This window comes from Cavia porcellus, unplaced genomic scaffold, assembly GCF_034190915.1.
Source record: "Cavia porcellus strain 051 isolate PalLab524CR breed Dunkin Hartley unplaced genomic scaffold, mCavPor4.1 scaffold_25, whole genome shotgun sequence".
NCBI classification, from domain to species: domain Eukaryota; kingdom Metazoa; phylum Chordata; class Mammalia; order Rodentia; family Caviidae; genus Cavia; species Cavia porcellus.
The window spans coordinates 47091231-47141942 of NW_026947508.1; the positions used below are offsets into that span (position 1 = coordinate 47091231).

Below are 50712 nucleotides of genomic sequence, written 5' to 3' on the forward strand. Positions count from 1 at the left end.
AATACATTCAGCAAGTCCTCTCTTTGTATTTACTCAGCTAAATCTTGAAGCTAACTATTAGCTGTGCGTGTAGCACATTCTCATCCCAGCACTCTGGGAGGACAGCAAATCCCCGGCCAATCTGCATGGTTTAGGGAGAGTATTCAAGTACCCAGTCCGGGGGTGTACGAATGTTTGAAGTCTGGGAAAGGAAGAATCAGGATAAAAGAGGCAGCCAGTGAGGTAGAAGGGCTGGGTGGCACACACCTGTAATGTCAGCTACTCGGAAGGCTGACGCAGGAGTCCACATACTCAAGGTCAGCTGGACAATCTGGTAAGATCCTGTTTCAGAATGAACAAATAAAATGGGCTGAGGGTGTGGCTCAGTAGCAGGAACACTTGTGAGGTCCTGGGTTCAATTCCCAGGGCAGAAATTAAAAAAGAAATGGTGTGGGGGGCGGACTGGGGGTGGAAAGCGAGCTGTGTTCTGGAAGCATTTAAAATATATACAGTATTCAATTCTGCAAGGCCAACGAGCTTGTCCTCTGAAGTGTTCCTGCCGGCAACAGGAACGCGCTACACGGGCCTCTCGCGGTGGGTGTGGGGTTGAGCGCAGTAGTCCAGGGAGCAGCTGGACGCCGCCGGGAGGTCAGCGCGGGGGGCCGCTTGGGCAGGCGGGGGCGGGGGGGCGGGGCCGGGGGCGGGGTCTGCGGCCGGAGCCCAGGGCGCCTGCGCGCGTCTGTCCGGGCGGGCGGGTGTTTCAAAAGCCCTGCGGGGCGGGCGGGCGGCCGTGCGCGGCCCAGCGGGCGGAGGAGCGCAGCTTCCACCTTCGCGCGCGTCTCCGCCGCCCTCCCGGGTCACCATGGTCTACTTCTTGCACCCGTCGCAGGCGCCCCGGAACCTCGTGCCCCCCGACGCCGGGAGGGACGCGCAGGGCTGGCGCGTGGCGCAGGTGAGGGCTCGGGCTCGGGCTCGGGCTGGGGGCGCAGTGCTCCGCCGGGAGCCCGCGGTCGGCGCGGGAGGTGGACGGGACGCGCCGGCCGTCCAGCTGGCGGAGCGAGCCGGGGCGCGTGACCTGGGTGCTCTGAGGCTTCCTCTGCGGTTGGTCGCACCTGGCGCCCGGGCGGTAGCCGAGAACCCTCGATGACCCCGGACCGCCGGACCTGGCCGGTCCTCCGCGTGGGTCGCGGGCGCGAGGGCCCCGCGCGCCGGATGCGGGGGCTCAGCTCCGGGCAGATCCCGCCCTTCCCGGGCTCAGCTGTGCGAACCACGGAGGACGCGCGCTGGGCGCCCACGGATGCGCACTGCGCGTTTCCAAGGCAGCGGGCACCCCAGTCCTCTGGGCCTTGCGCAGCTCTCTTTACTGACGTAGGAAGATGGAAACCTTGCCATTAAGTTGATTGACTCCGGACCTTCCCTGTTCTGAGGTCTGTCTCTGTCAGCTACACTCAGGATCCATTTAACAAATCGGAGCCAGGCGTGGTGGCACATGCCTGTAATCCCAGCACTGGGGAGGCTGAAGCAGGACGATCACTGTGAGTACGTGGCTAGCCTGGGCTACTCAGTGAACAAGGTGAACTGCGTAGCTAGACCCAGTCTCAAAAAGAAAGGAAGAGGCATGGTGGTTCATACCTGTAATCTCAGCATGTGGGAGGCCGAGGCAGGAGAATCCCCCACGAGTTGAGTCCACCCTGAACTGCAAAGCGAGAACCTGTTGCAGAAAACCACAAACCCCATTAAAAAAAAAACAAAACCCCAGCAAAACAAAAAAGCTAGTGAACATCAACCCAGAGTTAGTACAGGGGGAAGGAAGCAGAGCATTTTAAACTCAGCTACACTGTCCGCCCAAAAAGTATGTTTTAAAGTCCAAACAGACTTGTGTTATATGTAGAAATACATAAAATTGGCTTTTGTGTTTTGATTTTATATCTACCAGTCTTGCCAAAGTTTTCTTTCTTCGTCTCGTTTTTTTAGGTAGTTGGTTTTCTGTAGTCACCTCATCTGCAAATAAAGTAGTTGTACTTTAATGTTTTGTGTTTTTGAGACAGGGTTTTGCCATGCAGTTCATTCAGTCTGGTCTTAAACTCACTTTGTAACTCTTGGTAGCCTTGAACTAGCGGCCATCTTCCTGCCTCACCTTCCCCTGTGCTGGGGTTACAGGCGGTGCCGCCACACCTGGCTTCACTCTCTACTTTTAATGTCCTTCTAAAAAATCTGCATTTTCCAATACTTTTTCTATGATACTAAGCAAGTGTGTTGAGAAGAGACATCTTTGTAATGTTCTAGATCTTTCTTTTTACATTTAAAAAACTTTTTTTATACCAGAAACCAAATTGCTGACCTTGCGCTTGCCAGGCGGGTTCTCATGCTGCTGAGCTAAATCCCAGGCCTCCTTTACTTATTTATTTACTGTTACTGACGAACAGATAAGAGTCTGACTAAGTACCCAGGCACGGCTTGACATTCCTTTCTGCCCTCCTGTCTCAGCCTCCTAAGTATCTGGAATTACAGACACCTGGAAAAAAGGGAATCTGTTTATTATTTTGTGATGGATGATCACAAAAATTTTGTGATGGACCTAGTTTCTTTATTTTATTTTACTTTATTTTTTTGTCTTTTTGAGACAGGGTCTTGCTATGCAGTTCAGGCTGGCCTTGAGCTCACTTTGTAGCTCAAACTGGTCTGGAACTTGCAAGGATCCTCCCACCTCAGCCTCCCGAGCCTGAGTTTGCAGGCATGTGCCCCACTCCTGGCTACGTTTTCTTTAAATTTGATTTTGGCTGTAGTATTTTGATAGAGATGCTTTCTCACATTGAGGAAGTTTCATTATGTTCCTGGTTTGCTAAGAGTTTAAACTCATAAACGTGTTAAATGTATTCAAATGCTTTTTTGGGGGGATCATTTATAATAAAGATCATCACTTTTTCTGTTAATGTTTTATCTTGACTTTCATTAATTGTGAACGTATATTTCAGGGATATACCCCATTTTGTCATTGATGTGTCAGTTATCAGGTGACACAGGATTCTATTTGCTAATTGTTTTTCTTTTTCAAAGCACTGAGGATTGACTCCATCTGTGTACCACAGGGCTACATCCCCAGCTTTTTTTTTTGATGTTATGTTATTTGAGACTGGGTCTTGTCACTGTCTCACTGTCTCTGGAGAAGAGGATTGTAGACATTCCACGCCCAAATTTTTAAGTTGGCCTGCTACTGTCTTCATTTAGTTTTGGTTGGTAAATTTTAGTGAATTTTTCAGTGTGATCCTTTATCCCGTTTGTAGAGGTTTTGGTATGTTCATTTCTCAAAGTGTGTAGTTATTACTAGAGTTAATGTTAGCAGCTGTAGAAAGCTTCCTTAGGGGCTGGGGATTTAGCTTAGGGACATAAGCTCCTGCCTTGCAAGTACAAGGTCGTGAGTTTGATTCTGGGTCGTCCCCCTGCCAAAAAAAGAAAAGAAAAAAAAAAAAGCTTCCCTGGAATAGGTACATTTGGTCCAAGAATCACATCATTTGAAGACAGCACTGATGGGCAAACGGAATTGAGAACTGGAGTACTAAGTTGGTGTTACCTTTTACAGTAGACCTGTTTACTTTGGTACTATTACTAGAGAAGCGATTTTAAAAAATGTTTCCCTCTTTATTAGTATATGCTTGCATTACATAATAAATACGTTCATTGTGTGGAATTGGTATATGTCGCATCTTGATCCTTTTTGCCTAGAGAAGCAATTTCACAGATGGCTATAAAAGTTGTCTAATTTTATATTTCCTTTTCTGCACGGTGACAGACTTTACCAATTAAATTGTATAGCCAAATAAACAGACATTGTTTAACTATAGTATGTTTTAACTGCTTGAAATAAATTATTTGCAACCAGTTGTGGTGGTTCACACCTGTAATCTCAGTTCTCAAGAGGCTAGGACTGGAGGATCCGATTATTTTCTCTATTGGTTTAGCAGCCTTGCGTCTGGAAAAGCAGCAAAATCCAGTATGCCAGCTCAGGCTGCCTGTAAGATTCATTGCTCTCCTGTTCCTAGTTAGTCACGAAGGTGGAACTCCATAAACTGGGAAGTAATAAATAAAAAAACTATGTGAGCTATCACCACACGCTCCTGTGCTAGGAAAGCATAGTCATGAGGTAGGGACTGGCTTGTTTTGAAAAAAGGGCAGATATCCCCTTAGCTAAAATAACAAAGCAGTCTGTAATAGACTTGAGTAGAGATGGTTCTGGTCCACACGTAATTCTTCTGAAACTGGCTGATGCAGAAGTATTCTCCTAACAGAATGTCCTTTCTTTAGAAACTGACTTGTTCCTAGTCTCTAAACAAATCTATTTGCTTGGATTTACCTTCTCTGCCCTCACTGGACCGCCATTAATTTCTGCCAGCCTGCCTGGGAATAGCCTGTCATTAGGACTGCACCAGATAGATGCACTACACAGAGGCATCTTGTATTGGAATTCTGTGCTTGACGATAGCAGAGGAGAACCCACAATTAGTCCACCAATGCAAATACTGTACCTGTCATTCCACATTGTCATAAAAATAGTACCGTTTGTTGATTACTCCTTCCTGACAGGGAAATTCATAGCTGCAAAAAAATGTTTTTGCATTTCTAGAGATTGAACCCAGAGCATCAAGCCTTCAGGCAAGTCTACCACTGAGCTAACCGAGCACTTTTTAAAAAAATTTTTTAAATTTTTTGTCTTTTTGAGACAGGGTCTTGCTGTGCAGTTTGAGGTCTCGAACTCCCATTGTAGCCCAGGCTGGTCTCCAGCTCGCAAAGATCCTCCTACCTCAGCCTTCCAAGTGCTGGAATTACAGGCATGCACCACCACAGCCAGCACCTGAGCCCTTTTGTTTGGAGACAGTCTTCCTGCCTTGCTCAAGCTGGCCTCAGATTCAGATTTGTGGCTTGTGATCCTGCTGCTCAGCCTCCTGAATAACTGTTATAGATGTGTGCTGCCATGCTGAACAGCGTTTTTGTTCAGTTTCAAGACATTGCCGTGCTTACTAATTCCCAAGATCCAAACATCACGTATTTGTAGCATTTGGGACTAAACCCACTCGGGAGAGAAGTTGCATTTAGGATGAATTAAGTTTATTATATTTTTGAAATTTGCCAGAAAATGTGAGATAATGTATACTTAAGTCCAGGCAACAGGAGCAGTGAAGAAAAATGCTTAGTAAGACCATGCAAAGCAAACCCAACTCCCAGTGCAGGTGTCCGCCCTGTGCCCATGGTTTGTTACGTGGGAATTTGGATTCGCTTTACAGAGAGCAACTCAAACGTGAAGGCCTCCTGCCCAGCCTCCTGAGGAGTGGGGATTACAGGATTATGCCCCATGCCTGGCTTTAGAGATTTTAATTTCTTTTTTTTTTTTTTTTTTTTGTCTTTTTTGTTTTTATCCGTACCGAGGATCGAACTCACGACTGCCTGCTTGCAAGGCAGGTGCTTATGCCACTGAGCTAAATCCCCAGCCCCTGAGATTTTAATTTCTTTAAGAGAAAGTTATAAGTTACATCTCTTTCTTTGGGAGAAGAATTTATATAGAACTGCTTATATACTTTTATACCTATAAAAGGACTAGTGCTTCACTAGGTGTGGCAGAACAAGCCTGCAATGCTGACTGGGGCCAGAGGAGCTTGAGTGTGAGGCAGGGAGTTCACTTTCAGGGCGGAGGCAGGGGAGAGAAAGAAGAGTTGGTAACACCTTTCAGGGAGTTTGTCTATTTCATCTATGTAATCACGTTTATTGGCGTTCACAGCATTCCTGTACAGTCCTTTCAGTGCAACATTATGTAGTGCTGCTCTGGTTCGTTCCTGGTGTTGGTAATTTTGTTTTTCTCCTCCCCTTCTGATCATCCTTGTCCTTGCAGTGCTGTGATTTTTCCTCACTCATTTTTGTGGTAGTGGGGATTGAACCCAAAGACTTTAACCACTGAGTTACACTCCCAGTCCGGTTTCATTTTGAGACAGTCTTGCCCAGGCCCTGCTGCCACTTGGTCTCCCTGCCTCGCCCCACAGAGTTTCCTGGAGTATGTAGCGTGCCCCATGGTGCCTGGTGCGTTACATCTCTCACAGAACAAACTTCTGTTTTTCATCATAAATATTGTGCATATTCCCCCTTTAATTGATTTCTGCTCATGTCTTTATCCTCTCCTATTTATTTGGTATTTATTTGTTGGTAAGGCATAAAGTTAGGTTAGTTTTACACCTTTCTAGTTTCTTTAAAAATTTTAACAAGTAGATTTATTAGAAAAGAAAATTATGAAATACCCTCATATCTTTCCTTAAGAAATTAAAAAGAATAAAACCACAAACGAATAGAAGAAAATAATACAGATTTGAAAACACAACCCCTTATGAAAATGCCAGCAGCATTTTTCATAAAGGTTAACATTTTGATTCTTTTTTTTTTTTTTGTCTTTTTCGTTTTTATCGGTACTGGGGATTGAGCTCATGACTGCCTGCTTGCAAGGCAGGCGCTTATGCCGCTGAGCTAAATCCTCAGCCCCAACATTTTGATTCTTATGTTTCTGTAGAAATACCAAAGACTCAGAATGATCTAAACAACTTTGATAAAGGAACAAATCAGAGCTCCAACCCTTCCCAACCCCATCATTTAGCACAAAGTTACACCAATCATGACAAAACAGCATTGATACCAAGATAAACCAGCAAAGTACCAATATGAAGTCCCAAAATAGGTACCCACATAACAGACAATTGATTACTAGCAAAGACACAAGAGCAATTAAGTGGAGAAAGGATTTTATCTTCAATAAATATACAGGAACAACTGGGTTGTCCACATGCAAAAAACCCAGACCTTATAGGACATTAAAAATTTCTTAAAGAGGGGCTGGGGATTTAGCTCAGCGGCATAAGCGCCTGCCTTGCAAGCAGGCAGTTGTGAGTTTGATCCCCGGTACTGATAAAAAGGAAAAAAGACCAAAAAAAATTTCTTAAGACATCCAAAAGTCAACTTGAAATGGCTCACAGTGGGTTAGTTAAAGTAAAGGCAGCTATGGCCTGAATCGTTGCTTTGGCTAAAGTCATGCTGTCTGGGACAAAATACATGTTTTTTCTTTCAGCTTGTCACACTAATGAAACAATACAATGTTTACACACGTGGGTCTTATATTTCACTAATAAGTATGTTCTCAAGGTGCATCCATTTACCTATAAAAGTGTCCAGTTTGTCATTGTTTATGGCTGAGTAATACTCCATATTACCGTCTTTTTTATCCATTCCTCAGTCAAAGGGCATTTAGGTTGTTTCTCAGGCTATTACAGATTGTGCTACTATAAACATGGGTGTACATGTATCATTGTACTTTCTAGTTTCCTGGGTAAACATTTGCATTATGCATTTTCTATGTCACTGAGATATTGTTCAGGCAGACAAGTGCTGTACAGCTGAAACACACTCCCACCCATGCATAGCCTACTGAGAAGTGTAGTCCCTTTATATACATTGGGAATCATTTTTCTTTTTTGTCTGTCTGTCTCTTTTTTTCCCCCTTTTAGTGGTACTGAGGATAGAGGCTGACTTGCTTGTGACTCCATCTCCTGTAGAACCAGTAGCCCCAATCTCACATCCAGCAACAGAGCTGTCCTTGAATGGACACTTCTTGCCTATGTGGCCTGCACCTACTGCATTGGCAACACAGCTGTTGGTGATTTTATCTCATGAATTCCTTTTTATTTTTCCCTCAGTAGCAGGAATTGAACTCATGACCTCATGCTTGGCAGGCAGGCTTTATGCGGCTGAGCTAAACGTCCGGCCTGTCTCATGAGTTCTGCACTCAAAGCCATGACTGGCTGGGTTTCCCAAAGCTTCCATTAAATCAAGGGTGAATTGGAAGACCTAGGAGAGAGGGTGGCAACAGAAATATTGGCGGTTAAGAATAATGGGCCACACAAAAGTGACAAAAAAATTCAGGCACCAGAATTTAGAACACATTTCTTTATTTCACACAAGTGCACTCTGTCCATTAGAATATGCATTAGGACATCCATTAGGACACATCGAATTAGGAAGATTTGCATTAGACACAGCCACATCCGTGTAGTCTCAAGGGCTTGTGCTGTGCCTCGGCTTGGTATTCAGGCAGTGACTCTCCAGTTCAACGATTCATGTAGGTGTGTACTTCTCATCAAAAGGCGCCCATTTGGGTATTTATTAGTGCCTAATTATAATTTATATTATTTTAGGTGTTAGTGTCAACATTTGTATTTAATTGTATGTTATTTTTTATAATTCTTCTTTCTTTGGCACCAGGGATCAAACTCACAACCTTGGCCTTGCCAGGCAGGCACTTATGCCACTGAGCTAAATGCCTGGCCCTGTATTTTATAATTCAACACATCTGTTATGTCTGTCTGTCTGTCTGTCTGTCTCTCTGTCTGAGGGTCTTTTTTTCTTTTGGTACCGGAGATTGAACTCACAATGTTGCACTTCCGCTGAGCTAAATTCCCGGCCCCTGGCTGAGGATCTTAACTGGGGCTTTTTGGGGGTTCGGGCTTCTATCACAGCACCCTGGGTAATCATCCTAGGGCCACTTCCAGTTAGGTCTTGTGTTGGGAGACATCTGAGAGCTTTTGACAGGCAGCAGGAAGCCACTTCGGGGTCGTGCTGATGTGGAGCAGCCCCCCACTCCCACCCCACCGCCTGGCGACCCGGTCTGCCCCCAGGTGGGGTCCGGGAGGCCCGCCACACATGGAGGTGGGAAGGGCCGCGGGGTGCCCTCGGGAAGCCGGCCTCCGCCTGGCCTGGGCGCTGCCCCTTGGGGAGCCCGCCCGGCGCTGTCCAGCGCACTGTGGCTTCTGCAGTCGGTCCTGGCAGGTCTTCTCCCTTCCCAGAGCGCCGGGCCCCCCTCGACCCCCAACTGTTTTCCAAGTGTCTGGGTTCCAGGATGTGCAGAGTCTCTGTTTTGCTTCCTATCTTTATTCTTCCACTTTATTTTCATGTTTTTTGTGCCTGGGATTGAACTCACAACTTCACGTTTGCCAAGCAGGCACTTATGCTGCTAAGCTAAACCCCTGGCCCTATGTTTTGGGTTTTGAAACAAAAATTTATTGGTACATTTTTGATACAACAATAACGTTTATCATAGAGTATCTGTCCCTGTGCATGATCCTCTAGCTGCTTTTTTCCCATTCTCCTTCCTCCCTTCAACCCCTTAGCCGCCTCTTTTACAAAAGCTTTGTTTTCATTTTTTCTTTCCTTGTTTTTCTTGCCCCCCGTTCCTGTTCCTCTTGTTTTTATTTTATTTTGATCCCAAGCAGGACCGTTTGGGATCCCAAGCAGGTGCCCCTGTGTACTGTTACTTGTCCTGTTACAGATCTCATAATAGAGCACTCTTAATTTTGTGTGGGTGAATCAGTTTCCCCTTTAAAAAATTCAGCAGAAAAGTTTTACGTTTATCCACGTGTTTATGTTTCCTTCTCCGGATCTAAAAAGCTCAGCTGTGCTGTTTGTGGTCAGCTGGCAGCCTGTCAGTGTTCCTCCTGCAGACCTGCTGGCCACAAGCTCCTCCTGCCTGCCTGGGATCTGCGTTTCATCCTCTTTCGTAAAAGATGCTTACTTCCCCTGAATGTGAATTTTCTTCTCTTCACCCTTTTAAAAGGGTGTCATTTCGTCCTCTTACAGGTTGCTTTATTTCTGATGAAAATTCAACAGCCATAGTTTTTCTTTTTTCTCATCTCTTTTTGCGAGTCCACAACGTCCTTCCCACTTGCGGATTCTGCTTGGGCTGGTTGCCGTAATGCACATCTGTGGTCCCAGCACTCCAGGGGAGGTAGGAGGACGGATGTGAGCGGAGGCCAGCCTCAGTGACATGGCGAGACCCTGTCTCAAAACAACAAAAGCAGAAAGATTCTCATTATTGGCTTGCAGAGATTTAACAGGTTTTGGTTTCTTTAGCTTATTTTTTTTAAACAAAACAAAACAGTGCTGATGTTTGAACCCAGGGTCCTGCGCACAAGTGTTCCACTACTGATCTCTGCCTCATTAGCTCTAATTTAAGAACGTTTCCTCCTTCACCATCAGCAAGACCAGCGTTTAGATCCGATGGCAGAGGGAGCTGGAGGGCTATACATTTACATTTGACTGCTTTAAGATTGTCCCTGGGAGGGCTTGGGGTGGTGGCACATGCCTGCAATCCCAGCACTCAGGAGGCTGAGGCAGGAGGATCACCACAGGTGAGGCCTGCCTGGGCTATATACTGAGTTAAATGCCAGCCTGGACCTCACAGTGAGACGCTGTCTCCAAAACAAAATGACAGCGGAAGATTGTCTTGGAGCACTGTGGTTTTCTAATTGTTTCATCGTTTTTCTATTTTAGTTTGAATAGTTCCTATTATACTGTCTTTAGCTTCACTAGTCGATTTTTTTTTTTAAACATAGAGTTTTTCTTTCTTTCTTTCTCACGACCTTATGGGTGCCCGGTAGGTAGGTGCTTATGCCGCTGAGCTAAATCCCGTGTAGACAGGGTCTTTGTTGTGCTGTTGCTCAGGCTCTCCTTGTTGTACTCTAAGAAAATAGCTTCGTTATATGTGTATTATAGCAAACCTGCAACATGGCTTACTAAATGTTTTTTTATCCTTTTTCCCTAACTGATATGTTAAGTGACCTAATTGATATGTTGAGCAATACTCTCCTCTGTAAAGAATTGCGAGAATCTCACCTAATTGATATGTTAACCATTGTTGCCCTCTACAAACTACAGAAGTTGTGCTAAAACAAGCTAACAAGGGTTGTTAATCACTGCTAGGCGCCTCTATTCTCCGCTAAAGAGCTAAAGAAAACTAGAATGGCCCATTAATTTACACTTGTTTAAAGTAACCTGCTTGTGTGCAGAGAGATTTGCGTATGCGTTTAACCCTTTACCTGACCTTGACACATAACTGCCGTTTTCTGTTCTGTAAGGCGCCTTATTGCCTCCCTCTCCCCTCACCTATCTTTCTAGGCCATAAAGAATTTGGGTTTCTGGTGACCTCTTCCCGACCCAGTGATGATCTGTCATAAAATGAGGCTACCCCAATTTTAAGAACTGTTTAGCTTCAAAGAAATTACCGGGAAATACTATGGCCCAAACCCCAATCGGTGCTTTCCTTTGGTTCTGTATGCATCAAATGAGTTAGATATCAGATCTTTGGAAAACTTAAGTTTCAGCTTCTTGTAACTCTTGACCCCTTTGCACCCACTAGCGAAGACGAGCTGTCCTGGGATAATTAACTGTCCACTTTCTTCTCCAAATATTGCTGCAGATGTGCCACTCCGAGATAATGTCAGTCTGTAGGATGGGAGTAATTTGAGAAACACCAGGAACTCCCAAGATTGTCAGAGCTAAGTGGACAGCAATACAGTTTCCAGACTCGGGTCAACAAGTTTGATGGCTCTGCAGGTTTCTTTGTTTCTCCCCCCACCCTTTTCCTCCAGCCTCTTTTTAAAGTCCTCCCTTCAGTCTCTGGGGGACAGTCTCCAAATTGGCTCCCGGAGACTCGTCACCAGGCCTGGAAATAAAGCCTTTGCCACCTAAATTTTCGGTCTCTTGCCTCCTTGGATTTTATACCGGGCACGAGTTATAACACTGCTCATGCTCCCAGCTTTAAGCATTCCTCCTGCCTCAGCCTCTGAAGGAGCTGGGACTCTCGGGATGTGCCACCGTAGCTGCCCCTGAAAGTGCTGAGTCTTTTCCAGACCTTCTGCTGTTTCTCTGTTGATATTCCATATTTGTTCCTTCTTACATACAGGTTTTTCTTTAAACCCACTAATTGTAATAGTTGTTTGAAAGTCTTCATTTACTAGCTTTATCAAAGTTTATTTATTTCTGGACCTGTTTCTGAATTTTTCTTTTTTTTTTTTTTATTTTTTTTTATTTTTTTTTTATTTTTTTTTTGTCTTTTTCCTTTTTTTTATCGGTACCGGGGATCGAACTCACGACTGCCTGCTTGCAAGGCAGGCGCTTATGCCGCTGAGCTAAATCCCCAGCCCCTGTTTCTGAATTTTTCTCATGGCTGATGTATTTTAGTGAGAGCTGCACTTTATGGATACCACTTAGAGTGTCCGTGGTTTTGTTGTCTTCCTTATTAGGGCCTGTATTTTTTATTTTCTAGTTTACTTTTGGTTGCTTTTGGTTTTATTGTTTTTACAGTGCTGGGTATTGAATACGGGGTACTCTACACACAGAGCTATATTCCCAGTCCTTTTTTAAGGTGGGGTTTTGCTGAATTATCCAGGCAGGCCTCAAATTTGTAATACTCTTGCCTCAGCCTCTTGAGTAGCTGGCATATTCCGTGCATTAGTTATTTATTTAGGTCTTTTAGACTAGATCTTGCTGTGTAATCTAGGCTGGCTTTGAATTCAAGATACTTCTTGTCTTAGCCCACCAAGTACTGGGATTATAGGAATGTGCCACTGAGCTCAGCAGGTGTTTTACTTATTTTTGTAGTAAAGGAGATTGAACCCAGAGTTGCTGTACCACTCATGTACATCTCCAACCCCTTTTATTTTTTATTTTGAGACAAGTCTTGCTAAGTTCCTTTACTATGCAGGCTGGGTTTCAGTTTATGATCTGAAGGAGGCTGAGGCAGGAGAATTGCAAGTTGGAGCCCAGCCTGGCCAATTTAGGGAGATCTTGTTTCAAAATAAAAAAAGGGAGTGAGGATGTAGGGCATCTTAAAGACCTGAGGTTTAATCCTCAGTACCACCGAAAGCGGGGGGAAAGGTGTACTACAAAACACCACTTTTTGCCAGGGATTTAGCTCAGTGGCACAAGCACTTGCCTGGTAAGTGCAAGGTCATGAGTTCAAGCCCTGTAACCCTCTCCCCCAAAAAAAAGCACTTTTAAGGGCTTATAAATTTTACCTTACTTCAAACAAAATTTATAACATACTAGGGGAAAGTTCCCTGGAAGAGCACAGGAAGTTTTTTTTTGTTGTTGTTGTTACTTTTTTCTTAAGTCAGTACCGGGGTGCACTTGGAAGGCAGGTGCTTATGCCACTGAGCTAAATCCCAGCCTCTAGCACAGGAAGTTTTGGCTTCCACCTCTAGCATCCAAAACAAAGAAAATGTGTATCTGAATCCACTGGATGCTGAAGTAACAATATCCAAGACTGAGTAATTAATTAATTCATTGAGACAGAGTCTCTCTATGTAGTTCAGGCTAGCCTTGAATTTGCAGTGACCGTGAGATGACAACCTAAGAAGGAGTCATTTATGGAGAAGAGCAATGAGTGTCTTACAGAGCTGGAGGCCAGGAAGGCCAACCTTGGGAGGCCCAATCTTACAGGGCTTTGTTGCTTACATCATCCCTGCCTGCCTGCCTGCCTGTATGCAGGAGAGCTGGACTGGGGCATAGCTCGGTCCTATCCCAAGACTTGGGAGGCTGAGGCAGGCAGATGCTGAGTTTGAGGCCAGTCTAGATTATATAGTGAGACCTGTTTCAAAATACAACAAAAGAGAAAAAGCTGAGCTCATCCTCTCACAATAAGTCTCACTTCCAAACCAATGAGAAGAATCCATCCTGAGAGCAGAGCCTTCTTCATCTATCAGTTCTTAAAGGTCCCCTATTGCAACAGTGTTACAACTGGTGAACTTTGAGGGTCTGCCTCAAACCACAGCAGAAGACATGGTTACAGTGCACAGAGTGGATTAATTAGGGAAGTTTGCTTATGAAAAGGAATGGAGCTGGGAGAGGTTTGTTTTGCAGTGGCTTGGTTTGTTCCTGTGTTGCAGTGCTGGGGTTTGACCCTGAGGTCTCAAAGGCGTAGGGACTGGACCAGTGACCCACGTCTACTGCCTGGCTTTGCCTCACCCCCTCCCCTTGCAGTGCTGCAGACTGATCATGATTAAAGAGGTTTTTTTGTGTGTGTGTGTGGTGCTTGGGATGGAGCAAAAGACCTTGTGCATGCCAGGCAAGTGTTCTTATCACTGAGCTCCATTCCCCCTCTGCCCCCCCGGGAGTTCAGTGGGTTCAGAAGGCTGTAGGAGTCTGTGATGCCTTTTGTCTCTGGAAAGGCAGCAGCCTGTCTGGTGTTTCCCTTCCTCCTTCCCAGCTCAGCGCCATGCCTGTGGCATGAGTCAGTGCTGCCCTGTCACATGGGAAAGGGGCTACATGTCTTTGTTTCTCCTCCCTATTGGTTACTCTTTTAGAGCACCCTGGAGTGTATTTCCTTTTTAGGTTGTGGCCACTTCGGAGAGAAAGGATAGGCCTTCTTATCTCGTAGCACAGAATAGTACCTAAATAAATCTACCCTAAGTGAATGACTGTTGGACCTCTGCTTAAACTATCCCAAGTGTGTTTATTAAATTGTGAGATTTCTTGGTGTAATCTTCCACTAGGCTGTTAGCTCCAAAAGGAGAGGCGACAGCTCTCTGTCACTCATTCCTCTGCTGTGGTGGCTGGCAGACTAGATGGTAAGTGAAGGGCGGAGAGAACTTAATTTTTTCCAAGTACAACAGATAAAATTTTTCCCTTCAGTTAATAATTGGCATAAGGTGAATTCATTATAAATGTCACTATGAGAGCAGGAAAATCCTTGGATGGCATGACCTTTTATGCTAGATATTTGCAGGTTTATTCCAACGAAGTTTGGGGTTTGTGTTTTAGGAAGAGGCGTCACCCTACCCTTTGGTCAGTACTTGCCTGAATGTCCTGATTGCTAATCTAGAGAAGTTGTGTCCGGAGAGACCTGATGGAACCCTGTGCCTTCCTGAACATTGGACTTTCCCACAAGAAGTGGCTGACCAGTTCCTTGGGATGATGGCTTGGCAAGGTAACAAGACTGCTCTGGGTCTCCTCACACATAGAGTATTCTGCTTTTTGTGGGGGGTTAGTGGTGGGCATCACACCCAAGGCCTTTCACTGAACTACTTTCCCAGTCTCTTTTTTATTTTTTATATTGAGTTACGGTCTTGCTAAATTGCCCAGATTGGGCTTGAATTTGCAACCCTTTTGCCATAGCCTCCTGGAATGCTGACGCTGTAGTTTGCACCACCATGCCTGGTTTATCTTCTCTCATCCTACAGATTATCTTTTTGTTACTTGTTTGATTTTTCCTTTTTTGTGACAGGGTCTCACTATGCAGTTCAAGCTGGCCTGGAACGGACAGCAGTCGTGTGTGTGTGTGTGTGTGTGTGTGTGTGTGTGTGTGTGTGTGTGTGTGTAACAGACAGCAATCCTGTGTGTGTGTGTGTGTGTGTGTGTGTGTCCACACCAGCCTGCGTTGTTTCTTTTGCTGAACAGTTTTTTTCATTTCCTGTAACTCCATTCACCTGTTTTTGCTGTTTCCTGTACTTTTGGTATCTTGTCTGAAGCAGGACTTAAAAAGTAGTGTCTCAAACCTCCCCCTCCCTTCAGTTCTTTGCTCTGATACAAATAAAAGCAGTAACTTTTGTCCTTGTGAGTAGTTAATGGCCTCCTCTTCTCATAACATGTCTGTTATGCCTGAGCAAGGCCAACAAGATACAAAAGTGTTACAGACTGACAAACCGCCTTTGTTCTCCTGCCCTCCCACAAGCTCCAGTTGGCGCCCACAGACCAGCCTCCTTGGCAGATGTGTGGAAACAGGGCTTCTCCGCTGTTCAGCGCTCAGCATGTTGGACAGCAGTGTCTCCCCCCCCCCCCCAGCGGTGTGTACCCTGAAATAAACCGGTGCTGTGGTCTCCTCTGTCTCTTGGCTTCTGCACTCCTAGTGCTTTCATAGTCTTAGCTCTCCATTTGAATGATTTTGTAACAGGTGAGAATTTGGAGGGTCTAGTTTCACTTTTCTGCACGTAGATCTCCAGTTTCCCCAGCACTATTTCACCGAAAAGACTTTTTTTTTTTTTGTCTTTTTTATGGGTACCAGGGATCGAACTCACGACTGCCTGCTTGCAAGGCAGGTGCTTATGCGGCTGAGCTAAATCCCCAGCCCCTTGAAAAGCCTTTTTAATACTCCTGGTGTTTTTGGAGGTGGAGTTACCTATTTTGTGATTGGGTCTCAGCGTGTAATCCATGCTGGGCTTGAATTCACGGTTTAACTCGGACTGGCCTCCAGCTGGCAATCTCTTTGCCTCACCCTCCCATGTCAGCCATAGGACGATACTGTTTTGATCACTACAGTTTTGTAGCAGGGTATTGATTCTATTATTTTTGCTCAAAATAGTTTTGGCTATTTGGTTGGGATTTTTTTTTTTTGTTAATGATTCCATGCAAGTTTGAGGGTGTTTGTTTGTTTGTTTGTGTGTTTAAGGTCTGTGAAGGCGGTCATTGGTATTTTGATGATGGTTACACTGCAGCTGTGCATCACTTTGGATAGCAAAGACCTGTTAATGATACTGCTTTCTTCCAATCCAATCATGAACGTGGCCTATCTGGATACTTTCTGGGAGGAAGGAGTTACTTCCACTTCAGTTACTTTCATTAGTGTTTTATAGTTGACATTGTTCTTTTACTTCTTTGCTTAAATTTGTTCCTAAGTACTGTATTGATTAATAGTATCTGTTGTAAATGGGATTGCTTTCTCATTTTCTAATTCAGGTAATTCATGGTATGTAAAAATGGTTTTTGTTGTTGGGTTTTTTTTTTTCCTTCATCTTTTTGAGACAGGGTCTCACTATGCAGTTCAGGCTGGCCTTGGGTTCACTTTGTAGCTCTGGCTGGCCTTGAACTTGCAGCAATCCTCCAGCCTTAGCTTCCTGAGTGCTGGGATGACAGGCATGTACCACTACACCTGGCTCAAGATACTAATTTTTGCTGGGCCGGTAGCACGCTTCTGTCATCCCAGCACTTGGGAGGCTGAGGCAGGAGGATTGTTGGGAGCTCGAGACCAGCCCAAGCTACAAAGTGAACTGCAGTTCAGCCAGTCTGAACTGCACAGAGAGACCCTGTCTCAAAAAACAACAACAAACAATCTTTTTTGAGATTAGATAGTGGTCTGTGCATTTGTTTTTTCTTTGGTTGTGTTTTTGTCTGGTTTTGATATCAGTATAATGCTGGTCTTGTAAACTGAGTTTCCTTCTTTTTTCCTTCTTTTTCTCTGTCTTTTTTTTTTTTTTTTCCCCTCAGTTCTGGCGATTGAACCTAGGGATGCTCAGTCACTGAGCTAAACCACAAGCCCTTTTTACTTTGAGATAGGGTGTTGCTGAGTTGCCCCGGTTGACCTCAAACTTGTAATCTTTCTGCTTGAGTCTCCAAAATATCTTGGATTCATGATTTTCAGTTTTATTGAAAACTAATTCAAGAAGTAAACTACCCCCTCAGTCATGTAAAAAGCATCAGTGTTGGTTCTCCTGTAAGTGTTTAGTGGAATTCACCTGAGAAGCCAGCTGGTACTGGTGCTGTCTCTAGCCCGTGTTTGTTTGTTTGTTTGTTTTCCTTTTTTTTTTCTTTGTAGTCTGCAGAGTGTTTGTCTTTGATTGTTTTGAGATGAGGTTTTACCATGTTGCCCAGGACAACCGCAGACTCCTGGACTCCTGGACTCCTGCAGTTCTGTGTCATTTTCCTGAGTAGCTGGATTCTAGGCATGTACCAGCGTGGCAGCCTGAAGACTTACTTTTTCATCCCAGAGGTTGTAGCCAGGCCCTCACGTGTGCTAAACACTTAATACTCTATTCTGACCAATACCCCATCGGGCTAGTCGGGAGCCTTACTTAGGGTTAGATTAGAGTGTGAGCCCCTGTAAGAAGTAGAAAGGAAATAGTTTCTGCATCTCAGCAGCTTGCCATCCTCTGGCTCTAGCCTCTTGGAGTGCTGGGATTATGGGTCAACACGGCATCTGTCCTTATCAGCCTCACACGCTTCCTGGAGATGTATGAGCTCTAGCAGTCAGTACAAGCTGGTTCTGCTTCTCTTACAGGAAAGCTGACTGATAAGACAGCAAGCATTTTCCAAGGCAACCAAATGAGCCTGAAGCTGGTCAATATCCAAAGAGCAAAAATCTCCGCCGCCGCCTTCATTAACTACTTCTGCCATCATAAGCTCCTTGAAGTGGATGCTACTGCTGTACACTCTGACCTTCCAGTCCCGGACATCATACGGGGACTCTGCAGCAGTACCTGGATCCAGCAAAACCTCCGGTGTCTCCTCTTAGGCTCGACAAGTGTCCCTCAGGATTCCGGACTGCCGTCCTTTGGTCAACTCACTGGCCTTCGCACGTTAAGTGTTTTCAATGTTTGCTTTTATAGTGAAGATCTGGCCAATGTTTCTCAGTTACCAAGCCTGGAAAACTTGGATATCTCTAATACTCAGGTAACCAACATCTCTGCACTCCTCACCTGCAAGGACCGACTCAAATCTCTCACCATGCACTATTTGAAATGCCTGACCATGACCAAACCACAGATTGTTGCTGTCATGAAAGAACTTAAATGTCTGCGTCACCTTGATATTTCTGGTCACAGACAACTCAGATCAGACCTAGGTTTTTATTTGCTGCAGCAAAAGGATATCTTGCCTGATATTGTGTCCCTCGACCTCTCTGGGAGCAGTCATATCACCGACAGAGCTGTGGAACTGTTCATACAGCAGCGGCCTGCCATGCAGTTTGTGGGACTCTTGGCTACGGATGCTGGTTATTCTGACTTCTTCACTACAAAGCAAGGCTTAAAGGTTTGTTCTTACCTGAAATAAGTTTTGTTTCATTTGTTCAGCACGTGATCAAATTCTTGCTGTGTATAGGAATCTGCTTAGTATTAGTTAATAAGAGATTTGTAACAGTTAATAATTATGATGCACTTATTATGTGATAAGTTGTGGGCTGACATTAAGGCACAGTGCCAGCTCTGTCTCCTAGTCGAGCTTGATGATGCTAATTAATTACGTCTGTCACTGTCTGTGTGCCTCACTCCTTGCTGTCCACACTGCTTCCTTCTTTAACTCTCCAGTTTTGCTGATAAGGAAGGGAAGCAAAAGCTCTACTTAGAATCATGCAGCTAACTGTTAAATCGTGGGCTGAGATCCGTGTCTGTGTTTTCATGACTCTGAAACTTGTGCTCTTTACCTCTTTCTTATTAAAAGGTAAATTTAGAATGGGCGGGTAGAGCTCAGTAGTAGATAGTTTGATTCCCCAGGATGGCTTGGGGAGCTGAATATAACTGACAAGCCAGATGATCATTATGAGTATGTGGCTAGCACTCTTTTTTGGCCAAGGTCTGACAAAAAGCATTTCTTAAAAGAGTGTTTAAAAATGTTTTGAAGTTGGGTTTGGTGGTGCACATCTGTAATCCTAGCACTCTGGTATAAGAGGATCACTCCAAGTTCAAGGCAATCATTGGCTACATAGCAAAACTCTGTCTCAAAATGAACCATTTTGGAGCTGGGCTTGCTGGCACATACCTGTAATCCCAGCACCTGGGAAGGTTAGGCAAGAGGATGGTAAATTAAAGGCCAGTCTGGGCTGAGCTACACAGTGAGACTTGTCTCCGTGCACCACCCTTCCCAAATGTCGTAAAGGGTTAAGAGGGAGCTTGGTGGCAGAATACTTGCTTAGCAGGTGCAAGACCACCCTGGGTCTGATTCCAAATACTGCAAGAAAGAAAATGAGAAAAGGACAAATCTAGACGCCCCTTGCCCTTGGCTTCCTGTCTTGCCTTGTGGTATCGCCTCATGTGAGCTGCACATGACAGCTAGATGAACCTTGCAAGGCTGAGTAGATTCAAGTGCCATGTTCTTGAGTATCCAAAGCCTTGAGCTGAATAAACACCTTTTTCTTTATGTATTATCCAGCTTCAGATATTTTATTACAGCTTTGGAGAACCAAAGGCAACATCCAAATGCATGTTACTTCTTATACCCAAAATAAGAACAGACAGTGTGCTGGGCGTGCTGGCACCTGCCTGTAATCCAAGCACTTGGGGGACAGAGGCCAGGCTGGGCTACAAAACGAGTTCAAGGCAAGTCTGAGCTACATAGTGAGACCCTGTCTCAAAAAAACAAAGCCAAAACCTAGCAAAACAAAGAGAATGGACAGTGTGGGCTTACTGCACTTAAAGCGGATGGAAAGGCTACCATTAGTAATAAAAACCCAGGGGTACATTCATTTGCTAGGAAGTAGTACATGATCCATCGATGGAAGGCAGCGAGAATCGCTGTGGTGGATTCTGCTGTATTGACTTCTGCTGTGGGGAGCTCTTGAAAGAGCAGGCAGTGCAGAAGCTGTCCAGCCTTTGTATATCCTTTGTTTCTTTTTCAACTCTGACAGCTGTGTGATCACCCCCACACCATCCCCTTTTTTTAAACTTTAGAGTGTATCCACTGTTGGTTTGTTTTATTTACAGACAGGTGATTACTATGTAATCCAGGCTGACCTTGAACTTAACTATGTAGCCTAGGCTGACCTAGAACTTGCAGCCTTTGTGCACACATGCACATGTAGCTCTTTTCAGAATCATTTGAGGTTGATTACATGTATCATGTCCCTTTTATCCCTTAATACTTAGGTTTATAATTCCTTTTTTTATCAGTAAGGGGATCGAACTCGGGATCGAACTCACAACTGCCTGCTTGCAAGGCAGGTGCTTATGCTGCAGAGCTGAATCCCCAGCCCCAAAAGGTCTCCAGAGAGGCAGGAGCAGGCCTCCAGCTGAGATTTGAACCCGGGTACCTGCCGGGGGGCGGGGTAGCTTTCCTACCCTGGAGGCACAGCAAGGTTTATAATTCCTAAGCACCAGATTAGTCTCAATAACTACTGTACAGTTATCATATTTCAGGACATTCAACCTTGGGAGAATCCTTTCTTATAATCTAATCTCTATTCCAGCTTTGATGGTCCTGGTAATGCCCTTCGTTTTCCTTTTAGCTCAGGATCACATATTGTATTCCTTCTTCGTATTTTCTTACAGTTTAATTTAGAACCCTTCCTTCATCTTAATCTTTTTGATACTGATGTTTTTGGAAAACGTAGATTAGCTTTGTCTATTGCCTCTTTTAAAGATTGTTTTTGTGTGGAGTTTGTCCTTCTGTTTAGAATCAGGTTCTTTTTTTTTTTTTTTAAAGGAAAAAGAGAAAAAAAGCAGAACAGAACAAAACAGTGTAAGGGTACAAGTAATTCAGAACTACAAAAAAAAAACCAGTAAGCTATCACCAGTTAATAGATTACACGCTATCATCTTAGAAACGGTGATTCAGGTCACAGGATCAAAGCATACAAAGTGAACATTCAAACAGTGAGACTGCAAATAGTTGTATTCAGTAATCCAATCAAAAATATTAATATGGTCTTCTATGTAACACACCTAAACACCCTTGCTGTTGTATCCTTTAGGGCACTTTTTTTTCCCTCTCTTTATTACAACAAAATTTACACATTTTGGGTTTTACTGCTCCCTAGATCTTACTACTTTTTTTTTTGTAAGAGAATAAAATCAAGCATGATATAACAAAGCTGTCAGTCAAAACCAAGGATAGACATAGCACATGATGTAAAAAGAGTACAAGGTTATCAACAATGGTTACCATAATGCCTCTTGCTTCCTTAAGAAGAATTGTCTATCTCATTAGGGATTATAAAGATGAACAAAACAGTAGAGAACAAGACCAATAAAACCTAAACATTGTAAATATTACAGAACCTCAAAAGAGGCTAATAGTCAAACCAGAATGGGCATCATAGTGAATCTTATTGCCTTCAAAGTAGTTGCCTATACTCTGATACTTGATACTTTCATACAGAGCAGAATAGAGTCTAATCAGTCAAAACAAGATAACGAGGATATTACAGGGCTTCAAGTTAATAGGAAATCAAAAAAGTTACTATAATATATCCTGCTAGTTTTTTTTTTATTTTTCCCCCTTAGTTTAAAAAAGAAATTTAAAAAGTTAAATAATTTTTTAATGAATAAGGGAGAGGTTGAGATAAAAGGGGGCATATCAACATAACAATACAGATTAAAGCATGACACTTTCAGCAACCTAGTGCTTCACCACCAAATAACCCGACTTAGTAGTAGTTACCATAGTGTCTTTTTCCTTGAAATATTTGAATATGACTTCATATGCTATAGCTTCAAACATATCAAGACTGTAACACCATTCAAGTGGATGAAAGCATTGTAGAGTATTTAGAACCAGCTAACAGAAAAATGAACAATGATTTCTATATTGTCTCTTTGCCTATAACAATTTTTGTTTACACTACCACATACGATAAAATCCAGCAAGCTACAACAAAGATAAAATCAATGGAGACAGAAGAGCCATAGTTTGGTGCGGCTTCAAAACAAGATGGTATTAAATCAGCACTAGCTATTATGATGACTTGTTTTCTTTAAAATAGCTGTTCATTGCATCACAGGCCATAATATCAGATAGCCCAAAATAAAGCCATAGAATCAGGTTCTTTTTCACTTACTGAAACACCATATGCAGGCTGATTGGTCCTTTCCAGAGTATCAAATTCCCAGCACACAGTAAATACCTGTTGTTAGAGTTAGTTAGTAGTTTTCATCACTTGATCTAAGTACTGTATTGTCCAGTTTCTCCAAGCAATTTATTGTTGACAAAACTGCTTGATAATAGAATCTAACAAGCAGTATATAATTTACATAAGATACTTGAAGATCATGCAATTGTCTAAGTAAACTTTTTGATATACATCTAGCATCCATTCATGATTGCAAAGTGATTGCTTTTTCCAGCCTCAGCACTCTTTCTAGCTTTAGCAGTCTACATTATACTCCATTATTTGTTTTCTTTTTTTTTTTTGTACTGGGGATTGAACTCAGCGCCTTGTGCATGCCAGGCAAGCACTTTATATCCCCAGTTGTCTACTCCATTTGTGTTTAATCTGCAGTCCATGTGGATTCGTTGATTCCTGTGGTTTTCAGTACTCTAGAATTCATTACACCCTTAATTATTTTGGCGGTCAAATCGTCACATATTGGCTAATAAGAGCTCCTTCAAACTGGCTCCTTTTCTTTCCTCTGGTGGTACTAGGGATCAGAATTACATTCTGTAATTAAAATGCTCGAATATCTAGCTGTGAGGTCTGTTCGACTTGCTTTGTTTAGTTGATTTCTTCCTTGTTCTCTGGACAGTCTTAGTGTTTGAGTACGCTGTCCGTGCAGTTCCTACAGTGTCTGATTTAATGCAGGGATAGGCTGTATTTGTGCAAAGGTTTTTGTAATCAGCCATATTGTGAATTAGGGTTTTTATCACCAGTATTTGTGAGGTTTTTGGCTTTGTCTTGCCTGAATCCTAGCCCCTGGAACTTCTTTTAGTTTTGAAAAGTTTTCTAGGATGATAGTTTCAAATAGTTCATTTTTTCAACAAAAACTTCAATTTTAAATATGTTAGACCTTCTTTGTTTTTTGGAATTACAGGCATGTGCCACCACGTCTGGCTCAACTCTGCCTGTTTGAGAGGGTTTTATCTTTTTCTTTCTTTCTTTTTTTGGTGCCAGGGATTGAACTCACAACTGTGTGCTTGCAAGGCAGGTGCTTTTACCGCTAAGCTAAATCCCCAGCCCCATGTTTTCTTTTTATATACCACAGTGCATCTTGAGAATAATTAAGTTTGAAATACTTTGTTGTAATTTTCTTCTGTTTATGGGAAGACTTTTTCTTAGTTAAAATGTGTAGGCATTTATTTTCTAATTTCTTTTTTTGGTACCAGGGATATTAAACTCAGAACCTCAAGCTTGCCAGGCAGGCACTGTGCCGTATCTCTGGCCCTGCTTTTTGGTTTTTTGAGACAGGCTCTGACAATGCAGTTCAGGGGAGCCTTGAACTCAACAGTATAACTCTGATTGACTTTGAATTTGAGGCAATCCTCCTGCCTCAGCCTCCCGAGTGCTGGGATTACAGGTGTGTGCCACCACACCCAGCTTATTTGAGCTACTGAGCTAAATCCCTGGCCCCTTTGCTAATTTCTTATTATCATTTTATGTAGAATTGATCAGGGTCTTATTTCTTGGCACCTCGTTGACAGGATTCCTAATTAAAAGCAATCTTGTCATTTTAGGCAAGTGAGATTTTATCAAGAGGAAAATGTTATTGCTTATGGTAGGATAGAGAATGATTTTTTTGTTCTTTTTTTTTTTTTTTTTTTTTGGGGTACTGGTACTGGGATTTGAACTCATGACCTTGCACTTGCCAAGCAGGCACTTACATCACTGAACTAAACCCCCAAGCCCCCCCTTTTTTTTTTGTCTTTTAGAGATAGGGTCTCACTCTGCAGTTTAGGCTGGCCTTGAACTCATAGTGATCCTCCTGCCTCAGCCTCCCAAGTGGGGAATGTTTTTAGTTTGACATTGTAGAATTCTTGTCCCCTATCCTCTGCCCCACTGCCATTTCCATCTTTTTTTTTTTTTTTTTACTAATCATAAATCTGAAAACTGGGTCACATCTAATTTTACTTAAATGATTTGTTGACTTTATGGTTTGGAAAGAAGATGGGGGAAGAGTTTGGGGGGGCAAATACCTTTCAGACCCAATATTTATGTAGACTGTTGGATATATATACTTCAGCGATAGAAGGAAAAATTATAATGCTAAACAAATAAAAGAATATTTCTCACAGCTGCTGCTTCATATTATTTTATGAGGCCTTGTTCATAAGTTTTTCTGTTTGAGTACTTAGAAAAGATATGCATTCATGATTATTGGTTGTTGAGAAATTTACATGTTATTCATCATTCAGTTGAGGTCTCAACTGTAATGTAGTTGTTTGTTTGTTTGTTTTGTTTTTTTCCGGCTTGTTGAGACAAGGTTTCACTATGCAGTTCAGGCTGGGCTTGAATTCACTTCTGTAGCCGCGGCTGGCCTTGAACTGGCAGGGATCCACCTGCCTCAGTATCCCAAAGGCTGGGATTACAGGTGTGTGCCATTACACCTGGCCTGAGTATTTGATTGTGAGGCCACTGCTTAATTGTTTTGTTAAATTAACATCACACTTTAAAAAAAAATTACCATCACACTTAATCTCTTTGGATGTACAGGTAAGAAAATGAGGTTAATGAAATCATTAATCATTTGGAACAATGTCTCAGTCAGAACCTCCTAAATAGTCTGGAACGTTTAATTGGACCCCTGTGACACTGTTTCAAGCCCTGGGAGCTCAAAAAAGACCGCTTGGCTGACCAGTGGACCCATGAAGGTTGTGTTTTTCAGGTTGCTGGAGGAGCCAATATGAGTCAGATTTCTGAAGCACTGAGCCGATACAGGAACAGGTCATGTTACATGAAGGAAGCTCTCTACAGACTCTTCACAGAGACGTTTTCAGTACATGTAACCATGCCTGCCATTTTAAAGGTAATTGCGTCTCAGAAAGGCAGTCTGGATTACTGCATCTTACTTGGTTCAGTGAAAAGTTGTCCACCAGCCAGCCATACCACAGGACCTTTAATGCCTTGTTCTGTAATGAGTCAAGGGCACTCATCAAAAAGGAAATCAGTGTTCACTCTACCAGCTTGTCTCTTGCTTTCCGTATCTGAAGTTACTCGAGGAGCTAGGGATGTACCTCAGTGATAAAGTGGTTGCTTACTGTGGACGAAGCCATGGGTTTGAGCTCCAATCCTGTTAGGGGTGGAGGGAGAAAATGTGAATATGAATGAATTCAAATTAAGAATTTGGTTTGAGGATGTATGGTTCGTATCTAAATGTTTTCCTGAAGGCTCATGCTCATGGGTAGGGCTTTGGGGAGGTGACTGAGTCATTGGGACTAATCCACTTGAGTATACAGTTAAACACACTGCTGGGAGGTGGAGCCTGATTCCCAAGGAGCTGTGTGCTTGGGGGTATGTTCTGGAAGGGTCCATCCTGCTCCTTTTGATTTTTGGGATGGTATCTTGCAGCGTAGTTAAGGTTGTCCTTGAACTCACTGTGTGGTCCAAACTGGCTTCAAACTTGCGGCAGTCCTCCTTCCTCAGCTCTCTGAGTGCTAGGGTTGCTGGTATGTGCGCCACACCTGGCTGTCCCTTGTCTCTTGATCTGTCTGTTTCTTGTCTGTCATGCCATAAGCAACCCTTCTCTACCATGGTGACCAGCGTTGGAGCCAGTTAACTATGAACTGAAACTTTACAAACCTTTCTTCTTTACAAACCTTTCTTCCTTTTAGTTGTGGTTGTTGAGCATTGTATCTCAGCACTGAGGAAAGAAGTAACACAGGTTTTGGTAGCAGAAGTGGGGTTGTTGCTGTGACTCCCTGACCATGTAGTTCAGAAGCTTTCAGAACTGGCTCATAGGACTTTGGAAAGGCTCAGAGATGCCACCCAAGAATGTCATCCAAACTCGGTGGATGTTTCTGATTAGAACTTAGAAGACCAGAATTCTTATAAAAAGCAGATGGAAATGACCAGGCTCAGGAAGTTTCCGTTGGGAACAAAGACTCCATTGACAGTTGGACTCCTGGCCATGAATGTTATGCTTTGCCAGAAAATTTGTCTACATTATGTTGCTGTCCTGAGATTGTGAGGGAGACTGAGATTAAGAACCGAAGACTAATTAACCTGGCAGAGGAAATGTTTTTGTTGTTGTCGTTAGCAGGAATTAAACTCAGGACCTCACACTTGTCGGGCAGGCACTTGTACCACTGAGCTGTATCCCTGGCCCAGGCAGAGGAAATTTGTGAGGCAGCCTAATGCTGAAGCTTTGGCATGCGTATTGCTAAGGAGTGTTGCCCAGCTTTACCTTGGAAATAAAGAGCAAAAGATGTAGCCAAATGATTCAACATGTTCACAGTGGGGCTGTAATTCATATGTTTTGCTGTCAGGTGGCTCTGAGTTGAATTGACTTCCATCAGGCAGCTTGAGCCACTTCTCAGGGAGTCTTTGATTACACTAATACAAAGAAAAGTATTGATTTAGCAGACCGGATTGTCATCATAGTCTAGTTCTTAAGGAAACTGTTTAGGCTGGGGATTTAGCTCAGCAGCCAAAGTGCTTGCCTGGCAAGTGCAAGGTCATTAGTTTGATCCCCAGTACCAAAAAGAAAACCAACTGTTTAAATGGTATAAAAAATTGTAATCAGCTGATTTGTGATATAGCAGTCACAAATACATATTATAATGGGATACTTGTAAGATTTGCATGCCAGAGGTTAAAACTTTTTTTGGTTTTTTGAGCCAAGAGTCTGGCTATACAGTTCATGCTGACCTTGATCTCACAAAGTAGTCAATGTTGGTCTTTGAACTTACAGTCATCCTTCTTTCTCAGCCTCCCAAAGGCTAGGATTACAGGTGTGTATCACCACACCTGGCAAAAATCAATTAGTGTTAGACTGTTAATCATGAAGAAATGCTATTGGATGCAAATTACTTGAAAAGACTTCCTTTATAAAATCTTATTTAGGATTGACAAAAAATGTACACAAGCAATGTAGACAATATTACTGAAAATTGTCTGAAAAAATGAGTGCTGTTGTGGCCAAAAACAAAAAAACCAAACATGATATTTCATGTACTCTGCACAAATCAGCCACCTTCATGTATAAAAGGTTGTAAAAAAAATTATAAATACAAATTACTTGTGAAATAAATTTGTTAGTTGTAATAATTTTGATTGGTGTGAATGGTATGAATAATTTATATTTGGGTAGATTCCAGCAACTAACTGGATTTGGTCCATTTCTAGATTTTTTATTAACTTTAGTAGTAAAAAGACCAAACTGTCTGATGGGACAGTCATAAACTTATCGCAGGTGGTTCAAGTTGGTGGGGACATGTTAAAAACTTTTTGAGTTTGGCCAGAAAGAAAGCTTAGATAAAGTTGGGGCCTGCAAAGTCGGAGCAGATGAGAGCTTAGTAGCTGAGGTAAAAAGAAACCCAATACTTTTTTTTGCAGGACAGTGGGAAAAATGGCTTTGAGGGCATCACTGGGACAGCAAGATCCCTCCCTTCGCAGGCTTAATTGTGAAAGCTGAAAGACTTTGCTCTGAGAGGTGCATCCTAGGGCATCCGTCGGAGTACTGTTTCCTTAAGGAACTGATGGCCCAGGATTCAGTTTACCCTGCACAGCCACCCAGGTACTCCAGGCCCCTGCAGCAAGATGCAAAAGTGCTCAGCAACTGTTGCAGCTGGGGGCGGACCATGGCATCTTCCACATGATGCTGGTTTTAGATGCATGCAGAATGCAAGGGTTGTTGGGTCAGGAGGGCATCCACCCAAGTTTTAGGAAAAGATCTGGGAGGTCAGGCAGTGTGCCCTGAGAGGGCAGTATGTGAAGCTGTGAGGGTGAAGCCAGAAGGGGAGTGGAGACCCTCAGATGGTCAGTTGTCTGAGGAAAAGGTGCAAACAATGAGCAAAGCCAGCCCAAGAGAGATACCACGGGTGCTACACCACTGGCCATGCTGTAAGGACAGGCCACCAAGCTCTCTGAAGTGTACATCTCACCCGTTTGTCCCAGTCTGGCAGCACAGAACTAAGAGACGTAATGTTTGCCCTGCTGAGTTTTGGTCTTACTTTGGCATCATTCCTTTCTTTCCCCACATGGGGGAAAGGATGTGTATCCTGTGCCGTTATATGTTGGCAGTGTTTAACTCTCTTTTGATTTTTACAGGGACTCACAGGAGTTTGCCTTGAGTCTCAAAGGAGACTTTGAACTTAGATTTTTCAGCAGTGCTGGAACTGTTAAGGCTTTGGCAACTTGTAGAGATAGACTAAATGCATTTTACAGTTAATGTGCGTAAGAGTTTTGGGAGCTGGGGTAGAATTAACATCTAACAACCTCATCTTATAGGTGGGCTCTTGGGAGGTGGTGGGTCATGGGAACTAATCCACTGATGAGCTTATAGCTCAATGTCCTGTGGGGAGGCACAGCTGATCTGAGAGGAGGTGGGTCTCGCGGGGTGTGACTCAGAAGGTCTGTCTTCCTCCCAGCTCCCTTGATCTTTCTCTTTGTGTCTCTGTCTGTCTCTGTCTCTCTGTCCTTCTCCTTCCTATCTGCCATCCATGAGCATTCTTTTTCAGCTATGCGTCTTTGCTATGCTGTCTGTCTTTGAACTGAAACCTTTACAAACTGTGAGCCAAAATACACTTGTCCTGCTTCAATTTATGGCTGTCAGGTATTGCGTCTTAGTGATAAGTCAGCAGAGGATCACTGTGCTATTTTGTCCAAAATAGGATGGAAGCATGTGTTAATATGAATTTGCTTCTTATGTATTCATTTATTCCTAAAGAACAATCTGACATCTGATTGTCTTTTTCTTTTTTCAGTGGTGTTGTGGATCAAATCCTGGACTAATGTATGTTAGGCAAGCACTCTACCACTGAGCTTGACCCCGGCCCCTAAAATCTGATTTTCTGAGTGAAAATAAAGTAAAATAAAACAAAATCACTTGAAAGTGGCCAAATCTACAATTCAAAGTATTTTATGAATCAAATAAAATGCTAGTTTTTGCCTTGGCCTTAGGGAAAAATAAATTTATTTTAAATATTATCAAAAGTAGTTGTTTGGGAAAGGAACTTCATGTATCTTATTCATTTTTCTTTTGTGAAAGTGTGTTTTCTTTCTGTGGTGATGAAACATAGGGCCCCTTACATACTTTTATTTTTTTGGTACCGAGAATTGAACTCAACCTTAACTGCTTGCCAGGTAGGCATTTATGCCTCTGAGCTAAATCCCTGACCCTCTAATCCTCTGACCTCTTACGCGATAGGCAAACGTTTAGCCACTGAGCCACACCCCTAGCCTTGTGTGTGTGTATTTTAACTACAGTTATGAAAAATTAAAACATGAAGCATCTTTTAAAAATTGATGCTTGTAATATTCTGCGGTTCCTTAAACATGTGGCAGGACTAGCATAGCTCAGTGGGGGAGATTTGCCTAGCATTGCCTCACTTCCAGTCCCAGTACCACCAAAGCTGTTTCTTTTGCGGCATAAGAAAATTAAATTTGTTCACAATTTAGATACTTAAATGCAGTACTGTGGCCAGGCATGGTAGTGTGCAGCTGTGATCCCAGTTCCTTGGAGAGGCTAGAGCACGGGGATCAGAACTTTGAGCCCAGCATGGGCAACTTAGAGAGACTCTGACTCAAAATTTTAAAAAAGGGTTAAGGGGAGGTAGAGAATGTAGCTCCAAGGTGGAGGCCCGAGTTCAATTCCCAGTACTACCACCGATCAGATCAATCAGTTGATGAATTGATTGATTGATAGAAATGCGAGAGATCTTGGTCCTGATTCATGACAGTATCGATAGCATACTCTCCAGGCGATCTCTGCTTTGTGGAGGAAAGAGATCACTGCGTGTCTCGGTGTTGGAGTAAGAAGAATCTAAGCTTAGAACCTCGCCCTGGTTTTGCGTTTGTGTTCTTGGTTTCCCATTGTCTGGCCTCATTGTACTTTACTACGGTAGTTTTCAAATTCTTGCTCTTCTGTTGGTGGACTCACTCATCCTTTGTCTGCCTTGTGTTTGTTCTTGTCACCTATTACTTCCTGGGAGGCCCCTCTCCCTGTGGCCCCATCTCTGCTTCCCACCTACCTTCCTGGTGTCTCTGCTGAGTGAAGACCTGCATGAGTGCACCCGGGGGGCCGCCCTCGGACTGTTGCTTCACTCAGGCCTCTTTCTTTGGCATTTTCCGGTTTTGTGGTTTAATATCCCTCATGGTGTGCTGGCGTGCCCTGTTTTCCTTACGTGGTTTTCTGCTAAGGAATGAGGTAGAACTTTGATTCACACTTGCGTCCGCTGCAGCTCCTTGTGCAATAAATGTGAATAAATATGTGCAATAATAATAAGTAATAAATAATAAATGTGAATAAATAATGTGCAATAAATGTGAAGTGCAATAAATGGCTGTGAAGTGAGTTTCACAGAGGAGGGAAAGGACTTGCCTAGAGCCGCACGGTTGGTTCCCGGCTGCGTGTAAATAAGAAAGTATTGATGCAAACCTTGCTGTCTTCAAAGAGTAAGTACTGAGGGTGGGGAAGTAGCTGTTTCATGAGGTGTTTTCACCAGCCAAAACAAACACAGAGAAGACTGATGGTGTTCTCATGTGCCATTAAATAAATCGACTTTGTCTTCAGCTCGTCGCTGTAGGAATGAGGAATCACCCTTCGGACTTGGCGGTGCAGTTCACAGCCAGCGCCTGCGCCCTCAATTTAACGCGCCAGGGCCTGGCCCGGGGGATGCCCGTGCGCCTGTTGTCGGAAGTCACCTGTCTCCTTTTCAAGGCGCTGAGAAATTTCCCCAGTTACCAGCAGGTAATTTGAGATGAATATTGTGCTTGTTTGATGCTTTGTTAAAAAGCAAACTTTTATTTATTTCTTTTTTAAATTTTAAAGAGAAAAACTATAAAACAGAATTTCAAAACAAGCTAATAGGAGGGGCCGGGGATTTAGCTCTGCGGCATAAGTGCCTGCCTGGCAAGTGCAAGGTCCTGAGTTCGATTCTGGGTACCAAAAACATAAACTAGGAAGGCAATAAAAGTTAATATACTAATATAATAATAATATATTATTATCTTTAAATAAAAGTATTCAGAGTACAACATATAGGCATTTAATTGTTCAAATCATTTGTGCTTTTTACCCTCATGAAAAATATGTATTATTTAGATTTTCTGTTTTTTTATTCTCCCAGAGAGAGGGAGGACAAAAGGAGAGAGGGGCGGGGGGGGGGGGGATGGAGAACTCAAAAGCAGATAAGGATTTCATATTTGTTAGAGGAAGTATGGGTAAGCAATAAAGATAAAAAGTTTCAAACTCTTATAAACCAGTTACCCAGAAACATCTTTTAACAATTCAGCATATCTTTATAGTCTTAAAATTCTTGACCTTTTGTGCATGCTTGAAAGTTAGGTTGAAAAGCGAAAACCACAAAACTTCTAGAAGAAAACAAAATATTTTTAACTCGGCTAGCAAATTTTTTTAGGATATAAAAAACTACATCTTTAAAAACAAAACAAAACAACCCTAAAGCATGGCACCGAGGCACAAGCCTATAATTCCAACTACTTGGAAGACAGGCTAGAGGATTATAGACTCAAGGCCAGCCTGGACAGTTTATCAAAACATCACATCACAGTTTTAGAAAGTTTCAAAAAGGGGGGCAGGGGGCCGGGGATTTAGCTCAGTGGCATAAGCGCCTGCCTAGCAAGGGTGACGTTGTGAGTTCGATCCCCCGTACCAAAAAAGTGGGAGCAGGCATGGTGGTAAATACCCGTAATCCCAGCACTGTGGGAGTCTGAGGCAAGAAGAGTTCAAGCTTGAGTCCAGTCTGGGCAACTTCGTGACTTAATGAGAGTGGGTCTTAAAATTGAGGGCTGGGACAGAGTTCAGGATAGAATCCCAGGATTCAATACTGCAAAACAAAATAGTGGGGCTGGAGAGGCCTGGGTATCATTTGCCAGCACTTAAGGGTGTGGGTAACCCATCAAAAGTAAAGATTGTTGATACACCAAAAAATATCTTCAAGGATTTGAAGATGCTCAATATATGTACTTATCAGGGAAATTCAGCTTAAAACTATCGTGAAATATCGCAACTCATAGAGATCATTATATTTCTCTTAGATTGGCTATAAAGTTAAAACATGACTATAGCAGGGTATGCAACAACTGAGATTCTTTCTTTCTTTCTTTCTTTCTTTTTTTTTTTTTTTGGTTTTTTGAGACAGGATTTCACTATGTAGCTCAGGCTGGCCTTGAACTCTCTTTGTAGTCCAGGCTGGCCTTGAATTTTCAGCAGTCCTCCTGCCTCAGCCCTGCTGAGTGTTGGGATTAGATGTGTGTGCTACCATGCCTGGCTGAAATTCTTATATTAATAGTAAGGTGTAAAATGATACAAGCACCAGATCAACAGTTGTAATCTCTACACTTTTTTTTTTTTTTTGGTCTTTTTCCTTTTTATTGGTACCAGGGATCGAACTCAAGACTGCCTGCTTGTAAAGCAGGCGCTTATGCCGCTGAGCTAAATCCCCAGCCCCTGTAATCTCTACACTTGATCTTAGCCAAAAGGCCGGGGAGCAATACCAGTGGTAATTTCTTTAGAAGTAAAATACCCACTTTCCATACCCATCTTGCTGTTTTCTGAAAAGAGACGAAAGCTTATGTTTATATAAAGACTTATATATGAATGTTCATAGTAACTTTATTTCTGATCACAGAAAACTGAAATCATCCTAAATGCCCAACAACAGATGAAAAAACAAGTTGTGATTATTTATATAAGGAAACGGTATTTGGCACAGAAAGAATGGAGTACTGGTAGCTACAACACGGATGAATTTCAAAAACATTTGCCAAGTAAAATATGTGCAGTGTAGAAAATGTATGGTTTTACTTATCTGAAAGTTTAAAATCAGACTTTATAACAGTGTAATTTTCTGGGGTTGCAGCTTGAAAGTTGGGATTCCTCAGAAGGACCCTGGTAAAACTCTGGGGGTAATGGAAGTGGCTTTTTTTTTTTTTTTTTTTTTTGTCTTTTTCATTTTTATCGGTACCAGGGATCGAACTCACGACCGCCTGCTTGCAAGGCAGGTGCTTATGCCGCTGAGCTAAATCCCCAGCCCCTTTTTTTGTTTTGTTTTAATATATTTATTAATTTTTGAGACAAGGTCTTGCTTTGTAGTTCAGGCTGGCCTTGAACTTGCAGCGATCCCTCTGCCTCAGCCTCCCAAGTACTGGGATTACAGGTCTTCACCTCCATACCAGGCTCAACGGAAATGTTTTTAAAATTGACTGTAGTGATGGTTACACAGGTGAATAAACTTGGCAGCTCCAATTGAAATGCTTCCTTGTAATGTGAGTCAGTTTTGAAAAAATAAAGGAGGCCCTTTAAGAAATCTGTATTTTTGCCTAGTCTTGGAAACTGTGAGATCCTAGCCTAGCCTTTGTGGGGGTTTTTGTTTTGTTTTTTAGCAGTGGCAAAGTTTATTTGAAAAAGTAAAAGTGAAGCATGGGGGGGGAGACAGTATGGGGGCTGGGGACCTAGCTCAGTGGCATAAGCACCTGCCTTGTAAGCAGGCAGTCGTGAGTTCAATCCCTGGTACGGATTAAAAAACTAATAATAAAAGTAAGAAAGAGTGAGGGAGAAACTGGCTCTGCAGAGTGAGCTTGGGCTAAGGAAAACAGGAAAAAGCAAGATCAAAGGACCCCCTGGAGAATGCAGGGCCGGTTATCAGGGCAGTTATCAGGGCGAAAGTCTGGGAGCTTGTGTGGCAGGCATCAAAGTGGTAGGATTAAACAGAAAGACTTGAAAGGCCTGGGTCCACTGCAGACTGTAAACAGAACACTGCACTGTTAGCACCATCAAAATGCTTAGAACCTGTTTTTTAGAGTGAACTGTTACATTGACTCACAGTTTCTTTTATTCTCTAAAAGTTACAGAAGAATTGTCTTCTCTCCTTAACCAATTCCAGAATTCTTATGGATGTGCCATTCGACAGGCAAGTATGAATAAAGCTTGCTCACTCACTCATTGGGCATCCTCCGATCCCTCCTCATGGCTTTTGGCTGTCAGCAGAGGCGTGATTAAGGCTAAGGTACGGGGAGAAGTCACTCCCTTGCGCCTCTTCCTCAGAGACGCGCTTGGAGGCAGTCTGGCTGCAGACGGCTTTCCTGTGTGATTCCAGTACTTGCTGTAAGTAAGGGCGTGTGCTCCAGAGTCACACCTGGACTCAGGTTCTAGCCCTTCCATTATCTTGGAGTGTAAGTTTCCCCATTTGTTTCCTTTCACGGTACTGTGAATTGAACCCAGGACCTTCTCACTGAGCTGCATCCTGGGCCCTTTTTGGTTTTTGAGACAGGTTCTGAGTCACTAAATTGCCAGGGTGGTCTCAAGCTTGTACTCCTCCTGCCTCAGCCTCCCAGAGTGCTGAGGTCACATGTGTGTGCCACCATGCTGACTAGTAGTGACTCTTAAGAGAATCACATGGGATGACTAGAAAGTATTTGCAATAGTGCCTATCTTAAGTATTGGTTTTCTAACAAATCTTAGCCATTTTAAAAATTTATTTTGACAGTAATTACTAACTTTAAAAATTATCCTATGCATTGTATAGGGATTCCTCTTGAGACATTTGTAATCTTGAGTGCCTCAGTTTAAGACATGTCTGCCAGTGCTGCACTAAGCACAGAAATGAAGCACAAACTGAGACTGAACCCCTTGTGTTGGCCATAGCTGAATTCGCTCTAGCTGAATGACATGTCTGGTGTTCCAGTGCTGTTTGCAGTTCAGATCACAAATTACTACTTCTGCGGCAACTCCCTCTCTTCTTCAGTCTCACTGTTACAAGAAATGAATGCTAATGGGGCTGGAGATTTAGCTCAGCGGCATAAGCACCTGCCTTGCAAGCAGGCGGTCATGAGTTCGATCCCCGGTACCGATAAAAAAAAAAAAAAGGAAAAAGAAATGAATGCTAAAATTTTGAAGTTTTCCTTGGATCTGTTGATCTTGTGTATTATGCTTGCTTTAAAATTAAAAAAAATTTTTTTCTTTTGCTGGGGATGGAGCCCAAGGCCTGGTATATGCTAGGCAAAGGCTCTCCCACTGAGCTACATCCCAACCTGGGCGCAGTGTCACACACTTCATGTAATTGTGGGTGAAATGAATTCTGCTTTTCAGGTTTAATGCTACCAGGTTTGTCTTAGGATGGCTGTACAGGTATGAGAACCCCAAGGTCCAGACCATGGTTGTGAGCATCGTCTCCATCCTTGCCCTGCAGGTGCGTGGCACTCAGGATGGCCATGGTTGGGGTTGCCATCTCCCTAGTCTGCCAGCTGGGACATTTCACCTGTGGCTTTTTGTTTGTTTTTAGCTGTCACGTGAGCAAGTCACACAGCTGCACGAAGACCTCTTCATGGCAGTGAAGGTGAGTTGAGTTGATAATTACTTTTTTTTTAAAAAATCAGTGATTTTGGGTTGGGGATTTAGCTCGCGGCATAAGCGCCTGCCTTGCAAATGCATGGTCGTGAGTTCGATCCCTGGTACCACTAAAAAAAAAAAAAACCAGTGATTTTAATTAATGCATTTGAAAAAAATTCTAAAAACCCCATTAAAATGAATAAGAATCACTGCCCTTAGGAAGTTCTATACCCTAATGCTGTTGACCACCACATTTCTTTTAAAAATGTTTATACTGCAGGGTTTTTTTATTTTACTAGTTTTGGGTATTACCAATTGATTTTGTTGTTACAGTAAATAAAAACTTAGCTGTCCTATATATAGTTTAAGTTTCTGTTTTCCTCATTCTTCAATAAATTTAGAGTACAGATGTATTTTATTTTATTTTGTATTGAGGATTGAACTCATGACCTCATGCTTGCTTGCCAGGCAAGTACTTATACCACTGAGCTAAATCTCCGACCTAAATTGCAAAATTTTTTTGTTGTTTGTTTGTATTTTTACCGGTACCAGGGATCGAACTCACAACCACAGGCTTGCAAGGCAGGCGCTTATGCCGCTGAGCTAAATCCCCAGCCCCTAAATTGCAAATTTTAATAAGTCAATAATATTATTTACATTAAGATCATGCCAACATTACTTACTAACAGATATACATTGTTTTATTTTTCAGTTCTTTTTAATTTAGAGGAATTTGAGTTGCCTTTTAAAATCTTTCAGGCTTGGAGATTGAACCCAGGGGTTTATGAGCTACAGGAGGCCACCCCGCACTCTTTTTCTCCTTCCGTCTCCGCTCGCACCATAAGGTCCTGCTGTGCTGCCTGAACAGCACACACACCGAGGGGACCTCAAACTCCAATCCTCCGGCTCCCAAATTGCTGAGATTGCGGGCGTGTGCCATCTGCTTGGCTTTTAAAGTCATTTGTATTTCGTGTTAACTATGTACCGTTTCTTTGGGGTCTTGATCTTTTTCTGATGGATAGTAGTTTTTTTTCCATGTTAAGGAAACGAGCTTTTTTCACTTTCATTTTGTGCAGTGCTGGGACTTTTAACCGAGAGGCTTAGACTTGCTGGGCGAGCATCTCTTGCTGCCGTCCAGCTGTCTCCCACCCTGCTTTTGACTTTTTGATGCATTCTGTTTTTCCTGTTTGCTGTTTATCTGTTATTACTTTGCTTATAGCATGTTTGGCAGTAATTTTTTCTGTGTTTGAAATTTTTTTATGTTTCTGGGATTAATGGCACACTTGGAAAAGTATTTTCTTGTTTTATAGAGCAGTTTTAAAAATTTTTATGTATTATTTTTATCTATGGCTTGCTTGCTTTCTTTCCTTCCCTGCTTCCCTTCCTGTCTCCCTTCTCTTTCCTTCCTTCCCTGCCTCCCCCTCCTCCTTTTCTCCCCCTCTCCCTCTCCCTTTCTTTGGTGGTCGTGCTGAGAACTGAACCCAGTGCCTGCTGTGGGAGACAACTCCAGTGACTCCCTTTGAATGTAAAACAATTACTGTGACTTTGATTATTTGGAGACTCATTTCCTTACACTGGTTTGTAAAAAGCTGGCTGGGTATTTCCTTCTCTCTTTAATTGGCTCTAAGCATTGTAAATAAGGCTAGCAGAGGTGATAATATGTAATCTCTAAAGCCAACCGACAATCCTGTTTCCTCACATAGTGTTCTCCATACAGTACAAAATGTGTACAGGATTTTAACACACAAGATGTTAGAGCCAGTAGTTCCGGGGATGTCAGCTGGGTGTGAGCCTCAAGGAAGAGGCCGGAGAGATCTTGTCTCTGTGGTGCAATGGGGTTAGCGCGTTCCTTCGTCTGTTAATTGAAAGAAAAGAGGCTGTGACTGCTCAGGGCACAAGAGTTTACATATCAAAAAGCAAAGGACAGCGTCCCAAAACAATTCCACTGCTACCCTAATTGGATTATGTAAATTGATCCTTCTGCACATCTTTATCTCTGCAATTTACAGAGATGCCATTCTTACACTTGGCCAGCCAGCTCAAGTTACTCACATAATTCCCTCCATCCTCACTGTCACTCATCCCTGAGCCACCCCCCTTCTCCACAAGATAATGAATTCTGGGAGAGGCCTAGGATCGAGGCCTTTGTCCGCATGTCCTCATGGGGATTGGCTGCCCTTAACTTTGAACATGTCTTGATGTCTTTAGTCTCGCCGTGGGTTGCATTGGTGGTGGTAGATTGGAATTAACTTGCTGGGATTCCAATGACGTCTCAGTGGGATTACAAATATAACCTTCTGGATTGTGAGGAAAACCAGAAGGAGGGTTACAATACTGGGATGACTGAACTCCATATTTGGGGTTATAGTACCTGCCACATGCCAGGCGAGTGTGCTGCCCCTCAGGTGCACCCCTAGCCCTCTTTCCCTTTTCAGTGTGTAAGTGTGAAAGGGTTTTGGCCCAGGCCGAACTCTGCAGCTGGTAAAGCCAAGGAGCTCCATCTCCCCCTCCCTTAGGAATCTACCTCTAGCGCCAAGACCAGTGGGCTACCTGTGCATCCCTAATGCCCCCTTGGGTTCCACCCCAGGCCGAGGCTACTTATGTGCCTCACTCCACGTGTTCCACAGAGAGATTGCCGGCCCGGGTGGAGATGCCACGCCCCAGGGGGTCGGGGGGGGGTGTCTCTCCCCGCGTTCTCAAAATAAAGGTCATTTGTATTTCATAATTCTTATCTTTTCAGCTGCTGCGGGTCCTCCTCCCCCCACAGTTCTACCAAAGTGGTGATTTAGATTCTTCTTTCTGAGATATAGGGGTCTGTGTTGGGCAGGATTCCTTTAGTTGGTCCGCGTGCCAGTGTGCCGGAAACAGCCACACGGTCTGTCCGCGTGCTTCAGTGCAGCCGGGCTCACACCAGTCACACTCTTCTCCGTATGTTTCCCTTGCCTCTACACTTTCACTGAAGTTTCCCTCTCTACTGTTACGCAGTTTTACCTTTATCATATATTAAATTTCCTTACATGTTTGCATCTGTTTTTGAACTTCATTGTTTTATTAAGTTACAACTAATTTCCAATTTTATAAATGCTTGGATATTTAAAATCTGTACTTTAGTTTCTTTCAGTTACCTGTTTTATATGTGCAACCATCAGACCTGGCTTGTCAAGTTCTAAAAAAAATTTTGTTATATTAAATTTGTAGGTTGACTTCAAAAAAACTACGATCCAATGATAGTGATTTTTTTTCTAAGAATAGGGCATGTTAGGGGCTGGGGATTTAGCTCAGTGGCATAAGCACCTGCCTTGCAAGCAGGTGGTCATGAGTTCGATCCCCGGTACCGATAAAAAAAAAAAAAAAGAATAGGGTATGTTATTCCATTTATGTAAGTTTCTTATATATCTCAGAAGAATATAGAACATTTTCTATTGGATATTTGTAACATTTGTTCCAAGACTTTTTTACCTTTTGCATTGGTGTTAGGAGTGGAATGTTTTGAATATTTGATATTCAACTAATAGGTTTATTCTGTTCCATTAGTTTGTATATCTGTTTTATAACAGGGCTAAAGTTGAGGATAAAAATAGGTGTAGAAACCAAGAGTGGCCGGGCGTGGTGGCTCACACCTGTAATCCCAGGAGCCTGACGTGAGAGGATCATGTGAGTTCGAGACCAGCCTGGGCTACAAAGTGAGCTCAAGGCCAGCCTCAACTGCATAGCAAGACCCCATCTCAAAAAAGACAAAAAAAGAAAGAAAGAAACCAAGAGTGATGTGGACCTGTCAGTTTCTGAGGTGCTTGAGATGTCAGGAAGGCAGTTTGAAATGTGGAATGAAGACTTGAATCTGACCAGACAGAAGTCGAGTCCTTAGATATTTTGCTGCTTTATTTTAGTGGTCTGGAGGGACAGACTCTGAGTACAGCAGGGTGATGGGTAAATGCAATGAGACGTGGAGGCAACTTTTTAAGTCTAGTTGAATGAGAAGGAAAGCAAAGAAATCTATGTAGTTTGTGTGTTTTTTAAGATGAATTATATCAAGACTTCTTGGTACTGAGGACTGAATGCAGGGCGTTCACACTGAGCTACATCACCAGCCCTTCTTATCTTTATGATGTGCTCTCTCAACACATTTGGTCCTTAGTAGGCAAAATATTTGAGGGAATCTCATTCTTTCTGATAATAAGCATATTCTGATGTCTGGTGCTGTTTTATTTTCTATGTCTTTTCACAAGCCTGTTCAGTGAAAATAGTTAGCTGTTTCCTGTCACATAACGCTGTTAATAGGCCTGAAAGAAGAAACTGTAAATGCCAGCTTAACTTGTCCAGACATAGTCTCATCTAAACTGAGATGCAGGCTCCGAGGAGTGAGCCAGAGCTGTCCCCAGGCCAGGCCACAAGCTGGACGCTGGCCCCGTGCGCAGTGCGGCCTTCCCTCCCGCCCTGTGCCCCCTTCCTTACCTGGCTGATGGAGTCTTGTTTCTTCATATTTAGTTACACATTACCTTCCCTCGCCCATCTTTTCTAAGTCCTTAAACTTTTATGGATTTCTTTCAGGACATTTGCCAAAACTTAAATTCATGTAGATGTGAAAAACCAACTTTTAATTTTGTTACTTGTTGGTTCTCTTTCTTACACAAATGAGTATCTGACTTACACATAGCAATGGCTGAATGTTCTCAGTCAAAAGTGGAAGAGGTAATATATATTTGACAGGAAGCGTGATCTTATCACCAGTCCAGAATTAAGTTAAGTGCTCAGTAAACTTCAACTAAATCTTTTTTTTCTAATTTCACATTGGAGATCAAACCCAGGGCTTCCTCAGACATGCTAGACAATTGCTGTACTGCTGAGCGTCACTCCTAGCCCCAAAACAGAAACTTTTGGGTATTTTTTTCTAGTTAATAATAAAAACCCTGAGCAGTAGGTATATTTTACTTTATAGAAAGAAAATAGATGACATAGTGTATGAAGTGACAGAACGTGGTTTTGGTGCCACAGCTCTTAACTTTTTTCCCCTTAAACTGCAAGTGAATCTGTCATGAGGATGTCTCGCTCCCTCTCTCTGGTTTTTAGGAACTTCTGGCAATAGTAAAACAAAAGACAGCTCAGAATGTAGATGACGCTGCGCTCTTGTTCTCTCTGAAAGCACTTTGGAACCTTACCGACGAGTCTCCTGCCACCTGCAAGCACTTTATGGAAAATCAGGGATTGGCCGTGGTCATCCAAGTCTTAGAGGTGGGAATATGTATGGGATTGGGTTCACATGTAAAATCCTTTCCTTTATGAGCTGGGAAGGGTGGCAATCCTATAATCCCAGCACTCGGAGAAGTTGAGGCAGGAGGATCACTGTGAGTTCAAGGCCAGCCTGAACTGCACAGCAAGACCCTGTCTCAGAAAAACAAAAATTCTTCCCTTCGTGAAAAAGTAACCCATGTATTCTTTTGACAGACTTTTTCAGAGTCCACAATACAAAGCAAAGTACTTGGTCTTTTGGTAAGGTGAACTATTTTGAATTAATTTTAATTACTTGTAAAAAACTAACAGTTATGTAGTACCTACCATGTCTTAGGCACTTTGGGAAGCAATTTACACGTAAACCCTCATTTAATCTTCACATTATCTCTATAATACCACTGTACACCAATCAGTGATAAACCAGATGAATCAGTGGAGTACGCTACAGCTTAGTGGCTTAAAACAGCCTTCTATTCTCCCCGTGGAGCTGCAGTGTCATGGATCGCGACCATGACACTGAAAGTTGGAGGTTGTAAATGCATGCTTTTGAAGTCACTGAGTTTGTGGCAGTTTGTTACACAGAAGACTAATGCATACATAAGGAAAATAGGCCTCGCCTCTCATTGTGATTGTTAAACTTCAGGATAACAGAACACTGATGAGGCCCACCACTGACAAGCCCCCTAGTACACTAAAGTTAAGTATTTGACTTGGGCCTAGCAGGTATTAGCGATGTGAACCTGACAAACTAGTTATACTGCAAGAAGTCAAGTTTCTCTGTAGGTTATTTTAAAGATAAAATGAGAGGTAAAGCAGATTTAAAAACCATCTTTATTTTACTGCTGTGCCTGGCACTTAGTAAGAGCTCAGTCCTGAATTGGTTGTTAGCGGCATGGTGGGCTGAGGGATGGTGGGGGGTTTAGGCTAAGGGCGAGGGGAGGAAGTGTGGGAATGTGTCTGAGCTGAGTAGCAGGAAAGAGGATCGCAAATGCTTGATTCTTCTTCCTCCCTGCCCTGATGCCTCTGCATCTGTCTGGTGGCTGCAGAGCAACGTGGCTGAAGTCCAAGAGCTCTCCTCCAAGCTGCTGACGGAAGATGTCCTGAAGCACATCCGCACTTTACTCCACAGCAAGCAAATAGAAGTGAGCTACTTTGCTGCGGGTATAATAGCCCACCTGACGTGTGAGAAGCAGCCCTGGCCGTTCTGTGCCCCACAGAGGAGTGCTCTTCTCCAGGACTTGGTACAGGAACCATTCTTTTTCACAAAACCTAGTGTAATCTGTTCCTGCAGAAGATTTATTTTTCCAGATCACAAGAGTTCTACAAGTCATGTGATCATTATAAAAATGAGGGAGCTGTAAAGAAGAAAATTATGTCGCCCAGCCTCATGCCACCTGAAGCTAACCTTTGTTAACATGGGGTTGTGTTGCCTCTTATGCATGGCATATTCTAATCCTCTTTTCTACTTTCAACTCTTTCTAAAACTATAAATAACATACTTTAGTCTTGACCGTAGCTCTAGGCATCATCAGTTAGTTTTTCCGTACTGGGGTAATTGTGTCACTGTCCCTGTGTCCCTCTGTGTACCCCTCCTGTGCTCCAGCTGTACGTGTGTGAGCACATTCAAGCATATTCACTTCACCTGCCCAGCCTGAGTCCTCAGCCTCCCTCCCGTTTGGTTTGCCTGTTGCTGTATCTGCTGTATCTGTCATCATCCTTCCTAGGATATTCCTTCCCCACCATCCTGCTTCCTGAGGAGGTCGTGGAGAGTAAGGTCAGAAAGCCCGGGTATCAAATTGTAGCCAACAGAACGTTTCAGTCTGTGCTCTGTTCTTAGACTCAGGGTCTCTTGAAGGTCCATAATGTGTAGAAATCACAGTGATTTGTCTTCATCTGGGTTTATTTGCATATGTTCTATTGAGTACTTAACCACTGTGAAAGGTGGTCTCCTTCTGTTCTGGGTTTTGGGGGCGGCAGGGAGGGGATGTGCCCGGGTTTGAACCCACAGCTCAGCACATGTGGACAAGTGCTCTACTATTGAGCCTGCATCCTTGCCTTGATTTCTTACTTATTTTAGATACCTTTGCTTTGTTTTCTTTTTCCAGGAGGTTAACCTCATTTTTTTTTTCCTGATCATTTTGGAGAATTGCCATTTCTGTTGGATTTTGCATTTCTGCTGTTGTAAGAACTCCTTTTTGTTGAGTGCTTTTCTTTCCTCCCTTCCTTCCCCTCCCCTCGCTTCACCTTGCTTTGCTTTATAAAGCAAGTAAGGGTGAGCTCGTTAGGCCTTACTAGCTGTATTGAAATTGTATACAACTTTATCTTTTATTTGGGGTGCCAGGGGTTAAACCCAGGGCCACTTCAGCCCTTTTCTGAGGGCTTTTAAAATACTATTCTGTCTTAAAAGATACTGATAGTTTTCAAGTTTTCCAAAGTGTCTATTTGCTGCATGTTTCTCTCTTTTCATATTTTATTCATATTCCAAAAGTGTGTGCTGGTACTTTGTCAGTCATTTCCTGCCTTCTGTGAGTTCTCCTGCCGTGGGCTGAGTACCTGTCCTCTGTCATCCCTCCCCATGCTGCCCTGGAGCCAGCCAACCCAGCCTGAAATGGAATCACGAACCCAGTACACTTCTGGTCATTGTCTGTTATGACCTTTTGGAAGCCTTGTGCAGATGAGTGGACCTATAGTTATGGGCATCACTGTGCAGGGATATGGCTTATGTATCCTTCAGCATCAGTGACTAGCTGTTTTGTCTTAAACTTGTTGAAACCTACCTGGAGAAGTCTCCGTTCTCTGGCATGAAAGTGTCTGCTTGACCGCCATTCATCTGAAAGCCCCTGTATTAGCCCCTTTGCTGTGGCTGGACGTTTAAGGAAAGGGGGTGTATTGGGCTCGTGATTTCAGAAGGGGACAGCAGAGGAAGCTGCTCAACCCATGGCAGGAGAAACCGAGAAGGCAGGACGCAGGGACAGAAACACACCCTTCCAGCTCTCAACTCTGAGGACCCACTTCCTCCCAGTGACGCCCCACCAGCTCACCAGTGAATTAACCACCAATGACTATCAGACCCCAGATCAAGTCATCTTTCAAAGCCCTGCTGTGAACACGTGAGCCTGGGGCGTCGATAGGGCACTTTAGACCTAAGCTATTGACGAAAGAGAGCTGGGGACAGGAGAGACTCAATATTTGGGATGTAGATTTTTGGTTCTATCCCTTTTTAGCCTAATATCCCACTATAATTATTTGTGGGGTTGCCTAGTCCAGAAGTTTCTGTTATGGATAGGAGAGGAGGTAATACAGGTTTTGATTCATTAATCCTCTCAACTAAACTCCTGTTTAGCCGAAAAGTTATGTGCCAGATTTTTAATCCTCTCAGGATTCTGTTCTTTGTTCTCCGTGGTCAGCTTTCTTCTGTCTGAAATCATTTTACTACACTATTCTGTAATGGGATACAAGGAAAGAGAAAAGATAAACGCATGCTCTGTTTACTGCCTTCAAAAAACCTGCCTTGTTACATTTTTCTACTTTGTTCATATATTCTGCATATAAAATGGGTAATTGATAATTGGTTGTAAGTAGACTTGTTTAATCATCCCCATAATTTGAGGAGTTATGTTGATTCAGGTATGTGTGGTTATAAGCGACATGGACACAAGTAGTCTGTGATGAACTTTGTGGTGAACTTTTCTACACTGCCGAATAGAATTCTGAATTCTTGGTTTCTTCTCCTTTCTGTCTTTTGGAGTATAGCATGCAACCATCCAGAAGTGGCCAAGCTCAACATGTAAGATGTCAGCACTGGTGACCTACAGGTAATTTTATTATGATGTAGTGCTTTTCTTAAAGCTTGTCTTTGATGTACTTGATATAGTGATCAAGTATTAGGTGTCACTCAGCCTCATGTTAAAATCCTGTGTTTTGTGATACTGTGAAAATCACTTCTAGAGAAACTATGAGACCCGGGTTTCCTCAGCTGTGAAATGAAGCTGAGACTGTGCGGGATGGAGGGGAAATGAGATACTGTGTATAGAGGGTCCGATGCGGAATGTAGTCAGCTACATGAGCACCTGCTCTTAGCTGCATCACAGCTCTGCCCTGGTGAGGAACTGACCCTGTGCGGGGAATGGTGAAATTTACTTTTCTCTTCCTGAGTTCTGAATTAATACCTTTTTATGTTTTTAGATCCTTCAAGGCATTTTTCCCGCTCCTTGGCAACTTCTCTCAACCCGTGGCTCAGCTCTGGGCGCTGTGGGCTGTGTATCATGTCTGCAGTAAAAATCGTATGTGTTCAGTATGTAGTTACAATAGTAATTTCCCAGCTATTTTTCTGAATAATGAATGAGTTTTCAAAAGCTGTCTACCTATATTCTCCAAATATCATTCTGTTCTTTGGTGAACTTAACTTTTTAAATGTGAACTTAACTCTTTTTATACTAGAAAGCCCAATAGGCACCTTTTGAGAATTAGAGACTTATTTAGCATAAACTACATAGCATATTGACTATATATAAAGTATAAAACAATAGTGATTTGTTGTTTTGTTTCTTTGAGACAAAGTCTTACTATAAGCCCAGACTGGCCTTAGTTAAATTTATTATATATCCCAGGCTGGCTTCAAACTCATAGTAATCCTCCGGCCTGAGCTTTTAAGTGCTGGGATTACAGATATGTGACCCCACCCATCTCCACCTGTTTTCTATTTTTATTTTTATTTTTATTTTTGTTTTGTTTTTGGTACCGACGGTCAAACTCAGAACCTTGTGCTTGCCAAGCAGGTGCTTACACCGCTGAACAATATCCCTGGCCCCTACTTGTTTCTAATATCAGCAAAAACTTGAAAATTAAGGGAAAAGATGCATTTCATGTTATCAACAAAACATAAAACATCTAAAAACAACTTTAATGAATAACAAGAAACTGGGCATGCTTTGGAGCCTGAGGCAGGGGGATCACAAGTTCAGGACCAGCCTGGGCAACCTAGTGAGATGCTGCCCTGACATAAAATAAAAAGCTTAGGGTTGCAGCTTTGTGTTACAGTGCTTACTTAGCATGCCCAGAGCACTGGGTCAATCCTAAACCATTAAAAATCACAGGACCTATGTAGGAATTTATAAGAGATCATGTAATAAAATGAAGTACTTATGAGATAGCTATCCCATGCCCCGAAGATGGAAAGACTTACTGAGTGTCGTTTTTAGAATTCTTCATGGGTATGGTACAACTCAAGTGAATGGAGAAGCATTATGTGGGACTGAAAATGATTCTAACATTCATTTCACAGAATAAACAGTAGAAAACCTAACAAAGAAAAATCGTTTCTAAGAATTTGCACTGGCATTCCGTTAACATTCCGTTACTGAGAATGGCACAGACAAGGAAGCATTGGATCAGAACTGACTCTGAAACAGACTAATTTTTCCTTCTCCTCCCGTTTCTTTCCCTTTCTTCTTTGGTGTGGTACAGGAAATCGAATCCTTACTAGGCAAGTGCTCTCACACTGAGCTACATCTCAGCCCTGGTATTTTCAGTTGTAACAGTGGTAACAACTAGAACTTAGTTGAATATTTACTGGATGCCAGGCAATAATGGAAGCACTTGAGTTAGCTCATTTAAAAGAGGGCAGCATTATCATCGTCATCGTCATTTATGAGAAGCACAGGGAATCACTTGCCCGAGTTTACAATGGCTAGCAGCTGTCACAGACAAGACTCTAACCCAGGGACCCACAGTGAGCACCACTTATTGCTCAGGGCTTTTTCACTATATAAGCAGATCAGATTATGAAATATCTTAGGTGTTGTGTCCAATCTTAGTCCTGTTACAAACTTGGTTTAAATAAAAAGTAAGACACATATAAACAGAAAAAGATACACAGGTAGTAGCAGCGTCGTAATGAACACAGTTGACCCCAGAAGCAGATGACCTATGCTGAGGCCTGGGTTATGTCATTTGCTAATTGTCTACTTGAGGGGCTGGGGATTTAGCTCAGCGGCATAAGCACCTGCCTTGCAAGCAGGCGGTCGTGAGTTTGATCCCTGGTACCGATTAAAAAAAAAATTGTCTGCTTGAGCAGATAGCTGAGCTTCTCTGTGCTTCCATTTCCTCAGCTATAAAATGGACATAGCGGTACCTACCTGGTATGGGTTTATGACAGTTAAGTTGATTAATACTTGTGAAGAATTTAGAACGGTGCTAATACAGTAGTATTTAGACATAGCATAGTATTAACAGTAGCATGTGCATAGTGTTTGTTAAATAAGATACAAAATTTTGCAGTCATGTAAGTTAATCTAGAATTCTTGGAAAATTGCTGAGTCAAAGTTATAAATGTTTGTAATTTAGATAGACATTGTTAAATTGTCCTTCAGAAAGTTGATTGCCTGTATATTAATTCCTGTTAGTAACACCTAAGACCCCTGCCTCATTCTGGGCTCAAACCCAGGGCTTTCTGTGTACTGTGTAAGCACTCTGCCCACAAGCTGTATTTCAGCCTTTCTTTTGTTTTTTTTTGGTTTTTTGCCTTTTTCCTTTTTATCGGAACCGGGGATCGAACTCACGACTGCCTGCTTGCAAGGCAGGCGCTTATGCCGCAGAGCTAAACCTCCAGCCCATATTCCAGCCTTTTTAAACTGTGAGACAGGATAACTCACTAAGGTGTGGGGGCTGGTCTTGGACTTGTGATGTTCCTGCTTTAGCTTCCTGAATTGGTAGGCGTATCACTGACTGTAGGTATCTCTTGACTGTAGATATACATCAGAATCTTTGATGTGGGCTGGAGGTTTAGCTCAGCGGCGTAAGCGCCTGCCTTGCAAGCAGGCAGTCGTGAGTTAGATCCCTGGTACCGATAAAAAGGAAAAAGACAAAAAAAAAAAAAAAGAATCTTTGATGTATTCTTAAAAGTCTCTTTAACTGAAATACAATGGAAGTCCCTCCCTCCACTCTTTCTATTAAATAATAGCATGATTGGGTATAACGCTTTAGGGTAAGAGTTATTTTCTGTCAGCATGTGGGAGAAAAAAATATTTCTGTAGCTTAACTATAGCTGACCTGAACATGAAAATATTTTTATGTTGCTTAATACTTTTGGTTCCTGATTTAAGAATTCAGAAAGAAGGCTTCATTTTCTCTGTTCTTTCCTTGTGGAACTTCTATCAGATATGTGTCATCTTGGCTGCTTTTTCCAATCTGCTAGTCCTTAGTGGAGTGCAATGGGGCATGTGAATAATCCCAGCACTGACAGGCTGAAGCAGGACGGTTGTAAATTTGAGTCCCACCTAGACAACCTAGACCCTGTCTGAAAATAAAAAAGGGCTGGGGAAGCAGTTCATTGATGTCATACCTCTAGCTTCAATTCCCTGTACCACAAAACACAAAAGAAGAAAACACCAGGTCCTATCCTTTATTTCCTTAAAGTAATTATTTTGTTGTGGTAATGCATGCCTGTAATCCCAGCACTTAGAAGGCTGTGGCAGGAGTACCGTGAATTCAGGGTAGCCTGTACCACACAGTGAGATCCTGCCTCCAAAAGAAGTAATTATTTACACACACACACACACACACACACCCTGCCCTTCCCCTGATACAGTTGAGACTGTCTCATTATGCTGGGGCTACCTTCGAACTGTCAATTCTTTTGCCTTGGTCTCTCATGTAACTGGGATTACAAGTGTGTGTCACCAGGCCTGACTCTAATCTACTTATTTTGGCTTAAATTACATTTTCCCTGTGTAATCTTTCTTCTTATGAGCTCTCCTTTAACAAGTTTTATTTTCTGGTGAAAATCTATTTTAGGCTCAATTTAGGCCCTTCAGCAATTTCGTATTTGCTTCTGTGAAGTACCCCGAGGGGTTAGACTGATTTTCATATTAATTTCCTTTATTTACTTACTTTGTGGTCCTTGGGGTTGCACATAGGGCCTTCACACTGAACTGCCCCTTGGCCCTTTCTTTATATTTTGGGCTGGAGTCTTGCCAAAGTACCGAGGGATGAAGGTGTTGGAGCAGACTGGGTTTGGGATAGCTCAGTGCATGTGCGATGCCCTGCATTTAAGAGTGGTCTGGAAGTTAACATGAAAATGATCATCTGTTTTCTCACCCTACCAGCCAAGCATTTCTTAAGTTTTGACAAATATCTCTGGAATCAACTAATTTTGCTTGTTAATTCCTCAAAGAGCTAAAGCTTTTGTAGTTTTTCTTTGTAAAGGGAGATCTGCTGACCTGGGAATATTCAAAATGCCGCTTGTCTTTGTTTTTCTTTCAGCCAGCGTGTACTGCAGGATGTTGGGTGAAGAAGGAGGACTGCGGCTTCTGTGTGATATCCAGGCGCATGGTCAGGCGAACCCGCAGGTACAGCAGCTCGCGGTGTCCATCCTAGAGGACTTCAGGATGCATTTCACCAGCTACCGGATACACCGTGTTGAGTGCTCTTCCTGCACCTAAGGGGCACTAGAGATGAACTCGGTTGCCCAGTAGCAGGCTTCCGCCCTGTTGGTAATTCAGTGTTGAAGCCAGGTGTGAGTTGGCTGTCTCATTAGCCTTTTGTTGATTATTATTATTATTATTACTATTATTTTTGGTTAAGTTATAAAAGCGTTGGATTTGTATGCTAGCCATAACCCCAGGTCAAGGTGGAATCCTCTTGGGGACGCACCCTCAGCAGTAGTTTGGAACAAATCAAGCCAGAGACTCCAAGAAGACCTGGGAGCTGGTGTTGGAAGAGCTGGGCTAGTTTCCTCTGGCCTTGGACAGTTTCTCCGCGTGAGAGAGGAGCTTGTCAGATGCACAGGACTTGTGTACCCAGAAGAGAAACCAAAGCTGTAGGGAAATTTCAGTGGTTCTGTTTGGTTTCTTCAGCTGTTCCTGGTTATATGAGACTGCCAGAAAATATGCTCATAGATTTTATTTGGAATGCAAAACTTCTGTTGGAAAATAAAATTTATTTTTTACAGATGCCAAATATTTTCCATTTGAGAGTTGGGAAAATGTTTAACACAGTCTTAATGTTCTGTCTGTACCTTTTCTCCTGCAACTTGATTAATTAGCCCAAGTGAATGTGACAGTCTGGGGACCCAGAACAGTGGAGGGAGGATTATACAGAGATGGTCTCATTGCTTCATGCTCTGCTGTAATTTGGGGGGCATATGGCCAACATGGGAGGAAGAGAATGCCAGACATTTCATGGGGTGCTTTTACCCAATATGGAGGACAAAAGGGGTAACTTTTCTGAGAACCAGTCTCAACTACATAATAAACTTATCAGATGCTTTAAGGACCTAAAAGTCCTGACTGATTATTAGCATGTCTAAGGAGTAGTCTTGTGTTTTTAGCTGGCTTGGTCCAGAATATTTATTTATTTATTTATTTTGAGATAATGTGTCATGGTAACCCAGGCTGGCCTCAGACTTGTAACCCTCCTGCCTCTGCCTCCCAAATTCTGGAATTATGGGCATGCACCACCACATCAGACAGGTCCAGACACTTAACTGGAGTATCATGTGTCATCGTGGGAATCAGGTGAGGAAGAAACTCATCCTTAGTTAATCTAAACCATGTTCTACACTATTCCTTACCATTGTCTTTGTAGATAAGCAAGTCTTCCTATAGTCCCCAAACTAAACTGTCTTTTCTCACATTCATTCTGTAAGATTATAAAAAAGATCTGTCTCTGAGCTCCCAGCCTGGACTCCAGACCCTGAGAACACTGTATAACCAGATACTAACCTGTACTGTTGTAAGGATGTGTTGTAGGAATCAGTGTCTACTGCACCCCGGCTCTT

General features: G+C 42.8%; 1 protein-coding gene across 6 annotated transcripts; it reads left to right on the plus strand.

Annotated features, from left to right (window-relative positions):
- The first annotated feature begins 732 nt into the window (after window positions 1-732).
- Zyg11a (zyg-11 family member A, cell cycle regulator) lies at window positions 733-49886 on the plus strand. Of its 6 annotated transcripts, none has more exons than XM_063236507.1 (14): window positions 733-931; window positions 14602-14767; window positions 17831-18582; window positions 25080-25220; window positions 30927-31103; window positions 34223-34287; window positions 35466-35565; window positions 35659-35712; window positions 40773-40934; window positions 41148-41192; window positions 41981-42175; window positions 44688-44749; window positions 45120-45228; window positions 49197-49886. In XM_063236507.1, exons 1-14 carry the CDS (start codon window positions 842-844, stop codon window positions 49308-49310), a joined length of 2232 nt encoding a protein of 743 aa, XP_063092577.1. In that variant the 5' UTR covers window positions 733-841; the 3' UTR covers window positions 49311-49886. The 6 variants fall into 6 exon arrangements, with proteins under 6 accessions (XP_063092577.1, XP_063092581.1, XP_063092578.1 ...); XM_003463086.5 differs by having other exon boundaries at window positions 735-931; window positions 45120-45217; XM_063236509.1 differs by lacking the exon at window positions 733-931 and adding an exon at window positions 1344-1514 and having other exon boundaries at window positions 45120-45217.
- The last annotated feature ends 826 nt before the right edge of the window (window positions 49887-50712 follow it).

Bases quoted from the DNA above. Each gene is read 5' to 3' on its own strand.
- Zyg11a (XM_003463086.5), top strand. From the start codon at position 842: ATGGTCTACTTCTTGCACCCGTCGCAGGCGCCCCGGAACCTCGTGCCC. The intron at 14,768-17,830 runs GTAACAAGACTG...CTTCTCTTACAG, and splicing joins TGGGATGATGGCTTGGCAAG to GAAAGCTGACTGATAAGACA. The intron at 42,176-44,687 runs GTACAGGAACCA...TTTGGAGTATAG, and splicing joins GTGCTCTTCTCCAGGACTTG to CATGCAACCATCCAGAAGTG.